At 34.4% G+C, this 70,513-nt stretch overlaps 7 protein-coding genes, 2 long non-coding RNA genes, 1 other non-coding gene and 1 pseudogene across 12 annotated transcripts in view; 4 read left to right on the plus strand and 7 right to left on the minus strand.

Moving 5' to 3' along the window:
* LOC111391766 (UDP-glucuronic acid decarboxylase 1-like) overlaps nt 1-4,236 on the minus strand; it is a 9,158-nt gene extending 4,922 nt beyond the window's left edge. Inside the window, exons 1-3 of the mRNA XM_023017008.1 lie at nt 3,402-4,236; nt 2,550-2,697; nt 2,381-2,460 (exon numbers count right to left, since the gene is read on the minus strand). Coding sequence (XP_022872776.1) covers nt 2,381-2,460; nt 2,550-2,697; nt 3,402-4,046 — 873 coding nt within the window. The 5' untranslated portion in view covers nt 4,047-4,236. The remainder of the gene's footprint in view (nt 1-2,380; nt 2,461-2,549; nt 2,698-3,401) is intronic.
* Nucleotides 4,237-11,375: 7,139 nt separating this feature from the next.
* On the minus strand, nt 11,376-11,449 carry TRNAR-UCG. The gene has a single exon. It is a non-coding gene; the product is annotated as a tRNA-Arg (tRNA).
* Nucleotides 11,450-16,019: 4,570 nt separating this feature from the next.
* On the plus strand, nt 16,020-19,004 carry LOC111391738 (ankyrin repeat-containing protein At5g02620-like). Its single transcript, XM_023016988.1, has 4 exons — nt 16,020-16,221; nt 16,470-16,946; nt 17,385-17,794; nt 17,913-19,004. Exons 2-4 carry the CDS (start codon nt 16,631-16,633, stop codon nt 18,792-18,794), a joined length of 1,608 nt encoding a protein of 535 aa, XP_022872756.1. The 5' UTR covers nt 16,020-16,221; nt 16,470-16,630; the 3' UTR covers nt 18,795-19,004.
* Nucleotides 19,005-19,853: 849 nt separating this feature from the next.
* LOC111391759 (probable membrane-associated kinase regulator 4) lies at nt 19,854-21,225 on the minus strand. The gene has a single exon (XM_023017006.1). The coding sequence runs from the start codon at nt 21,038-21,040 to the stop codon at nt 20,030-20,032; it is 1,011 nt and encodes a 336-aa protein (XP_022872774.1). The 5' UTR covers nt 21,041-21,225; the 3' UTR covers nt 19,854-20,029.
* Nucleotides 21,226-25,826: 4,601 nt separating this feature from the next.
* LOC111391758 (phosphatidate phosphatase PAH1-like) lies at nt 25,827-35,134 on the minus strand. The gene is made up of 11 exons (XM_023017005.1): nt 34,713-35,134; nt 32,854-34,507; nt 32,092-32,687; nt 31,914-31,987; nt 29,753-29,837; nt 27,576-27,662; nt 26,934-27,006; nt 26,736-26,779; nt 26,511-26,639; nt 26,258-26,356; nt 25,827-26,145 (listed from the first exon to the last, which is right to left on the minus strand). Exons 2-11 carry the CDS (start codon nt 34,295-34,297, stop codon nt 26,086-26,088), a joined length of 2,691 nt encoding a protein of 896 aa, XP_022872773.1. The 5' UTR covers nt 34,298-34,507; nt 34,713-35,134; the 3' UTR covers nt 25,827-26,085.
* A 4,031-nt stretch (nt 35,135-39,165) lies between these two features.
* On the plus strand, nt 39,166-40,919 carry LOC111391751 (protein GPR107-like). Its single transcript, XM_023016999.1, has one exon. The coding sequence runs from the start codon at nt 39,277-39,279 to the stop codon at nt 40,588-40,590; it is 1,314 nt and encodes a 437-aa protein (XP_022872767.1). The 5' UTR covers nt 39,166-39,276; the 3' UTR covers nt 40,591-40,919.
* A 686-nt stretch (nt 40,920-41,605) lies between these two features.
* Nucleotides 41,606-42,704, minus strand: LOC111391764 (annotated as a pseudogene).
* Nucleotides 42,705-46,587: 3,883 nt separating this feature from the next.
* On the plus strand, nt 46,588-48,420 carry LOC111391770. Of its 2 annotated transcripts, none has more exons than XM_023017028.1 (4): nt 46,588-46,900; nt 46,976-47,108; nt 47,281-47,783; nt 47,971-48,420. In XM_023017028.1, exons 1-4 carry the CDS (start codon nt 46,866-46,868, stop codon nt 48,239-48,241), a joined length of 942 nt encoding a protein of 313 aa, XP_022872796.1. In that variant the 5' UTR covers nt 46,588-46,865; the 3' UTR covers nt 48,242-48,420. The 2 variants fall into 2 exon arrangements, with proteins under 2 accessions (XP_022872796.1, XP_022872797.1); XM_023017029.1 differs by having other exon boundaries at nt 46,594-46,900; nt 46,976-47,096.
* A 783-nt stretch (nt 48,421-49,203) lies between these two features.
* On the minus strand, nt 49,204-53,089 carry LOC111391771 (protein MODIFIER OF SNC1 11-like). Of its 2 annotated transcripts, none has more exons than XM_023017031.1 (6): nt 52,747-53,089; nt 51,522-51,602; nt 51,317-51,442; nt 50,799-50,856; nt 50,617-50,695; nt 49,204-50,512 (listed from the first exon to the last, which is right to left on the minus strand). In XM_023017031.1, the coding sequence occupies exons 1-5, from the start codon at nt 53,004-53,006 to the stop codon at nt 50,657-50,659; spliced, it is 564 nt and encodes a 187-aa protein (XP_022872799.1). In that variant the 5' UTR covers nt 53,007-53,089; the 3' UTR covers nt 49,204-50,512; nt 50,617-50,656. The 2 variants fall into 2 exon arrangements, with proteins under 2 accessions (XP_022872799.1, XP_022872798.1); XM_023017030.1 differs by having other exon boundaries at nt 49,222-50,520.
* A 6,125-nt stretch (nt 53,090-59,214) lies between these two features.
* On the plus strand, nt 59,215-60,687 carry LOC111391761. Its single transcript, XR_002702167.1, has 2 exons — nt 59,215-59,757; nt 60,226-60,687. It is a non-coding gene; the product is annotated as an uncharacterized LOC111391761 (long non-coding RNA).
* Nucleotides 60,688-61,241: 554 nt separating this feature from the next.
* Nucleotides 61,242-63,071, minus strand: LOC111391762. Its single transcript, XR_002702168.1, has 2 exons — nt 62,518-63,071; nt 61,242-61,666 (listed from the first exon to the last, which is right to left on the minus strand). It is a non-coding gene; the product is annotated as an uncharacterized LOC111391762 (long non-coding RNA).
* Between the last annotated feature and the right edge of the window lie 7,442 nt (nt 63,072-70,513).

Here is a 70,513-nt window from a genome sequence, read left to right on the forward strand (position 1 = left end):
TGGGGGGGGGGGGGGGGGAGTAGTTGTAAATCGAAAATTCAGATGGGCCTTTGTTTCTGCAGACTATATTCACGGCTGAGAAAAGAATTAAAAATGCCTTGGAGTTGGGTTTGAACTTCTCATAGGTAGAGAATAGTTCCATCATTTCCATTAACAACATTCAGAGCTTAAAGGCAGAACTTTGACAGAAATCAGAAAAGTGCCTTGGAGTTGGGTTTGAACTTCTCATAGGTAGAGAATAGTTCCATCATTTCCATTAACAACATTCAGAGCTTAAAGGCAGAACTTTGACAGAAATCAGAAAAGAGAGGCTATTTGATGTAAATTAGCAAATAGCAATAGCTTGAGGGGGATAAATTGTATTTTCCACACAGTTGATGTTTTCCTCTTCAATAACTGAGCAGTAAATTGAGGGTGTAAAGTATATTGTCCACATAATTCTATTAATGTGTTTGTCTCCAAACTCTGATGCAGAGACAGAATGAAACACATAATCCAGCGAGAAAATAACATAACTTCAGTCCACAATAAGACAATATCCATATGCATATGATCTGAACTAGGCCAAGAAAAAGCCAAAGTGATGAGATATAACACATTATATACATTTTTGATGATGATATGAATAAAATAAGGGGAAATTGCAGCAGCAGTCCTAACTTTTCACTTTTTTGCAGACTTCACACTAACATTGAATTTGTGCCAAGCCAATGGAGGTCCATAACCTTTGAGAAATTAGTAGCAGATGTCCAAATGGGGTGGGGTGAGGAGGGAGATGAACAGGGAATTGAGTTCTTTTTTTAATTTATTTAGGGGGTGAGATGGGGTAGGGCCGGGCCGGAGGGAGTGGGATGGGGTGAACAATAATTTGTTTTAAATTTTTTTCTCCTTTTAATTTTTAAAATTATTTTATTTATGTTAAAATTATAAAGTTACCATTTTGCCCCTTTTAGATTTGAACCAAATCAATTTTATTCGCAACTAATGGTCTCCATCCATTTGGACCTCTACTGCTAATTTTTCAAAGGTTAGACAAAAACTAAAGGTTAGAGTAAAGCCTGCAAAAAAAAAGTGACAGGTTATAGACCGATGCCGCAATTTTCCCATAAAATATTAAAAAAAATGTTACTATTTTGAAAGGTAGCTTGATTTATGGAATTTGTCGGTCCTACTGTCATTTATACAAAGGGAACACTGAAAATATAGTAGCTCCTCTGCAACTCAACATAATATAATGAGACTTTGAAAAAGCAAGGACATGAAATTTCCTTTCACTATTTCCTTTCATTTTAGTGAAAGAAAAACTTTGCAAGTATACCTTTTTGATTGTCAAAATCAAATGCATGTATCATAAGCCCATTAGGCATCCTTCCTACCTCACCTAGGTCGAAGGCAACATAAAATTTTTCCAATCTAAGAACCTTGAGCTCATTAATTATATTGCTGCACTTAAAATAAGCAATAAATGTACTTGCTAACCAATTGCATTTAAAAATCAGATGTCTTCTTCATGTGAAATCATCACATCTCCATGACTGTAAATCATTCTCTTTCATGCCCTAGCACAATAAAGTATACTTGTGGCCACATCATGGCCAGTTCATACTGAATCCTTATCTAGATTCATAGTTGAAGCAGATAGGTTTCATGTGTTTTCTGGAGTTTGTGTAGATGTTGATGCAAGCTGTTTCAATCAGGAATCAATTACTTCTCAAAGATGCATGAAATTTATTAGGTGGCAACATGTATCAAATTAAAAGTCACCACCAAAATTTAATAATTCATTGGCCAGCTATTTGATATGACATCAAGGTAGGCAGACACTTATTGTGTCGATGACACAAATTATGTACAATGCTGAAAAATATAATTGGACTTTATCAAATGTACCGGGAAACATTTGCCAACCTGGATGCAATAAAGTGTTTGAATTTAATCAGAAGTGCAGAAATTTTTTTACCTACATTAGATGCTAATTTCGTGGCATATCAATCCAACATAGTCAGAGACATGGCTTGGAGATATTATCATGATAGGTCATGTGTAAAGCATGTAGTAGAGTTTAGTTTTGCCTCAAAGGAAATGATGCATAAAGGTAAAGAAACATTTCAGACACCTTATATGGTATCACAGGTAATTACCAAGTTCTAAAAACTACTAATTAAATACAAAAATTATCCGTAAAAATAATCAGCAACACTAATGTAATTTACAAAATGAATGATGAACTTAAACGAAATAATGCTTGTTCCTAAGCTATCTATTGTTAAAGCAGGTGAAGTCAACAAGATTATTCACATTATACTCTATTTTGACAGCCAAATCATCCAAATTCCAAGCTCAGAGTTCAACAACAACAACTGCAATGTACATGTATTACCTCAACACCATCTCCACGATGATAATCCATAGTTAAGGTTTCAGCAGTTCGTTTTCCTTCATCATAGCAACTCCGTACACCTTATTATTGGAAAGAACTCAATCATAAACTTCACGCCAGACTAGCATAACTGAAACAACATATTTCGTGACAGAAAGATATCACTCACCTATTGGATTCACATGTCCCCAATATGTTTCCTTCTGTGGATGCTCAAGTGGGTCACCATAAACCTCACTTGTACTGGTAAGAAGGAATCTTGCTCCAATTCTCTTTGCGAGGCCCAACATATTAAGGGTCCCCATCACGTTTGTCTTGTAATTATGTGTCAAGGATCTCAATAAACAAAATATCCAAGAAAAACAAATGCAGGAGCAACATAAGTCTGTATCTTTGTCTAAATTTCTTCCCAGTTACACAAAAAGAATATTAGAACTGTGTGAATAATCATAAGAGCAGCTTATCATTTTTGCATTCACACACTCAAAAACAGCAACCGTCATTGGCAATTGCACTTGTGCAAGCCTATATATCAGATGTAATTGCATAAAAATTATATTAATTTAAACACTTAAATGCACTATTTGGTATGTGTACATCTGCAAGTTCGTTCTCGGAGACATACAACCATAATACCATATGTATATGTACACATCACACGAGCATGTTTGTAATTGACATTGACATAAATAAAAATTAAACCAACAACTCACTGTTGAGCATCTCCTGTCATGTTCAAACAGGCAAACCATTATGCTACTAATGCGCACATGCACATGCAGATCAAGGCCCTGTTTGAGCCCCATTTTTACTTCATTAAAATGAAAAATATGACCGTTATTCATCACGTCAAGTCACCATTTTTTAATTTCTATATCTTGTGTGGAGGCCATAATGGCTCTATTTTTCATTCTCATTCTACAAATAATGTGGCTCAAACGGGCTCCAAATATATATATATATAGACACACATAAATCCAATGTCACTCTAATAAGTAATAACAAACTGTAACGAGGATATGATAGTCTTGACAGGATTATACTTGTAATGAACTGGAGATGCAGGACAAGCCAAGTGGTAGATCTGATCCACCTCCAACAGAATCGGCTCGACGACATCGTGCCTAATCAGCTCAAATCTCGGGTTCCCAAACAAATGCACTATATTCTCCTTCCTCCCGGTGAAAAAATTATCGATCACAATCACGTCATCACCTCGAGCGATCAGCTTATCCACCAAGTGACTGCCCACAAACCCAGCCCCACCAGTTACTACAATCCTCTTCCTCTTGTTCCGTATCCCCACCGGCACTCTCCCCACCCCATTAGGATACTTACCCTTAAAACTCTGATCATATCCCACCACCCCCTTGCGATCATAAAGGCTAACCGATTCACGATTCCCCGAAAAAATATGGGATCTGGGAATACTGGGTCCGGAAGAAGCTGAGGAGAGGTAGGAAAGGGAAGGTTGGATGACAAAGAAAGTGGACCCAATAAGAATGCCCACAAGAATGAAAAGAAGGCGCTGTTCTTTGAGCAGATAATTGAGAGATCTGCGAAGGGATCTGGAATGTTTCAAGGATTTGGGAGAGTAAGGTGGGGTTTGAGACATGGGGATTTCTTCATCTCTTCTTGTACTGGCCTGCTTATGCAACTGCTTCATGGCTGGATTATGTAAAAGCTTCTACTACAACAACAATAATTTCGTTGTTGCTAGCGAGAAAATTGGTTTAATTCTAGTTATTGAGGTCAGATTTTAACTGAATTTTGGGGTAGAAGACAGAAAAAGAAAGCCAGAAAGGTACTCTGTGGCATTTGGTGAAGTAGTTGTACCGTATGATGCAGATTTGGAAGAGTGCTTCGGTTTGAAGATTTGCACGAAATGGGCTGGATGTGGTCAAAATTTGTTCAAGGCCCAAATTGAATCCATTATAAGGCTCGGAATGGAAGTGGAGTTTCCCATTTAGGCCTATCCGTATAATATACTTTTGTTTGCACGATATTAACAGAAATGCAAGTGGACGAGTGTCAGCCCCTTAAAGGCTTACATGCGCGATGACATGGACACACCTTGCTCTCATGTTAGAATATTGTGGACAAGTGTATTGATGATGCACACTTTGGATATCTGGAGCAAGGCAAATGTGGATTTTCAGCTTGTGGGCACTTTGCTTCAGTTTGGTTGGTGTCAAAGTATTGCAGGTTAGCAGAATTCGGCAAGGCATGGACGGATCCAGCTTACTATTCAGTGTGTTTGATTCCACAAATTCGGGTGTCCAGGTCAAGCACATGTTTGACATGTGTTTTAAGTAGTTTTCATGGTCCATACTAATAGAAAGTATGGGCAGTTGTTGGGAAAGGACATGAAATGTAGTTTCTGCTAGTTTTGGCCAAAGTGGGTAGGTTTATCCCTTTGGCAATTAAGTATGTTAACTGCACACAAATTTTGGCTTATAAATATGGTTGTTCGAGCTGATGAGACACATACTTGTAGTGTTCCTTCGGTGTTTCCTTTGTTTCTTGTATTATTGTGGAGTAATAAATAACTCGGATGATTACCCGTAAAAATTTGTGTTCGTTTCTCTACATTACTGCCTTTATTGTTTTCTTGTGTAAATTGTGCAAACTCGTGGGTTGACTAAGTGAGAACCTCAGTGCCATCACAGGCAAAAATTTGGCTAAGTATTCTCCCTAACTTCATCCTTGTGATAATTGGTATCACAGCCCAGTTGGTGCAGACACTGGGCTTCATTTGCAAGCATGGTTGCAAGTCAGAATCTGAAAGATTGAGTTGCTGCATTGGAGGATTTCGTTAGTGCTCCTATGATTGACAATGCAGTCAATTTGGCTACACAAATCCATGGACATAATGATGTACATACAGAATTGAGGGCACAATTTGAAATGTATGCTAGGGAGTGGACGAAAAATTATCTTCATTCATGAAAGATCTGTTGGATCTTGCTGATAACTTGAAAGCTCGATTCAATGCCCTTGAAAGAGAAATTTTCTTATTGAAATTGGCCCTTAATAGTACTACTGTGCGGGATGCAGTGGGTGTTTCTAAAATTAATGTTCCTGAACCAAAGCTATTCAATGCCACCCATAATGCTAAAGAGTTGGAGAATTTTATGTAGGATATGGAGCAGTACTTCAAAAATGCTTGTATTCCAGAGGATGAGCAGGTAAACATCACTTCTATGTATCTTTCGAGCGATGCAAAGTTGTGGTGGTGGACTCGAGTGAAGGATGACAAAGCTATAAGTCGTTTGCCAGTTGTTACATGGAAAATGTTGTAGAAGGAATAGAAGGATCAGTTCCTACCTTGCAACATAGCTTGGGTTGCAAGAGAGTCTCTTAAAAAGTTGAGGCAGTCGGATAGTGTCCTAGGATACGTGAAGGAATTTAGTAGCCTAATGTTGGATATCCAAAATACGTCCGAGGAGGATAAGCTTTTCAATTTTATATCAGGATTACAAAGTTGGGTGCAAGTGGAATTGCAAAGGCAAGGAGTGAAGGACCTTCCTTCAGCAGTGACTGTAGTGGGCTGTCTTGTTGACTATAAGATGAGTAGCAGTTCATTCATCTGTTCAGAGAAAAGGCAATGACAAGAAGGCTGGCACATCGAAAAATGGGAAAGATGAAGAAGAAAAAGTTCGAAGCTTCTAAATTGCAGGATGGTGATTACTCCCAACTTAAGTTAAAAGGATTCAGCAGTTGCTTCATTTGCAACGGTCCCCATCGTGCAAAGGACTATCTAAAGAGAGAAAAGCTGCATACCTTAAGGCTAGAAGGTAATGATGATAACTCAGATAAGGCCCCATCTAGAGTTATTCCGTTGCAACTCATGAATGCCATTACTACACTAAAGTGTGGCTTGATGTACGTTCAGATTACTGTTGATGGCAAAGAAGTGTTGGCAATGATGAACAAGGGTACTACCAGTAACTTTGTAAGCTCAAAGATTGTTGAGAAACTGGGTTTAAGCATGACTCAGGTGGCTACGAAAATTAAAGCTGTGAATTCTGCAACACAGTTGGTGAAGGGATTTGTTAAAATCACCCTTCGTGTAGGGGAGTGGAAGGGGAAGTGCAATATGATGACCGTTCCCTTGGATGATTTTACTGATTCTTGGTATCGAATTCTTTGTCAAAGCAAAGGCGTCCATGGTACAAAATCTGAATGAGTTGTACATTGCAGATGAGGGGAATCCTTGATTTGTGCCATCAAGGTCTCTTGATAGGAATAAAGGAAGGCAAGCTTAGGATGATATGCAATTTGCAAAACAACTTAAAGCCGAATTGAGGAAAAAAAAGATGACTTTCGCTGCAACCTTGGTGGGAATTAAAGAGGATCAGGTTGTGGAGGTGCCAGATTAGGTTGCAAGTTCTTGGGAAGAATTTGCTGATGTGATGCCCCCAGAACGTCCAAGAAGTCTCCCACCTCGTCGTGCTGTAGATCAAAAATTGAACTTGAACCAGGTGCAAAAGCTCCTGTGCAGGCCCCATATCGAATGTGCTATACGAGTTTTTAGATAATTTTGTGGTGGTATTTTTGGATGATATTGTGGTATATAGTTCGGAGGTAATGTTCTTGGAACATTAGGTTGGTCAAGGAAAGATCATAATGGATGAAAACAAGGTAAAGGCCATTTTGGAGTGGCCTAGCCCATTTAAGTTTCTGAACTACATTCTTCATTTCTTGGGTTAACTAGCTATTCTAAGAAAGTGAACATCTCGACAGACTTGCTGAAAAAGGATCGAAAATAGAGATGGACCGATGAGTGCCAACAAGCTTGTGAGATGTTGAAATAGGCTGTCTCTACTCAGGAGTGCTGCAGTTGCTTGGCTTTGAGAAGCCATTTACGATATACACCAATGCATCTAATCGTGCTATTAGGGGTGTATTGGTATAGGATGACCATCTAATCGCTTAAAAAGTCAGAAACTGAAATAGGCAGAACAACGTTATTCAACTCATAAGAATGAGATGATTGCAGTTGTTCATTGTCTTGAAACCTAGCGCTTGTATTTGTTAGAAACAAAATTCATTGTTCTAACAAATCATGTAACCAATACATACTTTAGGTTGCAAAAGACGTTATCGGCAAAATAAGCTAGATGATAGGAATTCTTGGCTGAGTTTGATTTTGTGTGGGTTCATAAACCAGGCAAGCAGAATCAAGTTGCTGATGCATTTAGTTTGAAATTCGTTGAAGCTTATGTCTTGGTTTTGATGATGGTCGAATATGATTTTCTTAATAGAATCAAATAGTGGGCTGAAAAGGGTGCTGCTTATGCCAAGTTGTCCTAGGAAATCAAAGACGTGTTGGTGAAACTGTATTGAATTGAAGATGGTTTGATCTATACCAAAGGTAATGGACTATATGTGCCTTCATGTGGGGGATTGAGGTAAGAACTGTTGAAGGAAACTCATTATCCAGAATGGGCAGGCCATCCAGGCATCAAAATGATGTTAGATCTGCTCTCGAAATCATATTACTGGCCAAAGATAGGTAAAGAGGTCAAGGCATAAGTGAAATCTTGCTCGGTGTGCCAACAAGATAAAACAAAAATGAAGAAAGAGACAAGTTTGTTCCAGTTTTTGCCAGTTCTAGAACGACCTTGGCAGTCGATTTCTATGGATTTTATCTCAAGTTTCCCAATAGTTGATCGATTTAAATCCATTATGGTGGTGGTGGATAGATTTTCAAAATATTCGATTTTCATTCTTGCTCCGCACGAATGTACAACAAATGTTACTTTTGAATTATTCTTTAAAAACGTTGTGAAGTACTTTGGAATACCCGACGATATTGTGAGTGATCAGGATTCCTGATTTACTTGCAAGTTCTGGACCATGATGTTCAACATGATGTGTTCTTAATTGAAGTTCTCAACAGCAAATCGTCCACAGGCTCTTAATTGAAGTTCTCAACAGCAAATCATCCACAGGCTGATGGTCAGGCAGAAAGGATAAATGCATTGCTGGAAGAGTATCTCAAGCATTATGTGTCGACAAGTCAGAAAAATTAAGTTGCCTTACTTGATACAACTTAGTTTTGCTACAATCTACATCAATCCTCTGCAATGGGTGTGTGTCCGGCTGAGTTGACTATGTGGCACTTGCCTAAGACGCCTTTGGAGATCGTAACACAAGGATGACATAGTGTGAGTCCAGCTACTTTTTGGTTTGTTCAAGATAAGCAGGAAATGATTGAGCAAACTAAGGACAGCCTCGCAAAGGCTGCTTGACGGATAAAGAAATATGCTGATCAAAATAGGAGGGATATGGAGCTTCGGGTTGGAGACAAAGTCATGCTGAAATTAACTCCCCAGATTTGGAAAAAGATCGGCAGCAAGACGGTGCATCGTGGACTGGTTCAAAAGTATGATGGTCCATTTGAAGTTATCAAACATTTTGGAAAGGTAGCATACCTGATTGTTTGAAGGTTTATCCTACCTTCCACTTGAGCTATTTGAAGTTCTTTAATGGAAATTTTATTGGAAAAGATCATTTGCAGGCCAAGATGACTTCTCCTATGATCAGGAAATAGTATGATAAGGAGGTGGCAAAGATTTTGGGTCATCGAACAGTGGGGACAAGCAAGAAAAATAGAAGGACTGATTATCTGGACCAGTGGAAAGGCACTAGCGGGATTGATGTAACCTATGAAAAGGATGTTGATCTGTGGCAGTTTGAGGATAAGATCAAGAAGTATCTTGATTCTCTTCCAACGCCTTGCCCTCATGCCAGAATATTGCAGACAAGTGTGTTGATGATGCACACTTTAGATCTCGGGAGTAAGGCAAATGAGGGTTTTCAGCTTGTGGGCATTTTGCTTAGATTTGACCAGTGTCAAAGTATTGAGGGTTATAAGAATTTAGCAAGGCATGGACGGATCCAGCTTGTTGTTCAGTGTGCTCTAGTCCACAAATTCGTGTGTTCAGGTCGAGCACATGTTTGACGTGTGTTTTGGGCAGTTTTTGTGGTCCATACTAGTGGAAAGTATGGGCAATAGTTGGGAAATGTCATGGAAGGCAATTTCTGACAGTTTTGGCCATAGTGGGTGGGTTTATCCCTTTAATTGTTAAGGGTTTTAACTGCACACGAATTTTAGCTTATAAATATAACGGTTCGAGCTCATGAGACATAGACTTGTGTGTGTTCCCTTTGTTTCTTGTAATATTGTAGAGTAATAAACGAGTTGGGTGATTACCCGTAACAATCTGTGTTCGTTCCTCTAGATTGCTGCCTTTATTGTTTTCTTGTACACACTGTGCACACTCATGGGCTGACTGAGATATAACCTCATTACCGTCATAAGCAAAAATTTGGCTAAGAATTCTCCCAAACTTCGTCCTTGTGATAATGAGGATGAAAAAGAAGATTTGCGTATTCATCTATAAATATTTATTTCATTAAATTCTTTTACCTTCTTATAAAGAGTGATGTTATTTAACATTATGCGGCAATAATTCGATATTAAATAAGAGATAAAATTAAATAATTCGCTTAATTCTACATTTTATTAAGTTTATCACTTAGCGTCATTTGAACTGGTGATGTAATACAGACAGACATAGAAATATATGAAGAAGAATTTGAAAAAGCAAGGATTACCTATCATTGTGGGTTTGATGAATTTAGTAGAGTTAATTGTCCTAATAATCACTTAATTATGTATGCATCTTTAATTGCTCAATGAAATTTAAAATGTCGAATTTCAATTACTAAACTTATTCAAACTTTAGACTTAATTTATTGGCTATTTTAAACCTTTAACGAAATTGGTGATGTGGCTAACCAATGCATGTGGCGCCACGTCACATTGTTACCAAATTGTTATGTAAGAAAACTTTTTTCATTGCTCATTAAACTGTTCAAAACGTTTTCGATTGCTCACTAAATTTTGAGGTGGTTGAATTTTGGTCACTTAACTTATAAAAAATGACGTCGACTTGTTGTTCGGTGTTATGCCAGTGACTAACATCCAATATTTGGATAACTTTAATGGTCAAAACTATACAATTTAAACATCAGTTAGCAATAAAAATACAGACATAAGTTCAGTCGTTACTGAGACAATTAACTCAATCGAGTGTGTAAATGATTCATGACAATAAAAAACTACAAACATAAGTTCAGTGGTTATTGGGACAATTAACTCGATTGAGTATGTGAATAATTCTTGATTTTTTATTTAGGTTATTTAATAATTTGCCTATTAAATTCAGTAATAAATTTTATTTTTTATTATCTGAGTTTTCTATTGGGATTATTTTTTCTTTTCTTGATTTTATCGAATTGATGACATTAATGGTTATTTTTTGCTAGAATTATCAAACAAGAATTTGGATTCAAAACAATGGGGGTTAATTTGCTAGGATTATCAAAACAAGTAAAAAAATTGACAATGCATATTGATGACAATGATTGTAAATATGAAAGAATTATAAAAAAGTTGTGATAAGGTAGATATATAAAAATGGTGCGGATGTATAGATATATAAAAAAAATGGCATGGATAGTTATATGAAAGGATTGAAGGAATCGTGATGAGAAAAATACATAAAATAGTGTGGATGTTTAGTTTTAAAATGAAAGAATTTATTACGGATAATATTAGAATGTACTTTAGATGAAAATAGAAATTTTTAGAAATATATATATATATATATTTATTTATTTATTTATTTATTTATTATTATTTTTTTTGAAAGTTACTTTTTTAAATAATAAATTGAGAAGTAATAGATTCAAAAGGATAAAGTTCAAAATAGAATAATACTAGCACGTGATTTTTAACCAGATGAATAAATTCTGATAATCAATAATGAAATATGATTAAAATATCATTAATTATTTCTGACGTGTGTAAATAGTAAAATGAATTTTGTGAATTAGTAAAATAATATAATAATAGGGGTTTCAAAATTGATATAAATGGTGTAGACTATATCTCTGGAAAAAAAAATAAAAAAAATGGAATCGACCACAGTGGGAGTCGAACCCACGACCTTCTGATCCGAAGTCAGACGCGCTAATCCACTGCGCTATGCGGTCGTACATGTTACGAGGGGCAAATATATTAAATTTGATTATAATCACTGGAGTAATTCATAATTTCAATACCACATGTTTTAGGAAGAGTAAATGTTGATCCCCAACCTTCAAAAACGTAGTTTTGGGCTTCCGATTTATATAACTATATGAAATTGAATTTTATATCATGGAAAATTATTAATTTAGCTATCAAGAAGTCAATTTTTCTTTATAAATCATTTATAGTTAGGTCCAGTCCTTATGTTTTGTGTCTGTATCAATACATTATGTTCCTATTTGATTTCAATTTTTTTTAAAACTCATTTTTAATAAAACAATTTATGGCATTCATATTTTTATTAAATTTTCAATCACACATTACATCAATTTTTATCGAAACTTACTAAAATATTATTTCTAACCAAACCAAATACGGGTTGTATATGTTTAAAATTGGAAACAGAAAATTAATTCTTCGTCAGGGTAAAATTTAAATATTTTAATTTATAAATAAATATAAATGAGAGATGAATATTACTTATAAACTCATTAAAAATGTATAGCAATTAATTTATAGGACCATGCTAGTTGTACACACAAATTTGTACAAAAAATTTTACTTACACTCACAGTGGGGGTAGGAACCACAAGCCAATATTTTTTAAATTCATGTAAGATTCGCTTCTTTTATGAGAGGGTGTTTCGCGCGGGTTCGTCGCTAACAATTAAAAAGGGATCAAACGATTGTGTAAAGGACAAACCTCTTGAGATAAAATCCCAAAAAGAGGTGTTCTTTATTGGCGATGACTTTACAATTGGGAATTAAAAACAGAATGTCTCCAAGGGGCGCAAGCACACGAGTTACTGAAAGAAGTGTTTAAATCTAAGTTAAGAAATTTAAAATTACATGTTCTCTGTTCGAATGTTTTTGATTCGGTCCCTTTACTCTATGTCCTTCCTTCCTTTTATACTCCTTGGATGATTTCTTTGTGATCAACCGCCTAAAAACTGTTGGATCGTTTTATAACTGCCAATTTTCCTCGTAATGGCCAACTTGTTATGGAACTACCTTTTCAAACTGCTGCCATTACTCTTTTTCATTCAACCGTCTTCAATTAAGTTCCTTGAATCGTGGAACGTGATAGAGCTGCTTTAATAATTGCTTTGATAACTACACTTCTTGATAACCACAATACTTTATGTTTGCTAAGATTTTGGGCGACTCGAAGGTTTGGGCGAGAATAGAGTAATAACTCTGGGCGACTGCATGACAGTCCATTCGCTCAGATTCTGGGCGACTTACAAACTAAGGCGATGGTGTTAAAGCGTTCTTGGGCCTCCCTATTTGGGCCTTTATCTTGAATTGTTTGATTGAGCTTCATTTTTTGGGCTATCTAATTTGGGGATCCTCCAATTGGGTTTCATTCTTTGAGCCGTTCAATTTGGGCTGAATTTTTATGTGTCAACAGAGAGAGTAATCCATTTTGTAACAATGCGTTTGTACATATATATTTATCCTAATTTATAAATTTTGTCAAACGGATATCGGCTAATAACCGACCTTTTGAGCTATATAATTGAAATTTAATGAATGGAAAAGAATTGGCTGGTGGGATTAGGAATCAGTCACATTCCTTTGTCGAGGGCAATTTTTGGAATCAGCCCTAAAAGTAAACCATTATCTGTCTTTGTCGTGACTCATCCCACTACACGCCAAAGTTAGTGTCAAAATTCAAAAACAGGTCACACAATGTAAGGAAAAATTGCAATACAGCTCCATATTTATTATTAAATCCTTGTTTGAGCCACATTTTAGAAAAAAATACATTATTCTTGTCAAATTAATGAAAAATGAGTGGTTAAAAAATAAAATAAAAAATTTGATTTGTGTGTAATATTATTTTATTGAAGAATGTGTGGTTAAAATGATATCAAATCACTGTTGAAAAATTTATTTTTTTGAAAATAATGTGGCTCAAACAAGCCCTAAGTTTGTGTGTAAATGCACTCTAATTTTTATTTTTTTCGTATTTTATTTTAGAACATTGCTATATATACATTATTATGTACATTTTAGTTTACACTTTACTACATATCAGTACCTAATTGGACAGTTTAAATTTCAAACAGTTTTTTCATCAAGTTGACAATTGACAACAATACAAGTGTCAACTAAAGTGTCAAAATTCAGTGTACAAATAGCAAATTTCATAATTTCAAGTTTTCAACTTTTTTGAGTGTGTACTATCTTTGACCTCGTTGAATAGTTTCCTTTCATAGTACTGTTGAAAAAAAATTAATTTTAGTTGAATAGATGATCACAACCTTATTCTTAATTAAATAGAAATGTAAGCTAAAAATTCCAAAACAAAAGGGAAAAGGAGTTGCGGAGTGTCACCTACATTTTTAATATCGTCAATGATGGAAAGGGAAAAACTTCCTAGATTAGAAGATGCAACAATGCTTCCTCTAAAAGTGTAGCTTGTACATTGAATGGCTTAGAGAGAGACTCTGTAACCCCCCTTAAAAGGGGATTACAACACCAAAAGTTTAAAGTATTTATATATTGGTCTATATGTTGGTGCTAACGTATATGAAATTTTTATCTAAACATGTCTTGCAAGAGAGGGATTCTTTGAACAGATCGATCTTAAAACTCATATGTTTATTTGAGTATTAATTGAATTGAATTGCTCGTTATAGTTTAATAATTTTAGATATCATAATAAAATTTAATGTTCATCATAAAATGTCAATATTGTTAAGAAAATTAGCTCAATTCCTTATATATTGATCTATAATTCAGTATTTAATCAATGTACGTTTTATCTCTTAACAAGTGCATGCTATAAAGTTAAAAGCTCGAAAATTTGAATATTAAGAAATAAAAGTCAAGACCAATCTTCAACAATACATATAAATTGGGGATGTTCACTACAATTTCTCCTATTAATAATTCGTAATGCATAAACCCCACGAGGGCTCTCATAAAGAAGGTGGGCTTGACTTACAGTTGCTTAGCTTTTCAAGTCAACAAACCTTTTTGCATTCTTTTCACTGATCCAGTCACATCAGATAACAGTAATTATCCCACCTTTCCTTCACTTATTTTCAACAATTTCCACTTGTCTTGACCGATCCAAAATTGAATTTGACCTGCACGTAAACAGCACATTAAAGATCACATTTTTAACAAAGAGTAATTGGCACAAAACGTCCCTATTTTTCATAATTATTGTGAAAAATATTTATATTTTTCATTATTTGATATTTTTACCCCTGTTTCCACATTTCTTGACGCTAAATGTCATTTTCACCAATTTTGGAAAATTTCTCCCTCCATTCAAATAAAACAAAAAGAAAAGAAAGGAAAAAAGAAATAACTAATTGCAATCACATCTCCCAATTTTTAAAAAATTACAAATGGCATGTAGTTTTTGTTCCTTCTTCTTCAAGTGTGTGAAGAATACCATTTGACTCCAAAATTTGGCAAACACTATAACTTCTAAAATTGAACGATTACCCAGTGTTTTAGAGCTTGAATTTGAGTTTCCCCAGGTTGATTCATATGTTGGGGCACATTAAATTCACGAATTGGTGGAGAATTATCCTCTTCGCGCAGTCGCACATTCCGTGAGGTTAAATCCAAAATGTTGCATTTGGCTGATGAATTGAAGTAATAAAATCCATATCCAGCATCGTTTAACCTTCAATTGCATTTGGAGTCATAGAGGGATGCCAATTAAAAGGAGATCAGCCGCGAGTTCGCTGACTCAGAAATTGGCTGTAGATCTCGATTTTTTGGGTTGTTTGCAATAATTGAAACATGTATGGATGCGCCTTTGTGAGCTTGAGCAACCTGTGGATTGTACGGAACATGAGCATCCATGAATTTGGTTGAATTCGTAATAATACCGTGCGTGAAAGGAGATTTTTGGGCAAAGTTTGGCTCGATTTTATTGGGATTTGGGGTTGAAACCTGCGTGGGGATGTTAAGGTTGATGAAGAGATGGTGGTGGTGTTAAAATCCGGTGGCCTTGGTGTCGAAAATTGGATCCCATGGTTGTTGGCACCTATGTTGAAAGTTTGTATATATTTGTGACTGATTTGTAATTTTTTAAAAATTGGGAGCTATGGTTGCAATTAATTATTTGTTGTTTCCTTTCTTTTATTTTTTTTTTATTTGAATGGAGAGTAAAATTGTTCGAAATTGGTGAAAATGACGTTCAACGCCAAGAAAAGTGGAAATAGAGACAAAAATACCAAAAAATGAAAGGTATCATTTTCCACAATAAACATGAAAGGTAAAGACATTTTGTGTCAATTACCCTTTTAACAAACTTTTAAAAAACGTGGTTGAACACAATATCAAAGCTAACAAATGGTTCGTTTTAGTTCAAATAAAAAATATTCATGTAAAAAAAAAAAAAAAAGGAGGAAGGAAGTAAAAGACATGATTAGCAACGACCAATTACGTAGTAACTTACAAGACCAGTCACGTTCCACTTGATTGATTAACTTATCATTGTTAATATCCTAAATAGTATATCTGACAGAGTGATTTTGCTTATTTTTAAGCTTGAATATCCAAAAATAAGTTATTATAAACCACCTTCTTAATTTTTATGGCCTCTCCATTTTCGACCCCATGCCATCGCCTCTCTTTGTCGTGTCCTTTATGACTGATTGTTCATTATTCTCTGTCCCCAAGAAAATTTAGAAGCAAAAACAGCTTTTTATCTCTCAATTTAGTCCATGAATCCTAATAAGTATCTCTGTTCATTGAAGCCCAGGTAAATATTCATCTGTTAATTTTGTGCTGCCTTCTGTTTTCTTCCTGAGGGAACTGTTGATGTCAAGAAACGCCAGTTGTCTCCAGGAACATTCTGGCAGAAGTAGAATTTGTAGATTCTAATCAATATCGCCGTTTTCGGCGATTTTTTATGTCAACAATTATAATGATATTCACAGGATTAAGTAATTCCTCTACGCAATGGATTGGAGAGTTTGACTTTTTGCTTTGTGGGTTGAAAATTTTCAGGCTTGGCGAAAATCATGATTGCTAAATGTTGACTTACAACTTACTGAAGGTCCCAAATGAATCCATTTTATTGCAATGGAAGAATTTTGTACAATTAAACATTTAATTATTTTCTCATAAGTGAAATTCGATCTGGGATTCATTTGAAAAGAGTACATCAGATGGAAGTTCCAGCAAAGAAGCAGATGAAGAAGCAGTTAACAGGGAAAAGAGATGATACTGCATTACATTCAGCAGTAAGAGCAGGGAATTTACAAGCGGTTGTGGAGATTATTACTAATTGTGGGGATGAAGAGTTGAAGGAATTGTTGTCTAAGCAGAATCAATCAGGCGAAACCGCGCTTTATGTTGCCGCAGAAAGTGGTCGGATTGATCTCGTGGAGGAGATGATAAAGTTCTATGATCTTGGATCTGCTGGAATCAAAGCTAAAAATGGTTTCGATGCGTTTCATATCGCTGCCAAACAGCGAGAACTGGGTTAGTTTCTACAACATTCTATTCCGTCCCGCCCCCTCGTTTGAGTCTAATTATACTGTTCATTTATCCAATGATAAATTATTAGGGGAAGCCGTTTCAATATAGAGAGAAGAAGATACAGAGACTCTGAGAGATCTTAATTGAAAAACCTCTTTTTTTCAATTTTAGTGAAAACTTGAAGCAGTGAACGAGTGGATTAGGTTTATTCCACACCAGTTTGAGGCTGTTTTCTTTGTTAAAACCCTTTATTATGATTCCAAAACAAATAATTCAAAGAGCTGGTGATTCTTGAAAGTACTCAGGTCATGTTTGATAATGGAGTACTTCAGAGAGAAAATGTTTAAATATTTGTTCAGAGTTTCATTCTATTTGGTTAACTTCTACATGATGAACTTGGAGATTGGTCAAGAATTCTAACAAAACAGATGTCGGCCGCAGGAGTATTGAAGATCCTAATGGAGGCCATCCCACAACTGTTGGCGACAGTGGATCAATCAAATACGACAGCATTGCACACTGCAGCAGCACAAGGCCACATTGAGGTGGTTGATTTCCTCTTGGAGAATAACAGCAGTCTCGCTACCATAGCGCGGAATAATGGGAAAACAGCTTTGCATTCTTCGGCAAGAAATGGCCATTTTGAGGTGGTGAAGGCCATTTTAAGCAAAGAACAACGCATTGCTACATGGAATGATAAGAAGGGACAGACTGCTCTTCATATGGCTGCTAAAGGGCACAGTACTGAAGTAATTGAAGCACTTGTTGCATCAGATCCTGCTTTAGTTACAATGGTTGATGGAAAGGGCAATACTGCATTGCATATAGCGGCGAGAAAGGGTCGAGCACAGGTATATAATTTCTTCATTAGAAGTATTTTATTGAAAGAATCTAGCTTTCGAGCAAAAGGAAAATAATTCAAGGAGAAAATAACTCTCTCTCAATTGATTCTTGTTTTAATCGTTACAGATTGTCCGGACTCTAGTAAAACACAACGGGACTAATAAAGAAGCCGTCAACAAGTCTGGTGAGACGGCCATTGACACTGCTGAGAAAACCGGACATTCAGATATTGCAACAATTCTTCAAGAATATGGAGTTCAGAGTGCAAAATACATAAAAACACAACCAGCACCAATTGCAGCAAGAGAACTAAAACAAACAGTAAGTGACATAAAACACGAAGTTCATGACCAGCTCGAGCACACACGACAAACTCGAAGACGGATGCGAGGTATAGCCAAAAGGCTTAACAAAATGCATGCAGAAGGGCTTAACAATGCAATTACCTCCACTACAGTTGTTGCAGTTCTTATTGCTACAGTTGCATTTGCCGCCATTTTTACACTTCCGGGCCAGTATGCTGATGACCCTAAAAAAGTTCCCCCAGGATTTTCTCAAGGAGAAGCAAATATTGCTCCAGACATCGAATTCACGATCTTCTTCATATTTGACTCTCTTGCACTCTTTATATCATTAGCGGTTGTTGTAGTGCAGACTTCTGTGGTAGTTGTAGAGAGGAAAGCGAAGAAGCAAATGATGGCTGTCATTAACAAGCTAATGTGGCTGGCTTGCGCGTTCATATCCGCAGCGTTTCTTGCACTGTGCTTCATCATTGTGGGGAAAAATGAGAGATGGTTGGCCATTGGAGTGACCATTATAGGAACTTTGATAATGGCTACCACACTAGGAACATTGTGTTACTGGGTGATCATGCACAGGATTGAGGCTTCCAACTTGAGGAGCCTCCGAAGGTCTGCAAGAAATAGTCGATCACAATCGTGGTCCGTGTCAGTGATGACAGATTCTGAGATTCCTGATGACGAGTATAAGAAACTTTACGCTCTATGATTTAGTTATTCCGGGCTCTCGAGAAAATAGAGTCCAATTCTCTTCTGAGGAGACACAGACTAGATTGTCTGCTTAGTATATATGATTCTCATCTTTTCTGCTTATAGGAGAGGGCCGGTTTTTTGGCCAAGTATTGTAGATAAACTTGCAAGTATTTCAGATTTCAAAATAACTCATCAGATTCCTATAGACGATATTATGATTTTAGCATTTCGAAGTGTTCTAGCATATTAGTTCAAATACTGGTTTCGCAATATTTCTTGAAATAACTGCTGATATGCACACAACATCCAGAAATTGCATTATCCATTCAAGTAGAAAGTTTAAAGTAACTTCTGCTCAAAAGGCAGCCATATAAAAGTGAGTTAAAGCCAATTTTCTGACCTTTTTTCTTCTCTGAAAAGTGTTACTTTTCTTCTCTTTTACTTTCCCAGGTATTATTTTTGGTTAGTCCTAAAGCAAGTATTTCATTGACAATAAAAGACCACAACCAGAGTATTGTCACACTCACAACTTAAGTAGTCGAGACTATCACATGTAACCCAGAACGGTACATTTCGTAAAAGTGAGATGGTTTTAGATCAATATGATTAGAGTGGGAAGAGTACGTATTGGTAAGAATCTTGATGTCTTAGACCTTTTGTTCAAATAAATAAACGTGGTAATAAATCGAATAGATTAGTGAAAAGAAATATTTTCAAGGAAAAGATACACTTGTTGCAGACTTGCAGTAACAGTAACAAATAGAGCCCTATCTTTTGGAGAGATTCTCTAGCATAGGCTTCACTGGACTTCACCAGTGGATTTGCCACTAAAAATAAGCCAACAGCAGAGACAGTTTCAAACTATAATAATTTGATGAATGAAAAACTAGCACAGTAGTTCTTTTTCTTGAATAGGCAATAATTAAACAAACTGGACTTGTCTATACAGAAACAAAGCAAAATCCTTAGCCTAATTCGGGCCGTACAATACAAGATTTCAGCAAGAAATGGACTTTCTTGAAATCTATCCGTTTTTCATACATCAGAATTAATGAAATTCAAATGATGAAAAAAATGAAAAGGAACATTATCTATCTCATTATCGTTAAATCGAGTTACAATGCAAGGTTTTCTTCGACTACACAAGCTCGGATAACATGAGAAAAGTACACGAGCCTAACTCATCACCGTAAAACCAGCTTACATTGCGAGTTTACTTTTCAATTATACCCAAACGACAGTAAAATAATGCTAACATAGAACAAGTGATTTTTCTCGATCCTCATCATCTGCAATCTTGGAATCTGAAAATTTGCAAAATGCAGAATCCCTTGATGCATTTATTGAATCCGGAAGCTGTCGAGATTTCTTGCAGTGAGCAATGGCTGCCTCAATAGAACCCTCATTCTCAGGTGCACTACTGCTCCTCTTGAGTAAATGCAACTCATGAACATTGTTCAAATTATACGAAAAAGACGAAGAAGCAGAGGATGAATTCGAGGAGGATGAAGACAAACACTTTGTTGGAGAATGTCGTTTGATTGCACTTGAAAATGATCTTCTATGAACATTATCCTCAATCCTTTCTTTCTCAATGTTCTCGATTATAGAACCTATTGTTGGATTTTTCTGGGCTACTTTAAAGTACTTATTTGAAAAATTCTCAGTTTTGGGCAAGGTTTCAGCTTCTGAACAAGCAGATTTACTGAATAAAGATTTCAAATAAGCCCTTGAAGCCTTGAGCTTTGTACCCAATATAGAATGCTTGAAAAACTTGAGCCTTTTGGAGGTCCAACTTTTTTTCGGATGACGATTATGATTATTTTTTATGAAACTGCTTAATTCAGTGGACCATTCAAAGAAATATTCATCCGGGTTCAGTTCACAACTCACCCTACATGATTCTGAAGGAGAAATGTTGCATGAGTCCAATGGGGTGTTTGTGTTGGTACAAGGTGCTGTAGAACAAGAACTAACGAATGGGAAGGAACCCTCTTTATTGGTGGCGCCGCCGCCGCTGGAGGTGGTGGAAAGGAGACTTTGCACCATTTGCAGTCGTGGAGGGAGGTGGAGAGGGAGAAGTTTGCCTTTGTAAAACAGTTCATCAGCTGGAGAAGTTGTAGTGTCTTTTTCACTACAAACGGAAGACATTTGAAACTCAAAATCCCTGCTTTTTGGTGAAGAATTTGCAAAGTTTAGGGATGATGAACATAATTCCATGTCTATGTAATCTTCATCTGGGCACTCAAGATTTGTGGCCATTTTTGTGTAAGAACAGATTGTGAATCTTAGTGTGGGTGGATTTGCGTGTGTTAGTGTGTGTTTTGAAGCTGATTGGTTATGGGGAGATGTGTAGAGGAGGAAAATGCTCGGGCAGAGAATCCTTTAAAAGAGAGATGGTTCCAATTCAGAAAAGCATGGAAAAAAATCAGTAAAAATTTCTCTTACTAAGAAGAAAAATAGAAAATAATTTTTAGGCTTTCAAATTACAACTTTGCTCACTGATAAGTAGTGGTGGGCAAAACCAATCAACCCACGAAAATCGACCGATCCGATCGGTTTGGGTCGGTTTTTTGCTATTTTTGGACGGTTTTCGGGATATGGGTTGAGTAATCGGGTCGGGTCGGGTCGGTTTGCGGGTTAACAAGTAAAACCCGACCCAACCCGACCACATTTAAAAAGAAAAAAGAAAAAAAAGAAAATCGACATAATAAAAGGAAAGAAAGGCCAAGCCCCAATTTGTTGCCCTAAAGTTTCTCACTTTCTCCATCTCGTCTTCAATCTTCAAGCCCCAATCTATCTCACTTCATTTTCTCTCAAATAGCCAATGGCGATCGGCGTTTTCCAGTTTCCGGTCATCATTTTGTCCACACTCCAATACTAAGGTAAGTATATTTTCTCATTTTCTATACCGCTTTCTCCCTAATGAACGTAAGATCTTGCTGACATCTTGTAATTTTTTTGTCTGCTTTTCATATTTTGCTCGACTCTTGACTCGAGACTTGATAGCTCGTCTAGCCTTTGCCCTTGTCCACAAAGCTGCTGCCTGTTGGAATCGTTGAAACTTTAACTGCCTCAACCTTCAGGTCCTGCTATAATTTATAGAATATCAAATGTTCATCAATTATAGCTACTTCAAATAAATGATGGTGGGAGGCAGATTTCTAGAATGTGATTTTATTTTAATCACATTTGACACTTTTACGATAATTTTCATTTTTATTAGTCTTAAACTTGTGTTTTGTGGAATAGGGAATAATATATGGTGGTGGGAGGCAGAATTTTAGAATGCTTTAATTTTCATTTTCAGTTTCAAACTTTGTATTTTGATTAATTTGTTGAGTAGGATATGAATTATAAATCTGAGATATACCTAATACAGAATATGTATTATAAATATTTTTTATATTTCTTTTTAAGATGTGTGTCTGTGTAATGTTAACGTTCCTTGCAGATTAAATTGCTAGGAGAGCTTCATGGAGAATATTATCTTCAATAGAGTAGAAGAAGGAATCCAAAGGGAATGAGCTGAATGCTAAGTGAATCAAGGATTACGGGCAAAAGGTGGAGTAAGAGCTCATCAACATTTGCAGTGACATCATGACTATCATAGATGAGCATCTCATTCCTTCGTGTACAGCTAGTGAGTCTACTGTGTTTTACTACAAGATGTGAGGATGGTCTTACTTTCATTTATGTTGAATGTGATTTTCAGTTTGTTAGGAATTGAATGGTCTCTGTAGTAAAACACAGTAAAATTACACACAGGCACACACTTATGATTATAGTTAAACATTTTGCTCAAACCGATCAACCAAACCCGACCCGACAGACACTTGATTGGGTTGGGTTTCAACATTTACCTGGGTTGGGTTGGGTTGGTTTTTGGTGAAACCGACCACATTGGGTTGGGGTAAAAACCGACCCAACCCAACCCAACCCACGCCCACCCCTACTGATAAGAAGGGATTGACAGCCTCCCTAATCGCATACTCACGATAGGAAATGGAACCACTTTTTTTGAAATTTCTTATTCACGCAGGTTCTACACGCATATAAGAGGATATCAAGACTTCTGTCAATGATTTTCAGTCAATTTAGCTTAATTCTTCAAATTATTGTAACCAAAATATCGTATTGATAAAGATACAACGGCTCGTACACAATGCCTTCAACAGCAATGACAAAAAAGGTGGAAAAAAGTTAAAATTTTGTTACGTACTATTTAATCTTGGCAGCTACTAATCATCAAACGTGCATGAAATACATCATCTACAAAGAGGACGAGCTTAGCCTCCTTTTGGCAATAAATTTTAAATTCAGTTAAGGTTAAATATTAATTTCAACCACACATTTATAAGTAATCCTCATTTTATTATTCGCACAATTTGTGGAATACACTCTTTATAAATTGATTTATAAATTTGTCAAATTAAGACTAAACCTTCCGATTTGATTGTTTTGCATGAGTATCATGTGCAACGAAGAAGTCTAATATGTTTTATTTGTTCAAAGGTTGAACCCAAATCATGAGGGGCCCCCATTGCGTTGCCCTTAAAGTATCGTGAGGGAGGTAAATCGCGGGATGTGCCTAACATGTCAGAGAATAAAAATTTGCCCGTACACTAGTGCCCAGCCCGCACCTCAGTTAAACTAGCCCATGTGCCCTATATATTTGGGAAAAAAAAAATCACTTACGAAAATTTATATTGTACTAATCTAATTTAAAATTTACTATACTTAATAAGATCGGACTGAAAAATAATAGAGTTTGTCACAAAACTCTCTTCTACAATTCTACACACCATCTAGAATGAGTTCATTACACAAAAGTCGACACTATGTCCCCGTTTGTTTCCCATTATTTGCCCATTAAAATGAATAATTTGATCGTTATCCATCACATCAAGTCATCATATTTGACTTTCTATTTCTTGTGTGAGGTCCGTAACAATTATATTTTTTATTCTTATTTTTACATTAATGTGAACCAAACGGGGCATATATATATGTTTTTCAGTTCTAAAAACGAATTTGTATTGATTTATAGAAATTTGGTTCTCCACTCGAGTCCAAAAGCATCAGCTTTATTATAATGAGATGAGATGTAAGAATTGAATAATCCCTGCAACACCCACAACGGTCTGAAACAAAAACTTTGAATTCGAAATAAGCCCATTCCTCAAAACCTGGTTTTTTGCACCCCCAACTTATAATTAAATTGCAAGAAATAAGCACTTATTGATAGCCTTATTGACTTGGTCAAAACCCGCATTTTATTAGTGTCCAAACATCGTAGAGTGCAAAGTTTTGCACCCAAGGCTCGAGGCTTTTGTTCCATACTCGTGTAATAATCTTTTTGTACTTACTTTTTATTGTTGGCCACAATTAAACAAATCCCATACCAAAACAATCAATTAATTTGTGAAAAGTTGTGTAGGGAGATTACTTAGGAAAATACAAATTAATAAAAAATGAGAATTAAACACATCGTATAAATAAAAGACAACAAACTAAATCTTGTTATTGGAAATTTCGGCCAAGAACCTTCAAGCCTTAAGGTAAGAGTGGAGATTGAAGTGAATCGACCTAATTTTTTCTTTTGGCGTGCTAGCCTAAAGCTTCTACTGTCTCCCTTTTTTAATTCTATAAAAAACAAAGTTGTACGCTCAGAAAAATCCATTTTGAATCACACCTCCGTTTGAAGTGAAATGCATTTTCAACCACAACATTTCAATGACCCAAAAGTACTAATCATTGGGTTTTGACATTTGTAGACCGAACTTGACAGCTTGTTGTACAAATCCCTCACAAGAGAGGGAAGCCCGCATCGAATAAAATAATCAAGAGGGGGGCTATACATCAAATTGCTCGGTGTACGTGAAGCAAAACCCTCAAATATTTATATTCCACTCATTTTTATTTATTTATGAAATAAACCATTTATAAATTCTTTCCCAACGGAGACTTAAGTAAGTGAACTTATTGTTTTGGGAAAATGATCGAGAGTTAAATTCTATAATTCTATCGGTTCATCTCTACGTCTAGTCAAATACTCAAAATTATCAAACTCCTTCCACCAAATTGTGTTATGTCAATTCTGGGAACGCAGTAAAAGAACTTATATTCAACAAGATTTTCTTGAAATGCATATGAAGTCTACTAAAGGATTCGTGCATGTGAATATTACAGAAAAAAGAAGGATATAAGAATAAAATTTACTGTGCATTAGAATGGTCACATGAACTTATCTGACAAACTAAAAAGTTAAAAGTGTAGGGTCCGACCTCTTTTTCCGATGTGGCCCAAAACTTTGGCTTAAAATTGATAAAAAGTGAATCTGACACGTGAATGTGATGCCTACTAAGAAAAGAACAATTCAGAAAAGGGCCTTTTTCCATTCGTATAAAACTTCCAAAAGCAAAGAGAGAGTCTTGTTTTGACTCTTAATTTCATTCTAAAGATGAATCTGAAATTGAATAATAAGTACTGAAATATGAAAAGTTAAAAATGTTAAGCTATGATCTTCAAATATCAATATATATGCTTAAAAAATAATCAGCCCTAAAATTGAGATGAAGATATAAGAAATAAGGACAATTAGATGGACGCTATCATATTTGAAGTGCATAAAAAATGAAAGTAGACATCAATAGGGTCGGGTAGTGCCGATTTTGGATAAATTAAACAAAGTGATGACTTAATTAGTTGATATGTAATTTTGTTTAACTCGAAGTGATTTCAATTCATGATAGTGGTACGATCTCGATAACTCAAGTCAATAATAAGATGTCGGTGCTAAAAACCTAATTGCTTTAAATGTTCCCAAGAATCTCAACATAAATAGAACACAGTTAAGAAAAAGATTCGTGTAGCAAACTTGTAAAGGGAAATATGCTCGCTTAATAGCCGAAGTGCAAAAGATCCTTTTTCATCCTCTTTACTCATCCCATAAAAAAAAAAAATGAAATTTTCAATCAAGTGTTCGACATCCATTCTTGCAAAATCGTGCATCATACTAGGCAGTTATCCCCAGAAGAAACGTACAAAGAAAAACAGGCATGCCGATAAAAGGACTAATAGCATAGACCGAAAAATGGAAGTAAAAGAATCATGAGGGAAAACTAACAAGAAATTATTCGTACATGAGGAGCTTATGAGCTACGCGCATGTTCATTACAATAACGAGTTTTTTTACATTTAAATGAGCTTGCTAGAACCTTGTTTTACAGCAAAACTGGGAATGATTACCAAAATCCTGGTAGAGAAGAAATTTGTCCAACATTGCTCACCAGTAAAGAAAACTTCTACCGGTTTTCGATATCTATCAAGGGCATTTTCCAATAATTCCACGAGTTATAATCTTCCTGCATGGATAATGCATACAAGAGATTGTATTATACGCAGAAAACCATGGAAAAAAAAAATGAAATTTCAGTCCAAATATTTTTGTCATTGGTATTTCTGTCACAGTAGTACCTGCTCGACCAGTGATGTTGGTGGGAACATGTCATGCACCAGAGTATGCAATGAAGTGTATGACTTCACGTCAATACGGTGATTAATGGCTACCTCACCCTGTCAGCGTAAATGAACATTATAGATGGAACAAAATGAAAAAATAAACTTGCAGTTTCGTGGTCACATGCATGTTTGATATGTGGTGTTGGATGGCACAACGAACAAGATTTAAAACACACATATATATATATATATATAGAATGATAATTACCTTGGGATTAATGATAAAGATTTTGCCTTTCGGGATCCCTATTCTCCGATAACTGAGTTCATCGGTGTCTCTGTTTCCAAAACCCGCATAAAACGGGTTATAGTCGGCAGGAAAAAGTGCTTTGATATCCTGCAAAAGGGGGTTTACACTTTCAGAGGAAGCTTAAAATTTGAAGAATAATTAAATGCTTCACCAATAAACCATGCCCGTCACAGTAAAACCTACCTCTAAACAGGCAATCTTGAACTCATGAGGAGCTCTTCTTATAACTGCCATCAACGAAAAAACACCGGTAAATTCTTCTTATTAGTAGCAGAATTAAAATGTTTTTGACTCGAAAAGAGTTTCACTTTTGTTTCTTATGCCGTTGGAACATTTAGATGTTAATAAAAGTCTACTAATAATTAGGGGAAAGGATCATACCTTCCCGGTACAATGAGGGAAATAGGCCATCAGGTGAAATCACAACAGGTCCATTTGGTAAGCTTTTTCCATCCTGCAAGCATTATGAACATGTTTCACCACATGGAATTTGGTTGTAGTGCTAGTTAAATTCTCAAGTTCACCACAAAAAGACCATGGAAAAGTCGCAACATTGACAAGGCAAAGAAAATATTGCTCATAAACAATTGCAGGACGTGAATGTAATGCAAGATGTCAAAATTTTATGATGAGCCACATAAAATTTTTTGTTTATATTACTCAAAAAAAAAAAAAAAGTTCAAAGAAGGGGAAGTCAAAGCTAGAATATATGCCTATTTGACATTCTTTAATTTATTTTATAATTTGCTATAGGACAATTTTTAACCACACATTCAAACAATAAAATATTATATACATATACTAGAAACTTTTTCCTACTTTTTAATCACACATTCCCCTAAAAATTACCATTCAAAACTCTTTTTTCTACCAAAATGGTTGTCAAACAGGCTTTATATTAGTCAACTAAGATATGTAAAAAGGTAACTAAGACAAATCTCCTCGGCTGAAAATGGAGCAATCCAAAAAAACCATTATGTATGTTAAAAGGCTAATACTACTATGGGTCAGAGTACAATATACCTGCTTTAGATTGAATAGAAAATTCTTAGTTAAGTATGCTTGAACAATCGCTCGTGCACTCAGAAATAACAGCTGATACCCATTCTCCTGTAATAAGAAAGCGTTCAACATATACAATAAATTCGATTAAAAACTTTAGGTAACCATAAAATCAAAATATCCAATTTGCATCAGTAACTGCATTGTCATTACAATTTTATCATCTAACAAACATATAAATACACGAGAAAAACATAAACTTTAGAGAAGTAATGAAGATCAAGCAAGCAAATAAACACATGAGGTTACAGCAATTCCCGCTTATGGAAAACACGTTAACAAATTAATTAGATTCATTGAATTCAGGCGAATTTAGACTGGCTTGAGAAAGATGATGTGGTTGCAGCTTATGTATAGTCATAAGAAAGTTCTTGAGATTTGTTAAAATGACTGTGCATAAGCATAGGATTTTTTTTGTCTGACTTTCACTATGTTTATTAAACATAGGAAAGATGCAGATTTAATCCAATTTATTTTTTAAACAACGCTATGAGGCATTAAAGCTTGAATAAAATTGGTGAGAAATGTAAAATGGAAAAAAATGGCATCTTCAATAGAAACACTTTATCCATCATTAATCAGCATAAATAAATTCAATTCTTTTATAAGTTAATTGCTATGAGCATACATAGAGCCAATTTCTTTAATAAGTTTAAGCCACCTATTCCACAATTGCCATGTATGGACAACTTTGATATTCTATCTCTTGTGTATGTAGTCCTTTTTCATTTTTCAATTTTAATTCTAAGAAGCATGAATACGTGTAAACTTATTGTGTCTTTGCATATGGATACATATCTAAGCTTGGATACGCTTGGACACGCTCTAATACGTACTTGCAGCATTTTATTTATTTATTTTATATTTATAAATTTTTGGTAAGTATTGGACACATTAGGACAATTGAATAAGAAGAGTTTATCGAATTTCAACTCTTTTAGATCTCATTATTATTGACAATAGTTGATAATTTTTTTTATGTAATAGCTAATTATTGTTATTATCAATGACTTATTTTGAATATATAATATTTATTAATTAACAATTTCAAATAAAGTAAATTAATTTTAAAATAATAGATAACTATACAGTTTACACTTAATACTGAAAATAAATATAATATTAAATAATTGAACTAGAGTTTTAAATTAATTGACAACCAGAATTTTATTATTGAAAATAGACAATAGTATTAAAACTTTTAATACACGTAAAATCATGTTAATAGTTACAATTATAGTTTTATAATTTGAAATAAATAATAGTGTTAAAACTTTTAATGTTTTTTATAATAAGGAAATTTTTAAAAAACTGTATCAACTTACTCATATTGTATTCGAAATACATATCCAAATTCATGCTTCTTAGGTTTCATTACCCCTTTTCAAATAAAATCACATATATTATATACTTTAACCACATATTTTATATACTCTAGGTGGAAGATTTTTTCCCTTGTTTAGGGGAATCAATTGCAAACATTGTCATATCCCAATGCCTTCAAGAAACTCAAGGGACAAGGATTCCTCCAATTATGTAGACTCAACAAACCCTTGAGCAAGATTTAAATCTTCAACTAGAATTAATTAGTCACCTGCTCCACTGTAGGAGAAAATAAAGTTCACAATTTTCATATCTGAATCAAACATACAACTTGGTGTGTGTACCTTAAACATAGGGAATTTTATCTTACAGATATAAATCTCTTTCTGGCATTATCAGAGATTCAAAACCATCAGATTTTGGGAAGTCAGTCCATACCAAATTTCTTAATTAATTTTAAACTCTTATATACTAGTGCCTGCATTTTTTTTTTCTATAGACAAACAATTTAGACATCTTTTTTGCATTTTGTTTGTTCAAATATTACAACCCTCTAGTTTACCTCGACTTCTTGCTATTTCGCATCTTTGTTCGTGGAATTTAGTCCACATCAACCCTCCAGTTTGCATATTTTGTTTTCGGGAAATCAGTCCATATCAAACTTCATGCTTGGTTTATTTAAATTCGGTACATCTAGGAAAGGAAACCATATGATTTAAAACCCTTTAGTTTTGCTAGGAACAAGACCAAGAAAACACCATAAAGGAGGTGATGACTCCAAGGCCAAAAAATAATAATACATCTTATGAAATTACCTTAATTGCAGAAAAAAGACGAGCTATTCCAGAATGAGTCCAGTCCCTCCCAACCAAAGGCATAAACTGACCGAGAACATCAGACCTGGAAAACAAGCACATATGAAGCACAGCCTTCATGGGATATTGGAAATCTATCTTTGCTACACCATAGATAATTTGATTGAATAATACGACAAAATATAAATCATATTTCATGTTAATGGGTTATTCGACCCATTTAAGCTTTCCAAAAAAAAACAACCCCAAGGGAAAGTGGATGGACCATCTTAAGTTACCAGAGATGAACAATCCCATAGAAAATTGTGAATGGTAAATTTGTTTTGAATTGTGTATTGCTGGCAAGTTTGGTTACAAACTTTTGCTATGAGACCAGTTTATGTTCCATTGCTTCCTTCCCTGCAATCTCTATGATGAAAAATCGGCAATGTGAAAACATCACTTATCCTAATCAAAATGTTTATAATTCCTTGTAGATGTGGTACTTTATATTTCTGGAATATCAACTAGGACCAAAACCGTAACATCTATTTTAAGTGACATTGTGATAGTCCCACCACCCACCACCCACCAATACTGTTTGATAAACAAGATAGATTTACACAATCTTTTGCAGATTTTCACAGTAGTATGATAAAAATATTATTATATCTAGAAACAGTGAACTATTAAGGTCAGGATCTACAGCAAGCCTTCCAACTCAAAAATAGGTCAGACTGCTTAGCTAGCATCATGAATGTAAGTGCCAGACATTTCCGCCTTGCTGAATTGGAAATCTAGTCTTCTTGGTGCGGAAGCGTTGATAAAATTCTTATAATAAGAATCATGTAATAAATAAAAACGGTATTTGAACAATCATGTCACGTATATATTAAATAACAATTGTTTGTTGTTGAAAAGTGTGCAATACTCCTATATTTTTGCCCTATTCCTAGTAGTATTCGGAAATTGAAATAAGGAAACTAGAAAACTAATAAAATTCTAATATAATTAAAACTCCTATTCTACTCAATAAATAAAATATAGTCCTAATTAAATAAAATATAAAAGTCCTACAATAAAACTAAATAGAAAATAAACTTCTAAAAAAAATAAAACATATTAGTAGTAGAAATAGTAGGAAATTATTTATTGTAGTAGGAATGTACTACAACAATCCCCTCCACTTAAAAAACACTCGTCCTCGAGTTTTGTTGAAAAAAGAATTCTTGATAACTTGTGTGTGTTCGAACTTGACTGGGACTTGGAGGAAATTTTCTAGCTACATGTTGCCATGTTCTGTGCTTGTTGAAACAACTAACATTCATAACAGTTAAAGTCTGTAAATTCTTGTCAGCTTGCTTGTAAATTCTTGTCAGCTTGCTTCTCCATGAGCTCGCGATTCCTTTCGAGACTCAACGCAATTAGAATTTGCGTGATATTGTGAAGGGTTTCGTCAATCTCCTCGATTCGTTGTTCGAGATTGTCGAGCCTCTGTTCGTCGTCGGCGATTCGATTGCCACCAGGACCATCGTTAAGGCAATTTCCTTGCTCTGATACCAATTTTGGTGTGGAAGCGTTGATAAAATTCTTATACTAAGAATTACGTAATGAATAAAAACGATATTTGAACAATCATGTCACGTATATATTGAAAAATAATTGATTGTTGTTGAAAAGTGTACAATACTCCTATATTTATAGGCAAATTATCTCCTATTCCTAGTAGTATTCAGAAATTAAAATAAGGAAACTAGAAAACTAATAAAATTCTAATCTAATTAAAACTCCTATTCTATTCAATAAAGAAAATATAGTCCTAATAAAATAAAATATAAAAGTCCTATCACAAGAAAACCAAATAGAAAATAAACTTTTAAAAAAAATAAAACATATTAGTAGTAGAAATAGTATGAAATTATTTAATGTAGTAGGAATGTACTACATCACTTCTCACATCCCAAATTTTTTGAAGACCAAGATATTGGTAAACTTAATTGTAATTAGCTAATAGCTTCCTTTAAAACATATTTTCTAGATTTAGACATTCACATTATCGGTTCTGTGTTTTCCAAATAAACAAGCTTGAAATATAATCAAGAGGCATTTCAATATCTACTATAATTTGGATTAAAAAGTAGCACAACACAAAAATATTTCAAAATGGGCAAATTAATCTTACTTAGTAATCGTCCCATCAACGTCAGAAATTACAATTCGTGTATTCCACTTCCACAGGTATATATGAGCTTCAACCTGTTTCAGAAACTTGTAGATTAGTTACAGTATTAAAGGGTATCTAGACAAACCAATTATCTATTTTATAGCACAAACATTTGACCAAGAAACAAACTACAGACCTTCTGACTTCCAAGAACCCTTGTGGAGAAGATGAAATTCACCATATTCTGTCCTTCTTTGAGATTTAAAGAAGCTATCTGATCAGTGGTGGGAACATTTGTTCTTATAACTTGCTTCCTAGGAGATTTGCTGGTAGCACGAGGAGTTGGAGTTGGTTCGACAAGTTGGCTCTCTGAGACAGATTCAGAATCAACAAAGACCTCCTCGTTTGATGAGTTGCTGCCAGTATGCTCAAGTGTCTTGACCCGCCTAAATGGAATTGGCCAGAGCCTCCACGTGCGTCCAGAAGGAGTTGAAGACAATCCAGATTCATCAACCTTGGCTTCTGTTGCTTCCTGTTCCACTGGAATTATGTTGTCCAGCTCAACAGGTAAATTCAAACCATAAGCTGCCAGTCCAAGAATGATGGGAGCAGCATTATCCCATATTAAGTATTTCCCTTGAATTCTAGCAATTAAATTTTCATTTTTAACAATTGATGAGGCAGAAACTTTAAATTCCTCCACCGATATGCAGTTTCGGTCAAAAACTTCCGCTGCTGCACTCAAACCCATGCCAGCGCGAAGCAAGTTCCCACAAAGAGATATCTCTAATCCTACCATAACATATTGAATATGATTAGAGAAACTGTGAAAGAGTACTAAAATCAAATAACAGAGTTATTCCAAATTTAATATGATTAGAGAAGCTGTGAAAGAGTACTAAAATCAAATGACGGAGTTATTCCAATTTTAATATAATATCAAGATGGCATGCCTTACCAGTGTTGAAGCCCACTTTCATGTCTTCAATTGAAGCTCTAGAATGAGAGTCAAGATGTTCGCCTTGACGGCATTCATCTTCAGAAACAGGTGCTTGCAGGTCACCCTGCATTCCTTTGGCTTCTAAATCTGCATCCATCAGATTCTCTGCTGGTTTCTGATCAGTAGGTATGCTATCAGTACCATTCAGATCCATATCAAATGCCTTTTTTTCGTAGGTTTCAACTTCACCTGGCAAATCTTTCAAAGAAACAGTGCTGGGATAGTCAGAATATGAGGGAGATAATCCATTTTGATTTGTTGATTTTCCTAGATTTCCCTCTTCAGTTTCATCATTTATCAAAGGACTTCGAGGGGACTTCTCATTTAGATCTTCAGCAAACTCATGAATCTGCATTGAAGAACCTGTGTCCTTCTGAATGGCATTCATAGACTGCACCGCCAATTCATGGAGCTCCAAACAGCTTTTGAAAACATCGGCCCTCTCAAAACTATTGGAAGTGTTTTCTGAACTACTTCCCTTGCAAAAGTCTCTGCCCTGGTTAGATGCATTCTGGCTTTCTAGCACGTTAGAGAGATTCCCTTCACCTCCTTCAGAAGCTTGACTGCCATTGTCAACCTTATGTGCATGTTCGGAAGTAGCTTTACATGTAGAGGTGTCCAAATCACTCAAATAACCAGTGGTCCATGGAACTTCACTGGTATTGTATTCTTCGGACCCTTCACCTGGACCAAGGTGAAACTGAGGCGTGCTTAGTTGCAAGTTTTCACTATTCCTCTCCGAAGATGAGATGGGTGCCGTCAGTATGCGCCCATCCACACTCACCAGAACTACTTCTGAATTCGAAGTGTGTGATTCTATCACATGCTCCTCACCATCTAAATTATCATATCTACTGGAATCATATTCCGATAACTCAATAGAACCCTCTAGAGAAGATTGTTCATCTTGAAACTCGTAGAATACCCGCTCACTGTCAGACTCGTTCATCTCCAATCGATCCCTGCCAAGAGTAACACATTTGTCTAGCACCTCTACTTCACCATTATCAAAACCATTAGCCTCTTGTATAAGAAAACTATTGTCTTCTGAATAATTATCAATATTGGTGCCTTCAAGATTATCAGAATCCTTTAAGACTTCGCTTGCCTTTTCGTCCTTGTCAGAAACAACTTCCCTGACAAAATATGCTTCACCAGAATTATCTAGACACATGTGAAAATTGCCTTCAACTCCATCAACTTCTATTCGGACAACTTTCTCCGCCCCTTTAAGAACACCCTGAAACTTACCAAATCGTACATACCAAGGCGTGCTCCGGAAGGTTCCATCTTGCTGCTGGACAACTATTATGTCAACTGCCCCACCAAATGGATGAAACGGTGTGGCAACAGAGTACATTCCTTTTGTAATAAAACTGCTAACTTTACCCACCACATTCATTTGATTTATGTACGAAAAATTACCACCCAAAATTTTTGGGAAAAAAATAGATAGGAACAAAAATATCAACTAATCTACAAAGATGATATTTCCATATCAAATCAACGAAATTCTATCAATGAATCTTAAACTATCAACTGAAATTTATCCCACCAAATGATACCGAGGAAGCATAATTCTCAGTTGTTTCACTTCTTGAATAGAAGATATCTGTATACAACAAATAATTTAAATTAATTACATGATCGCCCAAAATTTCTCTGAACGATAACTTCAAAGATCATTGCAAGAGAACTGAAAACCTAAACACTTGACTTTACATCAACCCAGATGAAACCAAAACAATACAAACAAAAAAGAAATAAATATGCCTGAAAATGCAAGATAAAACAAAAATCAAATAGTGTGGACTTACATAATCAAGAATTCTAAGAAAATCTTCGTGCTCAACGATCAAATTGAAATATATCTAACAGCTTAAAATCAAATATTATTCTTCCGAATAAGATCAATATTACTTGTCTCCGCTTCTTGTGCTGCGTTTATACAAATATGAATATATTAAAATAGAAGAATTCTTCACGGCTTTGAAGTTTGCACTTGGGAAAAATTGAACACAATTTGGATAAAAGAGAAACCAGTCATAAATTCAATTCCCAATTTGTCAAGCAAATAAATAGGTTTACTTTGATCAAAAGAAACTGTTCTTGATTGACCTCGTATTACGGATTTAATTTCTAGAAAATCGCTAATTTTGCTTGTAAAAATTGAATGCTGGAAAGGACAGAGCTGGCAATTTGTAGCTGTTGTCGTGTTCCGGTCCTAAATGGGTAGCTGTGGTAGTTCGAGAACTAGTTATCTCCTTCAAATGCAAATATATCTGGAGTTTTTACCTACAATTTTTAAAAATATTTCGTGAAAAGGTAATTTATTTATTTATTTATTATTATTATTATTTTTTAAGCATATTTAACTTCTTATAAAAAGGGGAAGAAGATGACATTGTTGATTGAACAGTAAATAAATTCCACGCTACTGTAAAAAATGCAAAATGACTTTTTTTTGTCTTCGTATTTCCATCACACATGACTCCTTTTCACGCAACCGTTTAGCTTCTTCCATATTTCAAAGCAACCTCCCATGCTTATTTCTTTCATTCTCCACGACCAAGACCGTACAACTTCTCATTTCTTCTTCTCTTTTTTCTATTTCGTTTTCCTTTAACTTCGTCTTCTCAGTGGTTGACATTCTAGAAGTTCTAACCATCTATTTTTGTTTTCTTTTATAGAGGCTTTCCATCATAGCACAATCAAAAGAATTATTGAAACTAAGGTTTTTGGTAAGTAAATATATATTTTTGCTATGAATTGAATATATGTAGGTTTGATTTTACTGTGCGGTTCTAGGTAGATTTTTTTTAGAGGGTATTATTTCGGAAAGATTAAAGATTTTATTTTGTTTTACGAGGTAAGCAAAAGATGAAGTAGTTCTAATGGATCGCTTGGGTTGGAAAAAAACCCACGTCTTCGGCCATTGAAAATGGTGTGTTCGGATTTTGAATATTTAATGATTTTGATTTTTTTATTTTCATTTTTTTGTTGAAAGGTAAATAGTAGTTTTAGCCCATTGTTACCTGGTTAGTCAAATAGGTGAAAAGAATATGGTAAACTAAAAAAAAACAAATAACCAAATAGTTTGACTGTTTGAAGTTGAACAAAACTATAGAGAATAAAAAAGAAAAAGAAAAAGAATAAACGAAGAAGAATAAACCAAAAAAGAAAAAAAAAAGAAAAAAGAAAAAAAAAGAAGGTAATTGAAATCACTTGCTGGGGATTCATGGGGGAAGCTTCTTTCTGCGAGGTAGATTGTTAATTTTCACTTTGTTTCATTACTTACATGGTGGAAGCTTGTCATTCTTTGGGGTTATGCACGTGAATTTTTTTCTTGTTGATAGGAGGAGAGAAATTACTTCTCAAAATAATTGATTCTGGTTTATCCATATTCTTGGAGTTACTTTCCAATGCTATATGTTTTTATGATTATAGTTTAGATTTTGTCATTGAAAAAAAAAAAAAAAACTCTCCAAACATTGTTGTACGGAGAGATTTTTCTTTTTTTTAATCGGTATCATTACTTGATAAGTGTGCATTTGTCTTCTTTTCTTTGGTCCATTTTTTATATACAATTATGTTTACTTTATACAATGCATAAAATATCTCCACTTAATCTTAAATTTATATCATATAGTCGTGGTTAACCAAAAACGTAATGTAAAGTAGGTCTAGAGAATTTTGAGGCGTTCACACTATGCGGAGTCTCCGCACAAGTGTGCAGAGACTCCGCGCAAAATATGCAAACCCACACATTTTGTGCGGAGTCTCCGCACAATTTGTGAAGAGATTCCACACTCTGCGGAATTCGCACTTGTGCGGAAACCGAAGTTCCCGCACAAGTGCAGACTCCCTTCAATTTTATTTTTTTTTTTGCTAAATCATTCAACTAATATTTGTTTACTTTGTTATTTTATTAGTTAAGAAATTTAATAATAAAAAAATTTAACTACGAGAACTTCTATATAATACCCAAAAAAAAAATCCCAAAAATTAAAAAGGAAAGAATCATTGCTAAACAACAAAAACATCTAAACATAATGGATAAGACAAAAAATAAAAAGGTAAAACCTGTGAAGAGGGAAATGAACAACAAAAGGAAATTATCAAAAATTAGCAACAATTATTGTTCAAATGTGAAATTATTGATTGCACTATACATATAAATAACTGAAATGTAAAAACTTTTGCAGTTGGGGTTTTCCAAAAACACTCACATGATTTACCATTTCATCTAATTCTTCACCAAATTAGCAGGTAAAGAGTATATATTTATTGTTTGGTGTTGAAAATTTTTAAATAATCATAATAAATCCTCTTGTCACCCTAATAAAATTGTAATTTTTTTTATTTACAAATAGCATAAAAAAAGTAAAATCAATTTCATCTTTCACAAAAAAATACATTTAAAAATTCAATTTCATAACCACTCTTCTTTTTTCTTTCTAATTCTCCAAATACAAAATTGTAAGTTTTCTTTCGCTCATGTTTCCACAATTTTAAATTCCCTTTTTCACTAATTTTTATTTTATTTTTTTAGTATGTACCAAGATTCAGTGAGAACATCTATCCAAATTTATAATCCTTGACTTTTCACAATACGTGTTTGACGTTTGACTTGCTATAACGAATTTCCAATGTTTATGGTACACAACGTATGAGACAATGCTTTTATGTAAATTACTGTTATTTTGTAATAAACTTTGTGCTCTATCTTCAAATTTTCAATGCAAATATTTTCCAACTTATTTGGAATTACACAAGATTTTCATGTTCAACTCAATTATATCAACACTGTCAAACATTGAATGTCAACAATATAAGCAAAATAGTTTGTATAACCTCATATATCTCTTATTCAACAAAATACTGTTATGCAATCGTAAAAATAATTTTCAATTATTTTCTTAGATCATGGAAACATTTCTAAATATTGCTTCAAAAATATTATAAAAAATTAAAATTTATACACTAATAAAAATATGATAAATACAAAATTTGTGCACCGCACGTGACAGCGACTAGTGTACTTAAGAAATGGGGAAAAATTAGAAGTTTATGTCCGAAATTATTTTATTTAAAAAAATTGTTAAAATGACTTATATTTTTATCATTTTTTTTAATTAAATCAAACAGGAACATTGTTTCAAAATGATTATAATTCTTATTTTCCTAATTAAATTTAATCACTAAAATAAAAATTGACGACCAATTTGTAAAAAAGTTTAGCTAATCAAGGTGTTTACGTCTATTTATCAAATTAAGGGCTTGCTCGGTCGTGATGACGAAAATTGATTTTTTGACCATTAGAAAGAAAAGTAGGTTCTATCTGTAAGTGAAGAAAAAAATGACGGCTGGAATACTGAAATAACGATAAAAAAATTAATTTTTTGAGATGAAAAATTATTACCAAACGGGGGATAAGATTCTGTCAAGTCCATGGATTAAGCATATTTCAATCGATTCTCTGAAAATTGGATGCAACCAGTTGGTTTAATGAAAATAATGGAAATGAATTTAATTATTGAGGAAAATAAAATCCATTTAAAATAAATTAAAAACCAATTAATCACCTCAAAATTTTAAGTTTATTTACTTTGATTTTTTATCACTCATTTAATCGTTTAAGAGCTTGTTTGGAAGTGATTTTGAGAATTAATTTTTTTAACGTTAGGAAAAAAGTGGAGTCCACCCGTGAGAGAAGAAGTCAAATATGATGGCTAGAATAGTGAAATAACGATTAAAAAATTAAATTTTTATACCAAAAAATTGCTCTCAAACAGGCTGTAAATCTAAATTTTTCATGGAACCATGTTTCATGGTAATCTACGCATTGCAATCTGTGGAGGCTAAAGTTATTAAAATTTAATATTAATTTTAATCTTAGATCTAAAGTGCGATCAATTTATTAATCATAAGAAGAAAATTATTTCTTCATTCCAAAAAGTGTCTACATTCAAATTCTGAGCCCTATGTAACAGATTAAAATTAGGCCCATGTTTGAGCCACGTTCCAAGAAAAAAATGTATTATTTATGTCAAATTAATAAAAAATATATGATTAAAAAATAAGAAATTTTCTTAAATTTATATATAATATTATTTTATTAAAAAATATGTGATTTAAATAATGTCAAATCGCTATTAAAAAATATATGTTTTTAAAAATAATGTGGCTCAAATAATAGATTTCAATAAAGTTTCATACAATTTTCGTTGAAAAAAATTTCACTTTCCAATGAAGGGCAATTTAGGTATCTAACACACACAAATCGTAAAATTCGCTCCACCACCATCCCCTTCTCTGTGACCCGCGATCTCCCCAAAGTCTTCCTCCGCCCTTCCCCTCCTCCTGCCACCACGTATCAAAATGACGAAACTACCCTTCCTCCTCCCGCTTCTCATCCTCATCTTCCTCCTCGGTCCCTCTGCAGCCGAGATCAAGTCCCTCAAGATCAACTCCGATCCCCGGGCCATGATCCTGTTCGAGCGATTCGGCTTCACACACACTGGCCATGCCAACATTTCCGTTTCTTCCGTCTCCGTAATCTCCTCTGTCGCCTCGCCGGACCCCTCCCGCCTCGGTTTTTTCCTCCTATCAGAGGAATCCCTCATCCAAGTGCTCTATGAGCTCCAGCAGAACCCTTCTTTTTGCGTCCTCGGTTCGAAATACGTCGACCTTTTATTTACTTTTAGGGACCTCTCCCCTCCTCCCCGCTCCTCATTCACCCATTCTTCTCCGATTTCCTCCCCGAATGAATACTCCCTTTTCTTTGCCAATTGTGCCCCTGAATCCACGGTTTCAATGGATGTCATGACCGAGCTTTATAATCTTGATGATCGTGGCCGCGTCAAGGATTATTTATCTGCTGGACTTACCCAGTTGCCCACCTTATATTCATTCTTTTCGATTCTTTATTTTGTTTTCTTCTGGTTCTGGGGTTCCCTTTGCTTTAAAAATAGGATGTCTGTGCACAGAATCCATGCCCTGATGGGCCTTTTGGTAATTATAAAGGCATTGAATTTACTTTGTGCTGCTGAGGATAAGCATTATGTGAAGGTTACAGGCACCCCTCATGGATGGGATGTGTTGTTTTACATTTTTCAGTTTATTAGGGTGATATTGTTGTTTACGGTGATCATTTTGATCGGTACTGGGTGGTCGTTCTTGAAGCCCTTCTTGCAGGAAAGGGAGAAAAAAGTGTTGATGATCGTGATCCCGTTGCAGGTGTTGGCAAATGTGGCTTCCATTGTGATTGGGGAAACTGGGCCGTTTATTAAGGATTGGGTGACCTGGAATCAGCTTTTCCTGTTGGTGGATATTATTTGTTGCTGCGCAATTCTTTTCCCCACTGTGTGGTCTATTAGATCGTTGAGGGAAACGTCAAAGACCGACGGGAAGGCTGCGAGGAATCTGATTAAATTGACCCTTTTTAGGCAGTTTTATATTGTGGTTATTGGGTACTTGTACTTCACGAGGATCGTGGTGTTTGCGCTCAGGACCATTGCTGCTTATAAGTACCAATGGGTGTCTAATGCAGCTGAGGAGATTGCAAGTCTTGCATTTTATGCTGTAATATTCTACATGTTTAGGCCGATGGAGAAGAACGAGTATTTTGCACTTGATGAGGAAGAGGAACAGGCAGCAGAGATGGCTCTTCGCGAGGAAGATTTTGAGCTGTGATTGGATCTAAATGCTGTTAGTTTATTCTAACTGGATCTCCTTTTTGCTATTACACCGCCACATTTATTCATTGAGAGTTGTTTAGCAAAGTTTATATAGGTTTGATAGAAAATATCCCTATCTGCGGGCTGTCTTGACCTTTTCTTTTCCTTTGATTTTGTCTTCATTGACTTTGGATTTTACATCTGATAGTGACATTTAATTTTGGATAGTGGAAGTATTTTGTATTTTGCAAGGCTTCATATGTATTCCCTTGTTATTTGTCTTTGAAGATCATTACTTCTGTTCAGAATCTTTGCATCTATATCGATTTCTCAGGCCTTTCGTCATTTTATGCAGTTATTTTTTCTTGTTATTTTCCTCGGTTTTGTCAGTTATTGTGTGTATCTTTGTCCTATCATTCGATGCCATTGTCGTGATACATGACTATAATTAATGAGATGTGATAAGGCTTCTTTGTCGCTATTCTTGAAACTTATTTCTGTAATGTTTGGTTTAGCTAAAAATCTAAATTAAAATTTAAGTCAGAGTCAACAATTAATTTTAACTACATATTTCATTGTACCCACAACTTTTCAACCACACATTCCGTCAACTTTAATTAAAATCTATTAAAAATTTGATTTTTATTTAAACCAAACACGGGAGCAGAGTTTGTTTGAAGAATATTGACCAGCTCATTTTAAAAGTTTAAGCTTTAGAAACAGGATGAATTTAATTATTCAACTATCCCTCTCTTTCTTATGTAGAGTGGATTCATTCTTCAATCAAATGCATAACATGCGAAATTTTTATACATGGATACATGGATGGTGGAGAGATTGGTACCCTAGTTTGTCTGGTAAGAGTAAATTACAGCGCCTCATTTAAAACTTTAGTGAATCTCAGGAGACGAATTAATTTTTGGGAAAATTGCAGCCGAGGTACCAAACCTTTGTTCTATTAGCAAACTTTGTCCAAACCTTTAGTTTGTGCCATTGTGAGTACCAAACCTTTAAAAAATATGGAATTCAAGTCCGTATTAACGGTTTCCGTCAGTTTGACCCGAAAAACTGTTAGTTGACTTCAAAAATTAAAAATATAATAATTTTGACCACATAAGGTAAGGGTAAAATTGTAACTCTATAATTTTAATATTAAAAAAACAATTAAAAGGGGGGAAAAAAAACCCATCTCCTCCTTCATCTTCCCCAATGCTCCATCTCCATCAACAGTCGACACCACATTCATAGCGGCACCTTTTGTGACCCCCCAAGGCTTGTCCGATGGGGAAGCACCTGCGATAGATGGAACACTCATGGACCCTCCCACTGCGGTTGCTTGCACTCATGGAGGTGGCTGAAGCAATGATGGCGACAACAGAGGAGGAGGAGGTGGTGGTGGAGTATTCATCTCCTCCACTCGAACAACTCAGTTTCCGGTGGCTAGCCTTGTGCCCTCCCAAAGCTTGGTAAGACCCAAAAGCTTTATCACAAACTGAACATTTGTACGCCAATTTTATCGAATCATGAGATTTCATCAGGTGTGGCGACGGTGGTAGAAGACTAGTTTGCTTTTGCTGCTAAATGGCGGCGGGTTTTGATGCTGAACCGTCGTCACCTCGAGCAAGCATAATAAGGCAGAGAGCTAAGTATTTTTCTTCAGTGGGCTGATAATGGCGTTCGACGTTGCGTTGACGCTTCGATCTCTTGCCTTTCGTCCACAGCTCGAGATAGCGTAGGGTGGCGTTTTCGAACTGAAACGCCGGAGTTGGAGCCATAGTAGAAGGAGAATTCAATGCTTCAAGTGCCATTACTGAACTAAAATTTGGAGAAATTGAGAAAGCAGAAAATTGAATTATGAGAAAAGAATGGGTATGGGAGAGTGGCGGGTGGTTTTGATTTTGGGGTGAGGGGATTGGGGAAGATGAAGGAGGAGATGCCCCCCCGGTGGCAATGTTAGTGATGGTGGTGGTGGTGGCGGTGACGGCGACGACAACGGCGACTGTTTTAGTGTTGACACTGGTGGTGGTTTTGTAATCGAAAATTGCGGTTTGTTGGTGGTGGGATGGTGGGGGTGGTGTTGGTTTTGAAGTTGGAAAATAGGAGTTTGTTAGAGGCAGTGCTGCAAGTATGCAGCAACGATGGCGTTGCTACATGACAATGTTGGTGGAGTGCGATTGGAGGTAATCGTGAGGTGGTGGTCACAAATTATTTGGTCGATTATAACCAATAAATAAATGAACTACGATTAATAAATAATATGGGACCTAAAATTTTGTTAATTTGTGACCAATAATTTGATAATTTTTTACAGTAAAATCTGTAATTTGTAACTGATAAATAAATTGTTATCTATAATTTCTTTGATTTATAATCGATGAACAAATTGGGACCTATGAAATTTTTGATATGTAATCGTGAAATAATTTGTGATATATTCGTGATCGAAAAATAATTTGTGACCAATTAATTTGATAATTGTGTCCAAATTGTATAGAATTGTGACATTAATATATTTAATTTATAAAATATATTTTTAATCAATTATTTCATAAATAAAATTTAATTAATATATGATTTTTAATATTTTAAACTTTGTATCTTAGTCTTGAAATGAGTGATAATTAATCTCTTACAGATGAAATTTTACAGTATTCATAGTCTAGAATTTAGTAATTTGCTAGATTGTCTATTACTCTTGTTCTCTATATTCAAATATAGTGTAACTCACCTGATTAAAAAACAAAAACAAAAAACAAAAAAAAACTATAGTGTAACTCATAGTCAGTCTTGAGAATTTTGAGGTCTTAAGCGATTAATTATTATGAGGTCCTTAAAAATAATTTTCTACAAGTGTAGCAACACTAATTTTGACGACCTATCTCATTGTTTAAAAGAAAATTCGTGAAACAGTCATTGAGATAGTGTTCAATTTAAGGATATTATTCTTTATATCTTTCAAGCCAATTAGATCTCTTTAAGGGATTTAATTTTACAAGATCTAGTCTACTTACTGAAAATAATGGAATTAGGTTGAAATTATAGAAAAAATTATGGTTTGCATCTTAACGAATTCAAATGCTTTGTAGAACTGAAGGTTCAAGATTGATTGAGAAACCTCAGAAGCTCGGGTTCTTAAGAAGAAATGATTATTTAACGTCCCGTATTGGTAAAATAAATTATGAAAAGATTTAAATGTTATAAAATAATTAGGTAAGCAAATAATGTCATAAATGATACATTTTTCTTCGGAGGCCCCCAACATTGGAGGCCCTAGAAAATTGCCTTAGTGGCTTTGATCCAGGGCCGACTCTAAATATTATTCAAAAAATCTCTTATATGTGCTTCCGTTTGATTGTCTTAGTAATGACAATATTAACACCATTTTTCTTTGTCTGATTTTCAAAGCACTTAATTTTTTTTTTTTTAAAGTTGGTTATATTTTTTGTCCGACGTGATTCTCAAAATGACATTTAAAAAAAAAGTAAAATAAAGTAACTTTTAAGTACAGGTGAACATGCTCGACTATATCGAGAAAGACGAAGAAAATCACAAGGGAGGGGATAATAACTGTATGGTCCAGCTGACCATAATAACAGTTGTATCAAGAACGCATGCATGATAACATAGGTCCCGAACCAAAGAGCTCCTCTGACTTTGCTTTGCAGTAAAGAGCTTTAAAATAATTAACCTAATCATATTTATATGTGTGTGTGTTCAAGCCTTTTTTTTTTTTTTTCACAATTCCGCCACACAAACCGGGGCAAAATACAGGAATTATATAATGGCTGACGTGTAGTGTTTTTCGTAGCCCATTTCCCTCCATTTTCTAATTAATTATTCAAAGACATGTCACCAAAATTTAAATTCCTATCAAGAGCCTGTCAATGACCCTGTACGGCTAGCTTTATCGTTTTTTTCATGTGTTAGAACTAGGCTCCACCTGCTTTTTATTTCTTTTATTTTTATGACTCTTGCTGCATATACATTAAAGTTGATATAAAAGGTTTACATACTATTTCATGACACACTATCATTTGTTAGTTTGAAACACAGTCGGCTTTTTTATCCGATCATTTTTCTCCAAATTATCTTCTGACGGTGCTTCTGGATGCTGTCTTCTGTACAATTAGCATAATCATGTTTTTATTGTAAGTTGCTTCAATTTTTTTTTATTTATCATGGTAAATGAATTGATAAGAAAGTCTGTCACGGGGTTGCATTCGATCTTTGGTAAAATGTCACTTATGTGGTAAAAAGTCCTTATGTTAAACTCTCTTATAGTAACACTCCATTCAATTTCATCCCACAATTTCAATTTCTCAACAATATTATTTGCAATTGACAATTAAATTACTCCTAGATGAATGCACTACGAATTAGAGTGGATACTCTAAATTTTGTGTGTAACATTAGGTAATAGTAGAATGAACAAGAATCAGTTTGATCCAGTTTTGGATAGAACTTGTTTGAGTTTGTAAATTTAAATTTTTTTTTTCTTATTTGAAAATTAAAATCAACATATGATCTATTGCCCTAAGTCTTTAGCTTCTATGGATACGATTGGTCACTAGCACAGAATTCACACATTAGCAACATAGAGGTATGTAGTAGTGTCATAAACCATGTGAAACTTATGAGCTTGTGAGTTCAGACATGCTGTTTTGACTTGATTGCCTCGACTTTTTCATCATTAAGCATTAGGTAATAGTAGAATGATTTGATCCAGTTTTGGATAGAACTTGTTTGAGTTTGTAAATTTAAAATTTTTTTTTTCTTATTTGAAAATTAAAATCAACATATGATCTATTGCCCTAAGTCTTTAGCTTCTATGGATACGATTGGTCACTAGCACAGAATTCACACATTAGCAACATAGAGGTATGTAGTAGTGTCATAAACCATGTGAAACTTATGAGCTTGTGAGTTCAGACATGCTGTTTTGACTTGATTGCCTCGACTTTTTCATCATTAAAATTTTGACGTCTCACGACAATATTGAGGGTTCGTTTTTTTTTTAAACAAATAGCTTTTTGTTTTTACACACATTAAACTTAGAAATCAACAAAAGCATAACGAGGTGTCAAGATCTTATTGGTAAGACAGGAAAGTCAGACAATTGATTTAAACTCGCTTTTTATGGGCAAGTCTAGGTTTTTCTATTAGTTTGTCGTATTTCTCGAATCTCTTCTCCTTTGATGTCTTAAGGCCATAAAGAAAAATAATAATGATATATTTGATTGGAATTGACTATTGAGATCTGAGTTCTTATCTAAACAAGAATAATTTTAGCCAACAGGCAAGTTGAAAGTTTTGATAATATTGACATAGATTGAACAATCATCTCAACATTGTATTCTTTTATTTAATATGTCAAATTGAACTGAACGATATAGGATACAACTCATCGCTAATTTCATACATTTCTTTTTTAGAGCATTCCATCTAATTTAATGTATCAAAACATATCCATCAGCGGATTATAAATACACATTTTTTTTTCTTTTTCTTTTTTGATAAAGAAAGACTGTATAAGTTGTTAGAGAAAATAGTTTAACAGTGCAGTGTCAATTATAAATAGAACCGAGTTGAGCATATAGGTCCAACTCTTACAGAACTCTTACAAGGGTCTCACATGGGGTGGGATCGGAGTTTTTTTTTTTTTTTTTCAATTTTTATTGCATCGACGTCCGGGTGGGGACTGATCCATGTGAGGGCTTTGTAAGATCCCGTGAATATTTGCCCTGTAGGCAGTACACAAGGCATTATTCTTATAAATAACATGAAGAATATAGAGCGGGGACAGGCACCCACGTGAATAAACTTACCGCACCCTGAAACTCTTGTCTCAGTATAGTGTCGTTATGTATTTGAATTTCAAATACAAACATAATAAATAAAATATTCGACTTAATTACAAGTAATTTGACTTGTAAGCTAAGTCAAATGTTTTCGAAATGGTTCAAATTATGATTTGGAATCAATTATGACAATAAATGAACGGTTGCAGTAGCAGAAGTGTGGACAGTTACAAACTTTAATGTAAAGCAACAGAGAAGACAATACATCTGTGTAAAAAGCCATTGATGGTGGGGGCAAGACTCCCAACTGCTGACATAATTTCTCAGCATATTTGTTCTTTCAAGAACAAGAAATTCATTACCACTCACCCAAAAAGAAAATCCCAACTTTTAGTTCCTATAAATCTCTCAATGATTTCCAATTGTTCTCAAGGAATCTAGGTGATTTGGTTGCTTTGATAAAGGGCTTTGGAGGATCAGAAGGAAGTAAAAGATGACAGGGGGAGAAGATGCAGATGGAAAATGGAGGTAATTTGATTTCATCTCATTAGTATGTGTTTGTGTGTGAAATTTAATCAAAATATGAAATGGGTTTTTGTTCAGTGAGGAAAAGATTGAAGGAGAAGAGAGTGTGAGGACAGTGGCTTGTCTTAGAGGAAGATTACTAGCTGAAAGAGTAGCTTCAAGAAATGCAAAAATGGAGGCTGAACACTTGGGAAACAAGGTATCTGTGAGTGTGAGTTTTCAGACTGTGAATCTACTTTCCCTTGATATTCTACATTCCCTTTATATTTTGATCAAGTTGAATTCATTTGAGATAAATTTCTCTTAATCCCAAAATTATAACAAAATTCGGAATTCCCCAGTTTTCAAATCTTTTTCTGTTTCTCAATGTCTGAAATTTTCAGTTGATTGAGCTGGAAAATCTGTTGAAAAAAGAAGGCAAATCAAGAAACAGCGCAGAGAAGAAGCTAAAGTCCCTAATGAAAAAGCTCGAAACCAATAACATTTCATATGATTTATCTGAATCAAGCTTACTGGATAGGAGTGACATCACCTCTACATCTTCAGCGTCTTCAAAATCTGAAGATAAAAATTCCCAAATGAAAGATTTTCCAGTTTGTTCAGTGGCGAATATCAAGTTCCCAGTAGAGTTTGATCATTTGAAACGCAATGATTCACAACCAAGTATATCCGATGAAAGCCATGGCAACCCAGTAAATGAAAAGAACTGCACCTCAAGTGAACTGGATTGCAAGCAAAGTCATCAGTATCAAGGGACCGAAACCAACGGACTCCCGTGTCCAGCCGACCCTAATCCTGAAGTTATGGATCCATTGTCTCGGAATTCAGCGAGGACCAGCGAGTTTGAGTACAATCAGAATTATAATATTGCAAGTACAGACGAAAGGTAAGGGTTAGTACCATTTATTGAATGTTGTTCTGTTTTTGCACAATTCTTGAACAATTCCTGAATTAGAATTCCTTGCCAATGTTTTTCTGGATTAACATCCTATATATACATGTTTGTTTATAAGAATATATGATGTTTCAGTATAACCAGATTGTGATCTGACGGAAATTGTTATCCTTTATAGTGTGAAACCTTCGGCACAAGAGGAGGTGAACCAAGAAAATGATCAAGATCAAGAAAAGAACCAACAAAATGAAGAAGATGACGAAAATCATGTAGATAACTCGTTGGCATTAGTTCCGGTCGAGAAGCTAGAGACGAAGCAAACCATTGATCCAGAGGTTCTCGATGCTACTGTGAAAGAAGTGCTTGATTCTTTAAGGCATGCTAGAGAACAACTACAGAGCTCAATGGAGAGAAGACGCAGAAACATGAACATAATTAAAGTTGGGTAGACAAATTATTCACGTGGGACGACGATCATAATGTTGCCACGAGCTTAAATTAACTTTTAAGCACTATCGTGAATCGATGCATAAATATGATAAAGTACTTGATCCTAATAAAATTGATCAACTTTTTATGCACTGATTTAGGCTGTTACTATATTGTGAAACCGTTTAAGTTTGACGTTGATTTTCTACTGGAGAAGTTGAACGATCATTCTACTTTCAAAAACAACTTGTTTTTGGCAATACTTCATATAAGGGAGGTTAAACGACAAAAGCCCCCAAAACATAACCCAGTAGTGCAAAAGACAGGAGTAAAATAACCACAGCCTTACATACAGCTATAGTGTGAGGATTTGATTTCTAAAATATAGAATTGGACTCTTTATGAACATCAGTGTACAGACAAACTCTTGTTCCCTACGCTGTTGGGACACATCCCGCGATTTACCTCCTTCACAATGCTCTTGGGACGGGACGGTGAAAGCCCTCAAAGTTGGAGTTCAACCTTTTTTCTTTTAAAGGTAAATGACAAAAGATAACTAGACCGAAATCTTTGAACTTATAGATGGAATTTCAAGGTAAATGACATTCTACCTACCAACTCGGTTCGAATACTTTCAAGGAAACTTTTATGATCAAACAAGAATTAGGTACTAGTGGCCTTATTATTTTATATCGTATTTGATGGGTTTCCAACAAGGGATTACGCAGCGCCCTCATGCTTCTGGGTTGATGTATATGTTATTTGCTGCTACTTTTGGTTGATATCTGTTTACTGGGGACATTGTTGTAGCAATTACTTGGAAAATAACTAACTTCATAAGTACGAGAAAAAAAGTGACATATACAAGTTACTTAAAATCAATGTTTACCTTTTTTGAAGATTAGCAAGATATTCACTAGTTAGAAGACCATTTGCACTCGAGACGGGGGACCAAAACGTAAAAAGCCATAATTCGCATATGGACATTTCAATTATATCATACCATAGAAACACAGAGACGTTCATAACTAAAAGGTTCACTAATACACTCGTCTTTACATAAATGACACGAAAAATAATAATAATAATAATAAATAAAAAGGTATTTTCTCCCCTACAAGATTATTAAAAGAAAAAACTGGAGTCAAAGAACCTCCTCCACTGATTTCTGCACATTCGACAACCCTACAACGTTCACCCGATGAGACCATAACTGATTGCCAAAAAACTCCCTTGTGTTCATAAATCCCAAATGACCAACCATATCAGAAATTCTGAAATTTTAAACTACTGAACTCCTAAACTAAATTTAAAAACTGAACTTTCAAACAGACTCCAACCAAGCAATCCATGAAGATTTTACGAGTGCAGACATGCCAATTCTTAATACATAAATGGCACAGAAATCATGCAAGAAAGTATTCTTATTTAAGATAATGCTGCCCCTGAAATGCAACATGACGATGGAAATCATTTAGCACATATACTTAATTCTTCTCCTGGTTCTAGAGCAAGCGAACAAAATTTTTGTGAAAATTTGGAACTTCTGATTTTAAAACCCATTTTCTGAATAGTCAAACATAAACATAAATGAATAGAACATAAAAATGCAAATATATTAAAAGATGAGATATCAGCAAAGCTTTGCTATTCAATAAAACCTATAAAATCTTAACATTCTGATTTGGGGGGGAAAAAATGAAAGAAGAAGCAACATTCTGATATCTTAAAATATGCAAGAATGATCTGGTCGAGTTTTAGGAGTGCTATTGCTGATTTTCAATCTCAAATTGGAGTGGACCACAGGTTGACATTGATAAACTTCAGTAAGTTATTCTGGACTAATGCATGCAGCATGAAAGTGCAAAACAGAGATGCTCACATTAAACCAATCACAAGAGGGGGAAATATGTGTGTGTGTTTTTTGTCGAAGAAGTCACAAAACTAAGTTCCACAAAAAGGAAAAAGAGAAACCAAGAATGAAAGAAAGATGGGCTAAGTGGTAAAAATTATCACACACACACGACTCTGCAAGTTGTTAATTTTTTCCAATCCTTGTATTAAGTATTTTTGATATGGTCGTTATGTCATTTCAGATATAATGTAACACAAACAGTGTAATTGTGCCAGGCCTCACCAGGTAAACCATAACTGAACCAAAAACTAGAAAAATAGAAATACCATGATCTACGTCAATGGAGGTGAGCTAAAAGGGTGTAAATGCACAGAATCCATGTCAGAGAATTGTACGTAAAAGCTACTGGGAGAAAACAAGATGTTACTAATACAACCTGAAAACCTGAAAAGGAAAAAGAGAAGGGAACATCAGAATCTGATGTGCACATTCAGCATTTAGAATTATAGAAGTGCATGGAAACCAAGCATATAAAATTACCTATAAGCATATCTTACTGTTGAATAAAGACAACAGTTATTCAGGTTCCTTCACCAGCCTTGCTTGCAATAGCTGTCTTCTGAAATGTGCACATAGAATAATCAATACGGAAGAGACCAAAAGTTACAAGGAGAATATACACCTTACTTCCTACATATAATGCATTTATGGTAACTTAGCACCTCATTGTTTCCTTCTATTTTTGCTTTTGACAGGGAACCAGATTGTGGTTGTGAAAACCTGAAAAATAATTTAGGACATTCATCAGGCTCTATTAGAGGTCACTTGTGCGCATATATAATTTTCACCTTTTTATTTAATAAATGATAAATAAGTTGAACAAAACATCATTTAGATGAGTATTTGTACCATACAAGAACAAGTATGACCTGTCTATTTTTTACAACAAAAATTTGAATTGAAGTGAAGATTGTGTTTGTTCGACATTCTATGGAGAACTTCCATTAAAATTAACTGTGGGTCAAAAAATTTACTACTTGCAATGATTTTTTTAGTGACGGAAAATGAAAACAACAAACAATTTTTGGAAAACAATTCTAAGCACAAATGAAAAGTTGCCCTGCAAATCTACTTAATTGCAGAATAAAAACCCCATACTAATAGCTGCACACAATCTACTGTGTTATGTTAGGCACCTATCAAAATACAAAGAAGAAGATGATAAATATGTGGCAATGACCTTAATTCTCTTGCTTTCTTTTTCTCTTCCTCTGCTGAATCAGTCTTGGTAACAGATCCAAACCTAGCACCTCTAGCCTTCTTCTTTGCTTCCTCGTCAGCAGGTGCAGACTGTGCAATCCCGAACCTGAGGAAGAACCATAAAATGTCAAACAAACATACTACTGAAAATCACAAGTCAATGTCCGGTGCGCAAAAGCAACAACCTCTCAGCTCTAGCTTTCCTTTTCAGATCCTCTGATTGCTTTGACAAATCTGATCCCTGCGAGGCAGTACCAGTGCCAAACCTAGAACAATCTGATGCAATTAGATACGTGGACCCACTAAATATGCCACAATATTCTGCAGCATAAGTAACAGAAATTGTAATCGGAAGACTCTAAAGGAATGTATGGATAGCTTCTACCTCTGTCCCTTTCATTTTTTTAATATTTTATTTTTTTGGTAGAAGAGCTTCTTGAGGAAGTCCTCTAAGAGCAGCACTTCTAATCAGACAAAGCACTTTCGAAAAATTATACGTATAGGCCCAAAACAACTTTTGACTTTTTAAAAGTCATGCCAAATGGCCCTAAATGGTATCATGGATGCACTGAGTAGTCAAAAGAAATAAGCATATTAAAAGGAGATAAACATCGGCTGACATATAAAGAAATAAAGAATAAGTTCAGTGCCAATAGCCCTTTCATCAGCCAAGCAAAGTATTCTTCACTGACGGAGTAAAGATACCAAAATTCAAGACCTAATCACTTCAGTGATAAATAACACCAGAAATCAACCAATTACATGAGCAACACTGCCTAGACAAGCAGAATTGACATTGGCCCCGTTGAATCACATTAATTTAAGAATGAATGAAAAATATAGCCGTTACTAGCGTTACGGGTGCACACAAGAGATAGAAAGTCAGATATGGTACGGATAACGGTCATATTTCTGTGACCAAAAAAGGGGAAACAAACAAGGGCATAATTCAGTTATATGGACAAACGATATCTAGAAGAAATGCTAGTAAATCAAGTGATGTTGCAATCCCATGTAGCAAATTGGATATATGAAAGAAAGAAAAGCAGCTGCCATTTCTACAAGGGAAGATGGAAAAGAACACCGCAATCCCGTTTAAAAGATCATATACATAATCCCTTCAAATAACACCATATAAAAAGAAATTGAAAGGGGAACGGCATATTGCGAGTCAAGAGAGAAAACCCAGTGGACTGAAATTTAGAAAACCTACTCTTGTGTTTCTTTTCATTGAAACGTGCGCTAACATTTACTATTTATTTTATGAAACAAAATTTTAAAGCAAAACCAAAAGGAACGGTATTATCCCCAAATTTAGTCAAAAATCGTGGCTAAGACCTTAACCCTAATTTTCGTATACGAGTACTCAAAATCATAACGAAGCAGGAATTTTATAGAGAATTAGAACACCTCTCAGCACGAGAATTGCGCTTCTCTTCTTCAGAGAGCTGGACAGGCATTCCAAAGCGCTCGGCTCTCTTCACCTTCTTCTGAACATCAGTAGACGCTGTGCCGGCGTCAACATCATCAGCTTTCACAGCCTCCGTGATCGGCTTCACCTTCGATTCGTCGTCTCCGTCGGCGGAAGACGGTGGCGGTTGTTGTTCAGTTGGATTAGAATCTGATGGAAATTTATTCATTTCGACTTCTGGTGCGGTTGTCGCGGCCATCGTGCGTGAGAGAGAGTGAGAGAGATTATTCGAGCCGCGTAAAGTTATTTCTAGCAATGTGAAGTGAACATGAAGATTTTTGCACGGTAATTTTGCCTTTAGTACTGGAATTGATGATTTTTATTTCCTTTTTCTGCTGCTACGTGCCTACCGTTCGCAGTGGCAATTCTCAACCTATTGTCGGGTCCAATAGAAGTGCGTTTTAACGCGCGTTTAGTGTAAACTAGTCATAGTAGAAAATGTTTTATATGCGCTATAAAAATAGTATTGTAAGATGTAAGAATATAAAAAATAATTTCTTGTTTGAGTCTCACTATTTTCTCATTAAAATAAAAATATGATCGTTATCCACTACATCAAGCCACCACATTTGACTTTTTATCTCTTGTGTGGAGCTCATAACGACTATATTTTTCATTCTCATTTTTAAAATAATGTGACTCAAACGAGGGCTTAATATGATTTGTTAATGTGGGATGAACTTTTGATTCAAATAAAATAAAAATCATTTTGTAAAAATAATTTAAATATTTAAATTGAGGAAGTCAATTAGAATATTCTCTCCATTTACCCTTTTGATCTGAACTAAACATCCTACGAATATCATCATTTTCTTATATTCGCTTAATATACATTAAATATATCAATTAAAATAATTTATTATAGATACACATTATGTCTCCCATTTATCTTCTCTGTATCTTGATATTTATTGATTAAATTAATTGGAAGAAAACTAGAAAACTATTCATCTTTTTGTTCCAAAATTTTTTTAATGAATTTAATTTACCATTCAATCAAGTGAAATGAATCTGTCAAATGTACACTGATCATAATTAGATACTTGACAAATTAATTCATAACAATATTGTTCAAATGACTAAATAAATCAAATACATATTGAAAGACAAAAAGGTAATGAATCTGCCAAATATGGTTAAATAGATTAAGTATATATTGAAAAATGAAAAGTAAGGTAACTAATGTGTCAACTATACATTCATTATACCGGAATAATTAATGAAAATATGGTTCAGATGATTAATAGATTAATTACATATTGAAAAACGAAAGTAGGGTATTATTAAAATAATTAAATACATGTTGAAAAATGAAGATTGAGGTATTATTGATATACTAAAACTATATAGTAAGGCTATAATAGTCCAAAAATGATTATAACTTGATGTGATATTTATTATATTATAAATATATGAAATATATAAAGAAAAAAATTATGTCATAGTAATTTGAGTATGACAAAGCTAAGTTAATTTAATTTACTCTGTAGTAATACTTTTCCAAACATGTTAAGTTTTAGGCAATTTCGTTAAATGTACGCTGATCATAATTAAATAATTGACAAAATAATTCATGATGACATTGTTTAAATGATTAAATAAATTAAATACATATTGAAAACAAAAATGTAATAAATATGTCAAATAGGTTCAATAAATTAAAATAATAAAGTAAGGTAACGACTGTGTCATATGTACATTCATTATAACAAAGTAATTGACAAAATAATTAATTACAATATTGCTCAAATGGTTCAAATGATTTATTACATATTGAAAAATGAAAGTAGAATATTATTGAATTAATTAAATACATATTGAAAAATAAAAATTAAGATATTATTGAATAATTGAATTATAGTAAGAATATAATTGTCCAAAAGATGATTCTCACTTGATATGATATTTAATATATTATAGATATATGAAATATATAAAGAAAACAAATCATGTCATAGTAATTTGAGTATGACAAAGCTAACTTTATTTAATTTACCTTGGAGTCATATTTTTCCAGCCTGTTAAGTTTTAGGCAAATTTGTTAAATGTACAATGATCATAATTAAATAATTAACAAAATAATTCATGATAATATTGTTCAAATGATTATATAATTCGAATGCATATTAAAAAATGAAAAAGTAATGAATTTGTCAAACATGGTTAAAAAAATTAAATACAAATTGAAAAACAAAAAGTAAAATAATGAATGTGTCAAATGTACATTCATTATAACAAAATAATTAATTTTAATATTGTTCAAATGATTAATAAACTACGTACATATTGAAAAAGAAAAGTAGTATATTATTGAAATAGTTAAATATATATTGAGAAACAAAAATTAAGCTATTATTGAAATAATTGAATTATAGTAAGGATGGAGTCGTCCAAGAAATGATTTTCAATTGATTTGATATTTAATAGATTATAGATTGTCTTGAAGGATTTAATTCAACTTGAACAGCGGCCAATTGAATGGTGATTGGACCGACATTTTATATCGATCATTTGTCAAGAAGTCTAAGTATACAAATTGGTTTAGTGTCCATGTAACTAGGTTTTCTAATCGAACAGTTGGATTTAGTTAAATTTCATAACTATGTTGTTGACATTCGACTCTGAAAAGTGAATTCTGGGAATAACATACGGGTTTTGCTTTGGAGTTGAATTAACAACTGATAATGTCATTGCAGATTAATTTTACGACAAGTTTGGTTTGGATATTAAGACGGCCGGTGTAATTGCAGCCAGTTTCAATTTTGGGAATATTATTAGAATTGCACCAGATCCCTTCCAACTCAGCAATCCAGACTTCAGATTCAACATTCCAAATTCATTTTCACATGGATCCTTCCAGTTGTAATAGATTCTCCAGCTCACAAGATTCTCTTCCAATTGTCATAGTAGTTAGTAGTTGATAGTTAGTTTAGTTAGACATTTTCTCTATAAATACACAACCGGTTGTTCATTGTAATTCATTGGAGTATAGTCTTACAATCCCTCCTTTTATGGAGGTTTCTCTCCTCCTTCATGGAATGTATTTCCTCTTTTCATGGATTGCCTTTTCTTCTCCTATTATGGAGTTTGTTTTTCTCCTTTATGGAGTTCAATTGAAATTTTCTAACGTGGTATTAGAGCAAAAGAATTTCCTTCCTGCTGTCGTTTTCCTGAAATTTAATTCATCTCATTCTTCCTGTCTTCTACTCAACGAAAGCAGATTTATCACAGTTCATACAGATCATTCTTCAATTTGTCGACATCTGAAGATAACTTTGACTTCAGATTTTTGCTCTTCTTTTCCAGAATTTTGCTGCTATCATTTCCAACATTCTACTGGAATCATGATTTTTTTCAGCAATTCTGTGTTTTCTGAAGGCTGTTGTTAATGGGCGGAACCTTCAAAGTACAAAAGACATTCATGTTCAGAAAATAAAAACTGGTAGCAACATTTTCCAGTTCATAGAAGAATTTGAGCTTATTGCGAAATGAATCAGCAAACTAAAATAAATCTTTGCTTCTCCATAGCCAATCAATCACATGCATCATGCAGAGTTTTGTCTTTGTTGCCACTACCTGATGCTGCAGTTGTAGATCTTTCGATAACTCGAGTGTTTCATCCACTAGATTAATAGGCTTCAACAGGTGCCTGTTGAATACATTTCATTTGTTGGCTTTCTTACTGATCCACAATATTGTGGGATATCATATGTTGAGAAGGAAGAAGTTTAAACTCTGTTGAGGCAGGATCCTAACTTTTGGAAGTACAGACCAGATGACCTGATTGTTAATGAGAATGATGTTCTGGAATCGCTGATGAATGACGGAACAATCAACGCCATCAGATTGAAAATAATCACTTAGTTAAAAGCCAAAAGAAGACGTTTCTTCTTCTGGGTTGATCATCATCAGAAGACATTCTTCTTCAGATGCAGAAGCCATTGTTTTTACCAGAACTTTTTTTTGCATCCATTCCCCTTAATCTTCAAGATGGACAAGATGGATAGTCCATCTTGAGGGGCGTGTATTAGAATTGCACCAGATCCCTTGTAGTTGAGCAATCCAGACTTCAGATTCAACGTTCTAGATTCATTTCACATGGATCCTTCTAGCTGTAACAAATTCTCCAGCTCACAAGATTCTCTTCCAATCGTCATAGTAGTTAGTAGTTGACAGTTAGTTTAGTTAGACATTTTCTCTATAAATACACAACCGGTTGTTCATTGTAATTCATTGGAGTATAGTTTTCCAATCCCTCCTTTTACGGAGGTTTCTCTCCTCCTTCATGGAGTGTATTTCCTCCCTTCATGGAGTGCCTTTTCTTCTCATATTATGGAGTTTGTTCTTCTCCTTTATGGAGTTCAATTGAAGTTTCTTCATTCAATAAATTCTAACAAATTACGTGTCTCGACCAGCAGGCGAGTTGATTTTCGACGAGATGGGGCGGAGGTTTGGGATGAGAGGGCCGTTATGGAGTTTGTGGGTGGTGAAAACGGTGGCGGGGTTTCTGTGTTATTTGCTTGGGCGAGTGAATTTACTTTGGGATCAATTTTGGTAATGTGTTGCATCTCCTTGTTTGTACAGGCTGCTTCTGGCCATGCATTTTGTTTTAGATTGAAGGGGTGGGGTGGGAAAGAAGATGGATTTTCTTTCCTTTTTTTTTTTTTGGTTTTTGATTTAAGTTTTTTAATTGTTTAATGTGGTAAATAGAAAGTTACCGTTTTACCCTTTTAAAATTGATTAAAAGATTGTCAAAGTTTATTTTGATGGTCAAGTGTCGAAATTTTTTACGGAAATCATCTAAAGGGACCTCACATACAACATCTGAAAATGTTGGGGGTGACGGCTACAACAAATGAAATGTTTGGAAAATGTCTGCTAATGTTTCAAAAGTTTGGGACTTATGCTGCAATTTTCCCCAAAAAAAATCTCCATTCTCTTTTTGACATTTCATCTATATATGAACCATTAGGTAATTCTATTATGCACAAGTAACATTACTCTTTTTTCTTTTTCTTTTTAATTTGATTTTTAAGATTTTGATCCAATCAAATTTTATCACATTTGTAAGTCGTGACATAAATATAGCACAATCGATAATTTAAACGTTGATTTTTATTAAACTACAATTAAATTCTCTCTCAGGGTCTGCTTAATGGAGCTCAATGAACCAAAATCCATGCTTGGATTAGGAAGCATCTAGGGATTTTATACTTCTTTTGATTGAAGTCAGAGAATTGGATTTAGTTTAAAGAGTACTGTTCTTCGTCTTCTATTTTATGACGCGTTTGATAACCTTTTTTTTTTATACTTTTTCGAAGCAATTTTAGTTTTCAATGTAATAAGATTACAATTTCAAAAATGAATTTTTTTTTTCAGAATTTAAGTCATAATTCAAGATTTTTTTTTAATACTACTCGTATGCCTGTGCAATGCACAGACCGTGTTATTTTTTAAAGTAATGTTAGTGTATCTAGCGTTAAGGATTGATGTACATTAGATTGATCAGCAAAACAAACTTAATGCAACGAGGTAAATTTACATATAATGTTATTAATAAAGTACAGTCATAAGGCATTTAAAGAGCACAACGAAATAAAAATAAACTTTGATGCAAACAAAAAATAATTAGCAAACAAGAGTTAAGTGTACAAGGGTACTTGAACAACATGCTAGCATCTTCACTAGAGATGGTACCTTCTCATAATCCCCATTGACACAATATTAGATGCTTGACCTGTAGATGAATTAGCTTCTTTATATTCTTCCATTGTTAATTGTAATCACCAAATTATATGTATATAAAGCAAAACAAATTCACGATTAATTTGTAAAAGCTGAGTATATTACATACATGTCAAGTAGCATAACTATTCATGAAAAAATAATTATACCCAAAAATAGCGAGGAAAAAGAATAGCTACGTATGAGATGACAAGAGTGCTTAAAGAATTTAGCACACGTTTCCTTCAACAATACATGAACCCATTCAAAAACCAAACAATTAAATCTGAAGGAGTTCTTGTTGAATCAAAAAGTACTAAAAATGAAAAATTATACAGTGCGTCAAATGCAACCCAAATGTATAAACTAATATCACAATATAATTACAAAGCAACCAACAAGAAATTAAAGAAACATATCCAGTGTTTCTAATGGCAATAGAAAATATTTTCAAAATGAAACTAAAAAACCGGACATCTTAATGAAGGACATTCTTATGGTCGAAGTTAATGGCCAACTCGATCAAATATAGAGAACCCATAAAACAAGGGAACCATAAGCAAAAAGAACCAGGAAAAGGTTTTCAAATGAGAGCAGCATACCCAAATGAACTGGAAAATGAAAAACAAAAGAAACTTATCCACATTAATTAAAGTTCTGATGCAACATAAAAATATTAACAGTGGCAAATGCTTCAACATTTTGTCCAGCAATCTAAACAAACGAATCTCCCCGCCTTCGGAGTAAAAAGTTTCGTTAGTCACTAAACTTAGTACAATGTCATGTTGTAGTCACTGAACTTTGTTTTGCTGTTGAATGCTCACTGAACTTACAAACCCATCTCTCCATCCATCATTCCCCACAAAGCCGTTTGAAATTGTCTGATCTGGCTTGATGGAATTCCACGTGGCATTCAATGGTGTCAAAACTGATTCACGGTGGACGTGTGTTTCAGAATACACGATTTTATTCCATTCAAAGCTGAAACCCAATTTCCCCAATTCACTATCCCTGCCTCGCATGAACCCTAATTCAATTTCCCGCACTTCAAAACATCTGGATCGAACACATAGTCGCTTGCCAGAAGTTCTTCGCCTTCTAATGTACACCATCCCTAGCTGTAGGTGGTTTTCAATCCATAAACTTTGAACCACATCCCAGTTACATAAACGTTCAAAACGCGATGGAGGAAACTACAAGAGCCCAACCAACCGTGAACGGTGAAGGTAATCTCCTTAATTCTCATTAATTGGTGTGAAGAATATGTAATTGACACTCTTGAATGACCGAATTTTTGTTCAAATTAGCTAGCTGCATAAAATCGAGGAGAATTGTGAGATTTTTGTTCGTTCAGGTTGTTTGAATAATTTCTCATTGAAAGCACTTTGAATTTGGGTTCACCCACTAAGCATTTTTGAAATTGGATGCTGAAAATGAAGTGATCTCCATTAATTCATCTTGTTAGAGAATGCTCAAAATGATATGCTGGTCATTGTTTTATTTTGTTTGGGTCTGAAAATGAACTAATAGTCGTAGTTGTGATAGGAAATTATTGAATTAGCGTTGCAGACATTATTATGTTGCTGATTACATTGTATAATTTCTGTACACATCAACTGAGTACTTTTAATTTCTTCATGAAATCTGTTCTATATTATACATTACGGGTCGATTTTGTTTGTTTGATTTTATAGGGTAAACTGATAGGTGCAAGAGGGAAGGGCTCACCGAGCGATAACGTGCGTGAAGAACATCAAATGCTGTGAAGATTTTGTCAATTGAACAGAATGGCTGATTAATACTTGAACCGAATGGCAGCTTCTTGGGGCTCATTTGCTGTGAAGATTTTGTCAATTGAAATTGGAAAATTTTTGTTTTGTATGTTAAATGTCAGCATATATTAGAACCTTTCTTTTGATTCACAATTGGTGTCTTGTAATGAGAGCGAAGTGTTGCATGTTTGTAAAACTTTCTTTTGACATCTCATTTGGAGTCTATATGTTTTGTTAATGTATTTTAGATGTCCTCCAATGGATTTTGTAATCTTTTGTAAGTTTGTTGCTGGCAGTAAATTTTAAACTTTTGACAAGGCATTGTGAATTGGGTGTAGGCCTTTTGATGATGGGATATCAATGAAATACACTGGTTTTTGTCCATGGCAATATTCCTGTTATTTAGAACTTCTAAGTTTGTTGCTGGCTGTACATTTTAAACTTTTGACAGGGCAATTTTTGTATGCCCACATCACCTGTCAAGTTGTTGAAATCACATGTATTAGTGAAAGATTTTCTGGGATTTATTTTGTAATCAGCTTTAGGTAAGCAGCTTTATTTTCTGGAGCGTGCTGGACGTCCAGGGGCCTGGCCAAGAAGTTTTATCCTTATTTTCTGGGAGTCCACAGCAGATTGGTACAACAGTTTTAAAAAATTCCATATGATGCACTGCAGTTTATTAAGAAGTATATAATTAATAAACTTAGAAGTTAACTTTTAAGCAGCTTTATTTTCTGGTGGTGCAAGCCACAACATATAATTAAAGGCAAACTTAGAAGTTAAGTTTTCATGCTCAGCCAACAAGCCACAACATCATGTTCATACAGTTTCTATATGTGGGCTTGATGGTTTTGCTTGCCTCTCTTCTTGGTGTATAAAGGGACCAAACACAAGAAAATACAATCTGTACGATCCTCGCAACCACACATACATCATACTAGATATAAAACCATCACTTGCCATTAAATAAGAAAGCTACATAAGCGTTATTACAAATAAAGCTACATAAGAATTATATACGATTCTAAGATAAAGCCGTGACATGTAAGTGTGCATCTTCCACTGAAAAACTTAAAAAACTGCAAAGAATTATATACTGTTGTAACAGCAAAAAGTTAACATCCTTGTTCACAAAACAAAAACTACAATACACTTTAAATCCCATATCCACATTGATGTTTACAAAATCAGTCCACCAAAAGTTTTAATAATGGCAGTCAAATGCGATCATTTTCTTCATTTTTGTCTTCTGCCTGTGCATGGATCTTCCAACCATCAGGGTAGGCATGAATTGCATGGGCTATTCTTCAACTGGGTTTTGGGTCGAAGCAGGTCCCTTACCTCTGGATGAGACCAGTTTACCCTGGAATACAACCTAAATGCATTAGACCATTGTAGCTAACATTATAAAAAATAAAAAAATAATAATAATAAGCAAAGGTAATGTATAACTGGGCATCCACTACAGTTTCTCAGTAAACATATCATTGACCAGGCATGGAAAAGAATATCTGCTACATCTAAATGTTAAATGTTAAAAATAATATTTCCACTTGGTTAAATGTTAATGGCAAGATGTAAGAATGAAAACCCAGAAAATAAGAAAGTCACTTCATTTTCAACTTCCAATTTCAATAAATTCAATAGAGTTGAAAATGAAAGATAATCTCAGAATTATTTTTCAGTTGAAAATGGCAGGATCCAGTATAACTGCAGTAATTGAATTATTTTTCAGGCATTGATTGGTTTCTACTGCAAGGCTTGTATATTATGGGAATTACCATTTACTACAGAACACCATATACACCAAGACACAACACCAAAACATATATTATATGCTAAAAGTGTACCCAAACAGGGGGAGGAAAAAGAACTGGTTACCAAAGGTATGTTTCAAATTCAATCCAAACATGTTTTTGTATAAACATTTACGCTCAATCAAGATAGTAGTATAAGCTTAAAGAGCATGTTTGGATACCAACAATACAGAAAGATTATCAGTAGTAGCTCCCTTAGAGATCAAAATTCTTTGAATAGAATTCAATAACATTACAGAAAAGGGGGCCGTCTGTTCAATGTATTTCATATTGCTGTATTTCATATGCTAGCAATAGATTGCCAATCAACTTCAACTTCCAACATAAAAAATTGTTCATTCTCAAACCAGGCAATAAATTCACATTCAGACCGTTACATGGAAGTCCAGGATGTTACCTCTTCACCTCTTTTGCATTTTGAAAACTTTCACCTGCCAGTATGTGGGTTCGTACGCACAATCAGTATGTGGTTGCGAGGAAGACGAGGATGACGAGACGACCTACGTCCAATGTAATTGTGAAGGTGATGAAGATCTACCATTTCACCAAGTGTGGAAGAATCGATTTGGGGGAGGATTTTGAAGGAAATCGATCTAGGGCTGGGTGTTCGAATTAGGGACGAGAGACTTATGGATTGGGAAATGGTGAAGAGGATCGTGTTTTGGCTGTGAAATCGCGTCCACCATGGCCGAGCTTGACGCCGTTGACAGCCACGTCGCCTGCCGTCAAGCCACATGAGACGGGTTCAAACGACTGGGGCAGTGGGTGATGGATGGAGTGGCGTGTTTGTAAGTTCAGTGACCGTTGAGCAGCAAATGAAAGTTCAGTGACCACATCATGACATTGTGCTAAGTTTGATGATTATTGAAACATTTTACTCCCACCTTCGTACTCGTCAAAATATAGGGCTAAAATCTAGCCTTGAAGACAATTGTTAACAACATTTAAGCATACAAACATAAGCACTCAAGGCCTCCCGGGACATAGCTCAGTGGTGTAAATGACATGAGTGAGGTTATCTCACGTCTTGCTAGCAGCCGTAATGTAGAGGTTCAATTCCTGAGACATGAAATTGGACTCCTTGTAGGCGCAGTGTACATGCAACTCTTGTTTCCTGGTCTATAGGGGGCACATCCCGCAATTTACCTACCTTACAAAGCTCTAGGGGTGGGGCGGTGGGAGCCCTCAAGGTTGGGGTTCAACTTTGTTTTTTTTTTTTTTTTTTTTTTTTTTTTTTTAAACATAAGCACTCAAGGTAATTTTTGGAAGTAAGTGTCTCACCACCCTAAGCTGATGAACAGACTTATACAATTCTTTTTTCGGTGCACAAATATCTATGGTATTCTTGTGTGAAGAAAGAAATTCTATTGGTTTATATTTGAAGCAGGTGATACTTCATTGATTTCCTTTTGCAAATACCAAGTGATGGTCGTTTGCACACTATGGGTTATAGAGAGTTTGTTCAACATTTTTCACAATTTTAGCGAATTACATACGATATAATATACTGTAGCTTTATCCACTGAAATATATAACACAAAGTGAACGTTTGAACTCACATTTTCCAAATCACAATTACGTAACATATTAGATATCTTCAAAGTAGATAAAAAAATCTATGTTGGGAAGTTGTTACCCTACGGCACAGTTCAATGTTTGATTCATTTGGAAGAAAAAAATTGGGTTTCGAGAGATCTTCTTTTGATTGGTGTTTAAAGTAGGCTTAGGCAAAAATCAACCCAAACGGATCAATTTGTGTTGAATTTTGAGTTCAATTAGATTGAGTTGGGTTGAGACAACTTACAAAAATACCTTTAAAATTTGGAGTCTTTTGAAAAATCATATGAAAAGTTTATTTGAAATAAAAAATACTGTGTAAAATTAAAAAGTGACACAATGTCACTATTTTTATAAAAATTGTCACTTTTTTTTTTTAAATGTGACACAATGTCACTTTTAAAAGTTTAGTATCACTTTTATATTAAAAAAGGATATACAATCTCACTTTTATTAAAAAAATGATGTAATTTGTCACTAAAAAAAGTGATAAAATTTTCAAAAACGCGATAAAAAAAAGTAACACACTAAAAGAAGTGACAAATATCTAAAAAAGTGACAGAAATTAAAAAAAAAAGTGACAAACTTAAAAAAGTGACACAAATTAAAAAAAGTTGCATAGATTCAAAAAACAAGTGACACGGACTCAAAAAAAATGAAGCGACAAACACTTAAAAAATGACAAAATTCAAAAAAAGAAAAAAGTGACATTGACTAAAATAAAGCGACAAACACTGTAATAGCATCACCCATTTGTGCAGCACCAATAATCATGTTCTTAACATAATCAGTCATAAACCTCCTCATTATACATTTGACATTATTTTACAAATAGCCATCGAATCTCAAAAAGCCTTTGGACCAAATTTCATTCATAATAATTTCATTTTAAAATAAACCTTACATAACAACATGAAGAAACATGAATTTCGGTTTCTTCTCTCGAGCCAACAATGTAAAAAATGAAATAAACAGCTAACCAATTGAACTAACTCAAAACTAATAATAATAAGGTTCAGCTCCGCAATTGCCACAAACTCCATTGTCGGAGCTCAGCCTCAAGACAGACAAACACCCATTACAGAAAAATTACAAATAGATATAATAGAATTATAAAGCCGACCACTCAATTTCATATTATGGATATTTCTCCAATGAATTCGCCTCCTTGTCTCCAGGAATGGAAGATCCGAGACCCGTGATGACCCACCAAACCCATCACTCTCGGATGCAGGTTCAACAACATGAAATATGTAGTTCTGTGGAAGAGGATTTAGGACATGCAGTTGATGAAATGGGGACAATTTGAGCGTATTCATTACGGTAGTAAAAGTTTTAATTATTTTTAGGGTATTATTCTAATCGATCAGTTTTAGAGGGTATTGGGTCTAATTTTCCCAATTAAATTTGATGTTGGTTGGGTATTTAGGTTGGGTCTTGGGTTTTAAAACCCAACCGAACCCAACCCACCCAAATTGATAAATTAAAAAAATCTAAATAAATACTATAGTTTGTAATAATAGAAAATTTATTATGGTGCGACTCCAACACATAACGTTCTGACCAACAGTCGCTTAAGAGTATTAATTAATACGAGTAGTCTCGACTATCAGCTATCATAAATTAAACTCTTTTATTAATATCTTATAGGAGTTTTGACAGACAGTAGGCACAAAGAAAGAAATAAACAGGTTGTGACAATAGTTGATATATATAGCAATAAATAATAAACAATTGGCAGAAGACTGATAATTCTTGTAAATGTAATTGAAGTGCAGTCTTGACATAGTATTTCATACAAGTCCGAAGCTAGAAAAACACTACAGAATCTCAACAAAGTGAGATAAATTTTAAGTCAAAAAAGATAAATATGGTTTATGACTTGATTTTTTGAAAGAATTCTGCGAGTTCGAAATTTTTGAAATTGTATTCTCAATATATGGTAGTTGTGATTTTTTCTCAAAAATAATGGATCCAAATTGAATTAGGCCCAAGTCTGAACTGACCAACTCAACCCAAATCCACCCAAGCGTGATTGGTTTGGGTTTGATAAAAAATCGACCCGACAGACCCTCGCCCAATACTTGAAGGAAGTAGATTCATATACCAACCAACAGATGTTAAGAAGCCTTTGTGGGTCAAAACTCAGAGTAGGCCAGTGAATAACAAATCTTTGTAGATAAATCAAGTTATCAATGATAAAACTACCTAGCTAAAAAGGACCCTTGAGGGCATCTCCAATATGAGAACCGAAACACCAAAATGTACCATTATTTGGTGCACCGGAACTCCAATGAAACACTATAGTGTTCCACCATATTTGGTGCAACACTATTCACTTTGCACCAAAATGGTGCAAAGTGTATAAAGTCTCTTTTGCATACTTTTTTATCATTTTCCAAATAAATTTGTCAAAGGTATTTGTGTCATTTGTACTATATATTTTTTAATACAATAAATTATTATTATTTTTATTATTATTATTTACATTTTAAATGTAAGAAATAATAATTAATTAATTAATTAAAAAAATTAAAATGTAACAAACACGAAATATATTAAACAACGACATACATATGATAATCTAATTTTATATAAAGACAACGATACATAAAAAAAGTGCATAAAAAAAGCTTTTACTAATTATACTATATTGTTTATATTATTAATGAATTTAATTTTTTCCATAATTTAACGTAATTATTTATTTAGTAATGTATGTATTTAAAAAATAATTAAATAAATAATATTTCAAATAGATAAATTATTAAGAATGAAAAAATGGAAGAAAATTGTTAAACACTGTTCATTTGATGTAAATTTTGAAGATGAACTTTAGTTTGGTGCAGCGCTGGAGATGGTCTGACTAACCAATGTGATACCCAACTTGGTCACCTTCTTCACAATTTCGTGCTTTTGCCACCATTCTGGCAACAGCTACAATAACAAATCTTCTTGGCTGTGTACAAAATATATGCTCCATGTTCTCTCCTAGTAAGAATTGCGGGACTTGCGAGCTCTTTCCTTGAAAAAAGAGCAAATATTTGAAGAATAAAATATCTGGTTTCAACATATGCCAAAACTTTCTCCAACTACTAAGAACCTGTTTGGGAGTGATTTTGAGAATTGATTTTTTGACTGTTAGGAGAAAAGTGGGATCTACCTGTGAGAGAAGAAGTCAAATACGACGACTGAAATAGTGAAATAACGGTCAAAAAATCAATTTTTTAGAAGAAAAAATCGCTCCCAAACAGCCTTAAAGAAAGTAGCAATGGATACATACATTGGAGCAGAGAAAAAATTGTATATGAAAATTAACGAAGTAAAACAAGAGTGTCCCTTGTGACAATTGAAATCCACTTATGTATATTGCCATCAATATTCGATAACACAAAGCCTGCTTTTTGCACGTAATAGTAAGTGCGAATGTATTGAGAAGCATAGCAGTTTACTTTTGGCTCGTACATCTTATTAGCTCTAATTACTGTCGCAGCCCACACAACAGGCCCCATATTCTTCTATCCCAAATACTTGCATAAAAGCAACAAATATCCATGGCCGTTGCGACCTTCGTCAATCATCACCACCCATAGATTGACTACCAACTACCCCTTTAATTTTCGAAACCCAAGCTACTGGCTTGGCACCGACAGCCCACAATCCATCACTTTCATCACCAGAACACCCCGCAACTCACGACTTCTCTCTCCAAACCCAAATCCATTGTCACTTGCACCTCGATAGGTTGAACACAATCAACGACGATAGTCACTCTATCCTCTCTAAAATAGACACAGAAGAAACCAACCCAAACAGTAACCCGTTGCCAACTGCTTTCAGTTCTTGCCATCGCTATCGTCAATTGGAAATGTAAAATGAACGATTACCATGTGAATGGAGGAGATGTTAAACAAAAATAAAAATGATATTATAATGTAAATTCTTATATATTATAATATAGAAGACCCTATTTACAGGGTTATAAATAACATTAAAAGAAAATAAATATAAAAGGAAAGATTTAGTATTAATTACACAATCAACTAATAAAGAAAATAATCCTATCTTAAAATGTAAAATATTCTTGGCAATATTTCTATTTTTAACGCATTCTTCTCAAACTCAATATGGTATCGAATATTGAGTTTGAAGAAATCGATCCAATCAAATCTTTCAAATTGATGTAGAGTGAATTCCAAGCACTCAATGTCTTTGTCATTGTTAATGAAGATAAGTGTCTTCTTGTTTACTGGAAGAAAATATTTTGATGGATTTTTTTTTTTTAAAGGTGAAAAATAAGGAAGAGAGTGTACAAGAAAAATGAATGTTTTAGGTTTAGCAAAAATATTTTCAATTGCGAAAACAATAGAAAAACATGGAAAAAAAATCGGTAAAATTCAAGGTACCGACCCTCCAAAAGTTTTTTTTTTTTTTTTAAACATAAAAAACCTCTAGTTTGTTTAAGAGGCGGGAGAGTGTCGGTAAAATTCAAGGTACCGCCCCTCCAAAAGTTTTTTTTTTTTTTTAAACATAAAAAACCTCTAGTTTGTTTAAGAGGCGGGAGAGTGTCGGTAAAATTCAAGGTACCGCCCCTCCAAAAGTTTTTTTTTTTTTTTTTAAACATAAAAAACCTCTAGTTTGTTTAAGAGGCGGGAGAGTGTCGGTAAAATTCAAGGTACCAACCCTCCAAAGTATTTTTTTTTTTTTTTTCAACATAAGAGAACTCTACTTTTTCAAGAGGCAGGGAGAGAGCCAATAAAGTTCAAAGTACCGACCTCCCAAAATAAACCACAATTAAATTCCCAAGAAAAAAGGGGAAAAACAATTTAATTTTTTTTAAACAACTCTAAATAATTAAAACATGAAATAGAAGAAGAATTATAATTTACTTCTCTTCATTTAGAGGAATACTTTCATGTTGAATTCGGTATTGTAAATTTTTGATAAGATTATTGAGCTCCTCCTCAGATTAACATATAGCAGAACCCAGTTAGGGAGGATGCATGAAACTCCATGCCATCAAGCCAATATTCAATAATAAGTCCCATGCCATTCCCAAATTGCATGTTTTTGAATTGTTTATTTATAAAGAATTCTTCCATCAACACTTCTTTAACTTCTATGCATAAATTTCTTTAGCAGCTTCTTAATTCCCCTAGCTTGCTTCCAATTTGTCGAAATGTTTTGGAGGTTTGAAAACAAAAATATTCTTTTCTAGAAAAAAGCTGATCAGGAGCAAGAAAAAAATATGATTGAACGAGCGGCCCAAGGCCGCTCGCCAAAAGCGAAATTCAAAAGTTGATTTGTTTAGAATCAAACACGCTCTGATACCGTGTTAAGAAAAATAAAAATAATATTATAATGTAAACTCTTATTTATTATAATATAAAAGACTCTATTTATAGGGTAACAAATAACACTAAAAGGAAATAAACATAAAAGAAAAGATTGTGTATTAATTACACAATCAATTAATAAAAAAAATAATCCTACATTAAAAGAAAAAATATTATGAAAAATATTATTGACAATATTTCTATCTTTATCAAATATGGAGAGTCAACTTATTTGAGAATGAAAGAGTGGTGAAAACGAATGGTGAAATTGAATGGAAGTGTTGACACATAAAAATTCAGCCCAAATCGAACAGTCCAAGGAGTAAAGCCCAATTGGAAGATCCCCAAATCAGATAGCCCAAAGAACGAAGTTCAATCGAACGAATCAAAGTGAAGGCCCAAATAAGGGGCCCAAGAGTGCGGTAACGCCATCGCCCAAGTTTGCAAGTCGCCCAGAATCTGAACGAATGGAGTGTCATACGGTCGCCCAGAGTTGTTATTCTATTCTCGCCCAAACCTTCAAGTCGCCCAAGGTATCAACAAACATAACGCATTGTGGTTATCAAGAAATGCAGTTATCAAGGCAGTTGTTAAAGTAGCCCTATCACATTCCACAACTCAAGGAATTCAATCGAAAGCGGTTGAACGATGAAAGATAATGGCAGCAGTTAAAAGACAGTTTCATGACTAAATGGCCACTACAAAGGAAGTGGGTAGTTATAGGACGATCAAACAGTTTTTAGAGTAGTTAATCACAAAGAGATTGTCTATGCGGTATAAAAGGGAGAAAGAACGTAGAAGCAAAAGATCGAATCCAAAACTCTCGAACAGAGAATATGTAACTTTCATTTCCTTAGCTTTTAGACTTAAACACTTTTCTTTCTATAACTCGTGTGCTTGCGCCCCTTGGAGGCACGTTGTTTTTCGTTTCCAATTGTAAAGTTCATCGCCAATAAAAGAACACTCCTTTTTGGGACTTTGTCTCAAGAGGTTTCGTTCCTTACACAATCGTCTGATCCTCTTTAATTGTTAGCGAATTAACCCGCGCGAAACAATTTGTCACGCCCAGTGGGACAGTGGTGTTAGGTGTTGAAAGTACAAAAGGTGAAACAATATGCCTCAGAGATCCGACAAGGAAGGAGCAAGTCAGGGAGGAATCCAGTCTGTAATCGAGCGATATGAGGAGCAGCATGCCTCTCCACGAACAGATGGACAAAATTAGAGCAGTAACAGTCGTTACGAACCAATGACGGAGTTGAGTCCTCGAACCATGTGTGCATTGCTTGGAGAACTCACGTAAGACGTCGTTGAACAGGTAAATCTTCGAAGTATTCATAATATGGAAAGATTTACACAAAATTAAAATGCACACTATGACAATATGGCCAAACAGCTAAAGACGTTAAACGAAACAATGAATAAGTTAGTAGGCCAAATATGTCAACCGGCTATACCTCTTACAAACCACTTTCAAACCAGGACAATTGTGGGACATAATCC

The sequence above is a fragment of the Olea europaea genome, unplaced genomic scaffold (assembly GCF_002742605.1).
Source record: "Olea europaea var. sylvestris unplaced genomic scaffold, O_europaea_v1 scaffold83, whole genome shotgun sequence".
NCBI classification, from domain to species: Eukaryota; Viridiplantae; Streptophyta; class Magnoliopsida; order Lamiales; family Oleaceae; genus Olea; species Olea europaea.

What these genes read in the sequence shown, in the direction of transcription:
- LOC111391738 (XM_023016988.1), top strand. Translation starts at nt 16,631, where the DNA reads ATGGAAGTTCCAGCAAAGAAGCAGATGAAGAAGCAGTTAACAGGGAAA. An exon ending in TGCCAAACAGCGAGAACTGG is followed by an intron (nt 16,947 to 17,384) that starts GTTAGTTTCTAC and finishes TGTCGGCCGCAG; the next exon opens with GAGTATTGAAGATCCTAATG. An exon ending in CGAGAAAGGGTCGAGCACAG is followed by an intron (nt 17,795 to 17,912) that starts GTATATAATTTC and finishes TAATCGTTACAG; the next exon opens with ATTGTCCGGACTCTAGTAAA.
- LOC111391759 (XM_023017006.1), bottom strand. Translation starts at nt 21,040, where the DNA reads ATGGCCACAAATCTTGAGTGCCCAGATGAAGATTACATAGACATGGAA.
- LOC111391758 (XM_023017005.1), bottom strand. Translation starts at nt 34,297, where the DNA reads ATGAATGTGGTGGGTAAAGTTAGCAGTTTTATTACAAAAGGAATGTAC. An exon ending in GAAAGTGGGCTTCAACACTG is followed by an intron (nt 32,688 to 32,853) that starts GTAAGGCATGCC and finishes ATGTTATGGTAG; the next exon opens with GATTAGAGATATCTCTTTGT. An exon ending in TTCTATTCAATCTAAAGCAG is followed by an intron (nt 27,007 to 27,575) that starts GTATATTGTACT and finishes TAATGCTTGCAG; the next exon opens with GATGGAAAAAGCTTACCAAA.
- LOC111391751 (XM_023016999.1), top strand. Translation starts at nt 39,277, where the DNA reads ATGACGAAACTACCCTTCCTCCTCCCGCTTCTCATCCTCATCTTCCTC.
- LOC111391770 (XM_023017028.1), top strand. Translation starts at nt 46,866, where the DNA reads ATGACAGGGGGAGAAGATGCAGATGGAAAATGGAG. An exon ending in GAAACAAGGTATCTGTGAGT is followed by an intron (nt 47,109 to 47,280) that starts GTGAGTTTTCAG and finishes TGAAATTTTCAG; the next exon opens with TTGATTGAGCTGGAAAATCT. An exon ending in ATTGCAAGTACAGACGAAAG is followed by an intron (nt 47,784 to 47,970) that starts GTAAGGGTTAGT and finishes TATCCTTTATAG; the next exon opens with TGTGAAACCTTCGGCACAAG.
- LOC111391771 (XM_023017031.1), bottom strand. Translation starts at nt 53,006, where the DNA reads ATGGCCGCGACAACCGCACCAGAAGTCGAAATGAATAAATTTCCATCA. An exon ending in CGCAATTCTCGTGCTGAGAG is followed by an intron (nt 51,603 to 52,746) that starts GTGTTCTAATTC and finishes AGATTGTTCTAG; the next exon opens with GTTTGGCACTGGTACTGCCT. An exon ending in AAGAAAGCAAGAGAATTAAG is followed by an intron (nt 50,857 to 51,316) that starts GTCATTGCCACA and finishes ATTATTTTTCAG; the next exon opens with GTTTTCACAACCACAATCTG.